At 39.3% G+C, this 72,089-nt stretch overlaps 1 protein-coding gene and 1 long non-coding RNA gene across 2 annotated transcripts in view; both read left to right on the top strand.

The window, feature by feature from the left end:
• Nucleotides 1-152, top strand: part of LOC140008073 (uncharacterized) — a 4,161-nt gene extending 4,009 nt beyond the window's left edge. The window contains exon 3 of the long non-coding RNA XR_011815486.1: nt 1-152. This exon is cut by the window's left edge and continues 95 nt beyond it. This is a non-coding gene — a long non-coding RNA (uncharacterized lncRNA).
• Nucleotides 153-41,926: 41,774 nt separating this feature from the next.
• On the top strand, nt 41,927-43,033 carry LOC113693467 (uncharacterized). The gene is made up of 2 exons (XM_027212000.2): nt 41,927-42,361; nt 42,425-43,033. The coding sequence occupies exons 1-2, from the start codon at nt 41,927-41,929 to the stop codon at nt 43,031-43,033; spliced, it is 1,044 nt and encodes a 347-aa protein (XP_027067801.1).
• Nucleotides 43,034-72,089: the final 29,056 nt, after the last annotated feature.

The raw sequence follows: 72,089 nt of genomic DNA, 5'->3' as shown, positions 1-72,089 counted from the left end.
TGTTTTAACTTGAATTCTGTACTTTTGTTTTTGGATTGCCGCTTGAAGCTGGAAAATGTGTAAACCCTATTTCGGAGGTTGGATAATATATTTGTGTTTGTGAATTATGGATTGATGTATCTAGATACGAACGACCTTATTCCTTGGTTCTAGAGCGTGTGATGTCTAAGGGCCATAGATTGGCGATTTTAAGTTCCTTGTTGTCTCTGAAGTTAATGTGGTAGATGTTGACTTATTTTGAAAGGAAGCGACATTGTAATAGTTAGGCTATTCTTCGATAGGATTTGGGTTAGTGTGCGTGCGTGAGTCCTGGCGAGAGCTGGGCAGACGGCCCGCCAACCCTTTGGTTCGCCTCAGGAGGAAGTGGGGTCGCCACAATTTTCTTACTAAAATCTCTCTAGATCTTTTGTATCTTCAGTATGCCAAAGTTATTTGAAGTGTCTGACCAACCACTATTTATATAGGACCAAGAAAGTGCCTCATTAATGCTTCCAACGGATAGAAAGTAGCTGAACAGTCAACTATTCGTTGGCAGTGTCGAACGTCCGATAGCCCTGTTTTATGCGTCCGACAGCAGGCAGAGAGTTTAAGAGATTTTCTTCAATTCTTTCGGACGTCCGATAGGCTGATTTTCTGCGTCCGAAGGTATGATGTGTGACGGCCCCACCTCCCCCTAAGGCGAACCAGAGGGTTCGGCGGGTCGCCTGCCCAGCTCTCGCCAGGACTAACGGTTCGGTATAGAACGAGCTAATACATCCCAAAACTTACCAACGCGGTTAAAAAAATAAATAAAAAAATAAAGTCGAAGTCGGCTATGAATAGTCACCGACCCGTCAGAACCTAACCAAATACCAAGCGAACATTCCCATCTTGAAACTTAGCATTTACAAGCCAAAGTGGCATACAAAAGTATTCCAAAGTGGATACATGTCTGGTTTGCCAAATCAAAAGGAAAACAGTTCCCAAAAGTACATGTAAGATTTTAATACATGAGCTATACAAAAGATATGTTCATCTAGCTCAATTTGGCAGCCATTTGTCAAATCCAGTCCAAAAGTATTTATTTTCCTGTAAGGAAAACAAAAGGAACAGAAAGGGGTGAGCTTGCGCTCAATGAGGTACCATACATATAGCAAAAAAATCATGGCATTTCACATTTAACAAATCAGATACATATGCCAGATGTAAAGTAAAGCAACTAATGATTCACATAGGAAGGATACAGGTGGCTCTCAGGAGCCAAATTTCCAGCGCAGTACTTGATCCAAACCGGTTGACTCTCCGTCAACGTATACAGAACCAACGCGTCCGTAGACCCACTTCGCACCGAATTTCATCCACCAAACACCCCTTTACTGGGCCCGCTCACCTCAAACGAACAAAATGGTAATACTCGAGTATACCCGGAATCAAGGGTCTCAATACCCAAAATCCCCGAACAGACTACCGTGGTTCGTTATCTAATCGTTCAGGCCCTTGCCGGCCCGACTCGAATAACTTAGCCACAGGACTGAGCTCATAGGTCATAGAAATCCGAACAGATGCAGACACAGATAACAGATTCAAATTTTGCATAGTAAATTGGCATATGAACAGACAAGAGAACGAGTGTGATAAAGTACACCCTCGTCTCAAACAAACAAACAGATTACAGAGCAGAAATCAAGTTAAACAGCAATGGAGGGGAGTGGTACACTCACCGGCTCAACTTCAAAAGTTTTCACTTCAGATTGGCCTTAATCGCCAAGAAATCCTAAAATAATCAAAGTAAACTAATTGAAGGTTTCATATCCAAAATCGAGTAAACGGAATGCACAAGTGAGGCTCGACTACACGTCGTACGCCTTGCCAAATAAATACTAATGCAAGGGTGGAAAACATGATTTTCTTGGAAATGAAAAGGTAACATGAAGACCTAGGCGCAAACAACCCAAAAGCCCTTTGCTCAAATCACAAGTAAATCCAACTAGCCTTCAAGTAAAATTTCGGCAGCATATCCCTTGTTTTTACCTATTTTCCAGCCATCATGGCTTCATTATTTCCTCAAAATAGTCCCAACATCTCACACAAAATTCATCTCATTTCCCAAAAGCCGTTCACTAGGCTCAAAGTAGTACAAGTACAAAAGTTAGCTAGGAAATGACCGGAATAAGAGTAAGCCTTAAAACATGTAAACAAGTACAATGAGACTCGATAACGAATCATAAATCAATGCCAAATATGACCCCAATAGGGTTCCATAAACATATACAAACATTAGAGAAAACCAGAAAATTCGGAAATGCAATTAGCTTTGGCCTTGAAAAAAAACAGTTTTTGATCTCTTTTTGCGGTAATGGCACCAAATGTCCTAGAATTATCGGATGAAGGTATAAGACCCACCATTTCGAAGCTAAAAGACAGGGCTACAACATCACAGAAGGTCACTCAACCCAGGTTTGAGTGAAAACAGGTCAAAAATGCAAGATACCACATCAAAAATGTAAAACAGATTCACCAAAACGTATTCTAGCGGAAATATCATAACTCAGGCTCTACAAGTCCAAATCTAGAAATTCCAAAACCAGTTGAAAGCTAAGAAATAGGGTTAAATTTCATCAGAAGGCCTCAACAACTCATTCGGAAGCAATCTAGACCAAAACAACCAATTACAGAAGCAAATCCCAATTTCGGGTAAAACCAGAACAGCAATAGTAATTTCGACTTATCTCATTCCACACTACTCTGATTGACCTGAAATTTTGTAGGCACCTCTAAAATGTCATTCCCTACAACTTTCATGTTTTGCGCTAAGGCCAATTCGGTCTCTATCTATGACCTAAAATTTCGGACAGAATGAAGAACCAAGGAACCCTAATTTTCCAGATTTCTTCCAAAACAGAAATTACTTGCAATCTTCCACTTTTTCCACCTTCTAGAATCATTATATACCATTTCCAATCATCATATATAGCCACACAATCATACTCATATTAAAACAGAAAAATCCCCAAAAATTACAAAAGTTCATCAATTCAACCAAAAATCACAATATAATCCATAAAGTGGCACCTTATACCACCACTAAGCGTCAATTAAGCATCATTAGAGGGAGGAGAGTGGTACTTCATGACTTACCTTTAAAAAAAGAGAGAGAGAGCTATGGGTCACCTTAACCTTCCAAATAACTTCACCAATCACCTCAAAATCACTAAGTGGAAAGGTTTTATGGAGTGATTTGCAATTGTATCGGTTTAATTGGAAGATTGGAGCAAGATTATGAGATAGGAAGTTGGAGGATTTTGTTTTTCTCTTGAGCAAGAGGTTCGGCCACAAGCTTGTAAGAAATGGAAGATATTTCGTCAATTTTTGGGTTTATGTAATAAATGGTAAAAGAATAAATAGTAAGTCAAATGTAAGAAGGAATCTCTAAGTGACACATGTCACTTTCATTAATTACTTGCCTAACCTTTTGTCTCTCTCACACCAACCACTTGGTAACCTCTAAATATCTCACAACAACCGATAAATTAAATCCAGTATCCAAAACTTAATCTAGTTGGCCGAATTTTTTCGAACTTTTCGCACCAGTGGGTCCCACGTCCGGTATACGCTCTTAATTTCTCAAAATCCATTCGATACTAGAAAAATCATCTAAAAATTATATCTGCTCCTTAAAATTATCTAGAAAAATTTTCTAATCACGAAAATGCAAAAAACAAGTCATGAAAAATTCTAAAACCTAGAAAATGAAAATTACGGGTTCTCACACTCTCTCACCCTTAAAGAAATTTCGCCCACGAAATTTTCTCACCAACGGAATTTTTTTTTTTTAAATCTAGGGTACCTAACAGATTGTACCTTCTCCGTCCTCAGACGAGTCAGGGACCTGATGCTGCTCTAAAGAATATACTCGAGCTGGTGCCTTCGATCCCGTCCCTTCTTCTTTCGTCTGCCCAGGGTTACTCTTGGCTGATTGCTGAGAATTAGGCTTGGTTGGTGGCAGAGTCCCTCTCCGCTCGCGCAGGCGAGTTGGACAGTTAGCAATCCGATGTTCGGCGCTTCCACAGTGCAAACATTTTTCTTCTTTCTTCCAGCAATTTGCTTCAGTATGATTTGGCCCTCCACAATATCCACAGGGACCACGAGTAGCAGAAACTGATTCCCCCTGCGGAACACCACCTGTCACCCCCGGTAGCCGTACTTCCCCGTTTCCCTTTCGAACTTTAGGGGTTGTCTTATGATCCGCTTGTTCTGATCCGTTTGTATAGCTCATGTATTAAAATCTTAAATGTACTTTTGGGAACTGTTTTCCTTTTGATTTGGCAAACCAGACATGTATCCACTTTTGAATACTTTTGTATGCCACTTTGGCTTGTAAATGCTAAGTTTCAAGATGGGAATGTTCGCTTGGTATTTGGTTGGGTTCTGACGGGTCGGTGACTATTCATAGCCGACTTCGACTTTATTTTTTTTATTTATTTTTTTAATCGCGTTGGTAAGTTTTGGGATGTATTAGCTCGTTCTATACCGAACCGTTAGTCCTGGCGAGAGCTGGGCAGGCGACCCGCCGAACCCTCTGGTTCGCCTTAGGGGAAGGTGGAGCCGTCACAGGTGGTATCAGAGCCATATGCCGACGGTTGGGACTCTACGTCCTTTTACTGGAAAAGCCCCGAGCCTCTCGTTCGTGAAGAGTCACGAAGCGAAACTCTCCGTAGGGGATGCCCGCGTGCGGGTGGCAAGCTGATAGGTACCTTGTGATGTGACCCTGAGAACTGTCACAGGTGGTATCAGAGCCATATGCCGACAGTTGGGACTTTAAGTCTTTCCTCTGGAAAAGCCCCGAGCCTCTCGTTCGTGAAGAGTCACGAAGCGAAACTCTCCGAAGGGGATGCCCGCGTGCGGGTGGCAAGCTGACAGGTACCCCGTGATGTGACCCTGAGAACTGTCACAGGTGGTATTAGAGCCATATGCCGACGGTTGGGACTCTACGTCCTTTTACTGGAAAAGCCCCGAGCCTCTCATTCGTGAAGAGTCACGAAGCGAAACTTTCCGTAGGGGATGCCCGCGTGCGGGTGGCAAGCTGATAGGTACCTTGTGATGTGACCCTGAGAACTGTCACATGATGTAAAACTGAGAATTTTTCTTCAATTCCTTAGGACGTCCGGTAGGCTGATTTTCTGCGTCCGAAGATACTCAATGGTTGTCGGATGTCCGATGCAGTCTTTTTAAGCGTCCGACAGCTTCAGCATACTTTGTCTTCTTTCAATTGCACTTGATCTTTGGAACTGATTTGCTTCATAACTGAATAGATCTTTGAAGAGATATTAGTAACATCCATTTGTTTTGTAAACATCAAAAGATAGGGATCAAGATCAACATTCTCCCCCTTTTTGATGATGAGAAAACAATGGATGGAAAGAAACAAAAATAAGTATAAGCTCCCCTCAAACATTGCATCCAAAACTTTCAAGAGTCAAACTCATAATTTCAGAAAAACTCCCTTTTACACATTGTATCCATTTCTCCCCTTTTTTGTCATCATAAGATGAGAGTAAAAATATCATACCGAAATTCAGTAACACTAACAGAAAATCCAATACTTCAAACAAAGGCAGAGAAATGAAACCAGAATTCAGCAATCACCAACATACCAATATATCAAAGCAAATCATCATTAGATCAGAATTATTCTTTTCTCTCCTTTTTTGACATCATACAGATTCAGTAGTATTCAAAAATATCAGCAAAAACTCAGATCAAAGTATCAGAAAAAAATATTATGAACAAGAATCACTGCAATGATTAACAAAATCTCCTACTTGTTAGAGTTAGCATCATGTTTAACTATCCACATCCATTTCATGCCTTTTTTAATATTCTTTCTCACATAGTAATCACTTTTCATGTGACCCTTTTGACAACAGAAATTACACATAATCAAGGAGTTATTCACATGAACGGGTTTAATAAATCTGACTTGCCTTTTCCTGTGGATAGCAAATTCATTGGAATTAGAATTCAACATATTCTTTTGAAAACAGACTTGTTTCTTGTATTTAAGCAAATCATTTAGACCATCCATTCTTCTTTTCAAATCACCTTGTTCCTTTTTGAACAATTCACAAAACTTTGTTTTTCTATCAAGCTCAAGGAGTAAAGCAATCTCACTCTTTTTGAAGTAATCATTTTCAGCTTTCAATATTTTATTTTGTTGAAAAAGATTTGCATTATCTCGAAGCAAAAAACTAATTTTCTGTTTTAACTCCTTGTTTCTAGCATAAGATTCTTTCAAACTATCATGCAATTTTATAATGAAAGATTCAAGATCATCATCAGTTTCATCATCACTTTCAAATTGAGAGATAGAAGATGTTACCTCATCATTTCCAATGGCCATGAAAGCCAATTGAGCAGATTTCTCGTCCTCTTCAATTTCACCATCGGAGTTGCACTCATTCCATGTGAACTGAAAATTGTTGATTCTTGGTTTTCTTTCACCTTTTTTCTTCTTCATTGGACACTCACTTGCATAGTGTCCAGGTTGGCCGCATTCAAAGCACTTATCAGTTTACTTTTTGTTAAACTCTAGCTTCCCTTTGTTTCTCAGGTTGTTGAATTGATTTGGGAGTGAATTGCTAGGTCCACCTTTTCTGAATCTCCTCTTGTTGAGTATTCGTTTGAAATTTCTTGTGATGAGTGCGATATTATTGTCATCACCTTCTACATCTTCTTCATCTAGGGAGGTAGAATCATCTTCATCTTGAGATGCCTTTAGAGCAATGCTCTTTCTTACTTTCGCACCCTCATCCTCTTGCATTTTGGACTTAAACTTTAGCTCAAAAGATGTTAGAGAATTAATAAGAGATTCAATGGGCATGGTATTCAAATCTTTAGCCTCCTCAATAGCAGTCACTTTATTTTCCCAATCATTGGACAAGGCATTCAGGATTTTTCTATTTTTCTCACCAAGAGAATATTCTTTTTCCAGCACCTCTAAATCCTTAATGAGGTCATTGAATCTACAATACATCTCATTAATATTTTCATGAGGTTGCATCTTGAAAGATTCATACTTTGTAACTAAAATGGACTTCTTTTGTTCTCTAACATTCTCACTACCTTCATGAATTTCTCTCAGTTTATCTCAAATTTCCTTGGTTAACTTGCAGCCTTTGACTCTAATAGATTCATTTGAGTCTAAAGCACAATATAACACATTCATGGCTTTTGCATTTAAGGTAAGATGAGTTCTATCTATAGCAGTCAGTTCACTTCTTGTTTTTGGTCTATATCTATGAGTATGTTCATCGATAAGAGAAGTATCATATGAACCATCACTAATAATAAACCACAATTCAATATCAATAAAATGTAAAAAGATAATCATTCTTTCTTTCCAACTCACATAATTTGACCCATTAATCATAGGTGGTCTAATCACAGAATGTCCTTCAAAAAATATAGCATTGTTGGTTGTCATCTTTACTCCAAAGCCGATTGAGCTTAATCTCAAGGAGACCAAGCTCTGATACTAATTGTAAGGCCCGAAAACAACCAATGAGACAATTAACAAAATAGCAAGGCTGCTTGGGAGTAGAAGAGATAATCAATTTAAAGAGCACAAACGTAACAGTAAGTAAATAAAATGGAAGAAATTGCAAACCAATTAACCACACAACTCCTCTTGAACTTGTAGATTAATTCAAACAAGCTACTTCAAGTTGATGAATTACAATCACTTTTCTGTACAAAGGAAGGTTCACCTCCTCCTTGCCCCGAACTCCACTCGGTCAAGCCAGGACGTTTTACTATCCCTCAGGACAACCCTCACAGAGTTACACTCATGAAAGATTCACTCACAAATGAAAAGCTTACAATGAACCTCACACCAGTAAGACTACAAATCTTCTTTGAAGAGTATTTTTTCACTAAAATCTCTCTAGATCTTTTGTATCTTCAGTGTGCCAAAGTTATTTGAAGTGTTTGACCAACCACTATTAATATAGGACCAAGAAAGTGCTTCATTAATGTTTCCAACGGATAGAAAGTAGCTGAACAGTCAACTATCCGTTGGCAGTGTCGGACGTCCGATAGCCCTGTTTTATGCGTCCGACAGTAGGCAGAGAGTTTAAGAGATTTTCTTCAATTCTTTCGAACGTCCGATAGGCTGGTTTTCTGCGTCCGAAGGTATGATGTAAATCTGAGAATTTTTCTTCAATTCCTTAGGACGTCCGGTAGGCTGATTTTCTGCGTCCGAAGATACTCAATGGTTGTCGGACGTCCGATGCAGTCTTTTTGAGCGTCCGACAGCTTCAGCATACTTTGTCTTCTTTCAATTGCACTTGATCTTTGGAACTGATTTGCTTCATAACTGATGAAATATTAGTAACATCCATTTGTTTTGTAAACATCAAAAGATAGGGATCAAGATCAACATTCTCCCCCTTTTTGATGATGACAAAACAATGGACGGAAAGAAACAAAAATAAGTGTAAGCTCCCCCTCAAACATTGCATCCAAAACTTTCAAGAGCCAGACTCATAATTTCAGAAAAACTCCCCCTTACACATTGTATCCATTTCTCCCCCTTTTTGTCATCATTAGATGAGAGTAAAAATATCATACCGAAATTCAGCAACACTAACAGAAAATCCAATACTTCAAACAAAGACAGAGAAATGAAACCAGAATTCAGCAATCACCAACATACCAATATATCAAAGCAAATCATCATTAGATCAGAATTATTCTTTTCTCTCCCTTTTTGAAATCATACAGATTCAGTAATATTCAAAAATATCAGCAAAAACTCAGATCAAAATATCATAAAAAAATATTATGAACAAGAATCACTGCAATGATTAACAAAATCTCCTACTTGTTAGAGTTAGCATCATGTTTAACTATCCACATCCATTTCATGCCTTTTTTAATATTCTTTCTCACATAGCAATCATTTTTCATGTGACCTTTTTGACAACAGAAATTACACATAATCAAGGAGTTATTCACATGAACGGGTTTAATAAATCTGACTTGCCTTTTCCTGTGGATAGCAAATTCATTGGAATTAGAATTCAACATATTTTTTTGAAAACAGACTTGTTTCTTGTGTTTAAGCAACTCATTTAGACCATCCATTCTTCTTTTCAAATCACCTTGTTCCTTTTTGAACAATTCACAAAACTTTGTTTTTCTATCAAGCTCAAGGAGTAAAGCAATCTCACTCTTTTTGAAATAATCATTTTTAGCTTTCAATATTTTATTTTGTTGATGTGACGACCCCACTTCTCCTAAGGGCGAACCCAAGGGTATCGGCGGGCCGTCTGCCTAGCTCGCGCCAGGATTCAAAACTTATAGCAATAAAACTAGATAAATCGAAAGAGCACTATATACAATATATACAATCCCAAAAGTTATATTTACATTTTCAAAAGTCTCGAGTCAAACCACTCTAATACACTATAACCACAACCAGCAGAAGATAGACCCTAAGAAGGGTCCTTATACAAACCACCAAAACAAAAACAAACATTCTAACTGTTCAACTATTACAAGCCAATCTAACTACACTAGTATACGAGCCAAAAGTCCCCGCGTCGGCCCCTGCTAAGGAAAACAAATGGAAAGGGGTAAGCTATATGCTTAGTAAGTAAACAGGGGCGAAAGCATAAATTTCACGTAGCAACAATTATACAATAAGAGTAAAGCAAAAGCAGAAAAGAACAACATCATATAATAAGGATACGGGTGGCTCCAAAGCCAATTCATGTGCCATGTATGATCTCCTGCCGACACTCCGTCGACCGCAAATAATAGTCCGTAGAACCCCGCTTGTACACCCACCGAACACCTTATCACCCTCACTGGCCAGTCACCTCACAAACTTGCTCGAGCGAACGAAATTGAACTTGCGGCGCAAGCTCGGTTCACAAACTTGGTCACCTTCTCGGTGAACCGGATTCACAAAATTGGTTCATAACATGAACCTACAAACTTGGTGACCTCAGACTAAGTTGGACTGACTTCGACCAAGCCCTAACCGGCTCGAATAGTCCATACAAGTCTTAGATCGGGCCCACGAACTCACAAACTTTGCAAATTTCACAAACTTTACTCGAAAGTCGCCCCGAGCCACGAGTTCAAGGGTTTTGGTTCCAAAAGGTTCATATACATATGCCAAGTACAATTATACATTCAAATTAGGGTTTAGGTCGAGTGCGATAAAGTACACCCTCGCCTAAGTACCCTTTTCACACATCTCAAACACATAGCAAAGAAAACACACCAAACAAGCCTGAATACTTACTCAGAATCTGAAATAGCAAAAACACGAAGTCGGATCGAAATGAACAGCTAGTAGTGGGTCCCACCAGTTCCGCCCAGCTCACCACCGTCTGAAATAGAAGATTGTGTCACATAATATCGCAAACGGCTACTATCGTGCCTAAAACAAGTAAAACGGCAAAAACGACACGCGCGCACGTAAATATGACGGACGGAAACGGAAACGGCAGTTAGCGGAAACGGCAGATTTGACACTCATTTCTAGTTTACTCATAAGTTGAGCTACGAATATCGGATTAAGGCGTATGAGATGCCATATCGAAGCTTAAAGGATGAACAACAACTGTTATGAAGACATCCAGAACTGAAACTGGAGGCTTCAGTCCCAAATGAACCAAACACAATCACTTACGAAATCTGGCCAATGCACAAATGGTCAGTTTTGAGTGCAAACTGTTTTCTATGCTACACATGGTCAAAAGAGCTGAAAATTGGCAGTTAGATGGTTCATTCCAAATGGAACAACTTTCATGAAGGTTGGCAATCCAAATTCGGAACGAAAATTGGTCATCAGGACCAAAACAGATCTGACCAGAAAATGGTCATTTTCACGGACAGGCCTTGTTTGCTCGGCTATATCTCAGGTTTTATAAATCCGATTCTTGAAATTCCAAGGGCGTTAGAAAGCTCTAATATAGGGCTATAAGTTTGGTGTTTTGGTCGCAAGCCCAAACAGCTTGTAACCTAGTCAAATGTGAAGCCAAAGTTCCAGTCGTAAACTGTCCGGATATAAGAACAGTCCTGACATGAATTCTTATTTCGATCATAACTAGAGCTACGGGACTCGGATTTTAACGCACTTTATAGCGTTTCGAAGTTGTGACCAAGATCTACATTTCTTATGACAGAGTCGACACCCAGATCATACTCTATCAAAATCGAAAAAGTCACGGTCAGAAACTTTCCAAAAACGTAACAGAATTTGACGGTCAAAACAGGTCTGAGTATTTCGTTTATAACTCAGGATATACTAATCCGTTTAACCTGAAATTTTACAGGAATATCCAGGACTTAAGGGGCTACAATGTTGAAGAAGGAAACTTTGTCCAATTTTGAATGTAACAAGGTCAAAAATGCAAGACACTATACCAGAATTGCAAAACAGGATCACAAACCGTATTCTAGTACAAACATCATAACTCAGCCTACACAAGTCCAAATCCAGAAATTACAAAGGAATATGATAGCTACGACATCCAGCTACATTTCATCAGAAGACACCAACATCCAAATCCAAAGCAATACCAGTCAAAACAACCCATTTCAAACACAGTTCGCACATTCTGATCAACCCAGAACAGCAACAGTAAAATCGACATATCTCACTCTACACTAATCCAAATGACCTGAAATTTTACAGTCACCTCAAACACATCAATACCTACAACTTTCATGTTTTAAGAAAAATCCAATTCGGCCTCAAACCCTATGATCCAAAACCGGACAGAATAAGGGGTGATAAAACCCTAACTTTCCACAATTCAATCCAAACCCAAAATTGGTTGCAATTATCACTAATTCACACCTACTAGAGTCATTCCCCCTCATTATCAACCATCATAGATGACCACAACATCACATTCATATTAAACCAGAAAATTCCTCAAAAATATAAAAACTTCACCAAATCACTTCAAATCAAGAAATAAATCACAAATATCATGATTTTAGCCACTACTAAGCATAACTTAAGCATCATTAGGTGTAGGAGTATGTTCAATCATCTCTTACCTAGTATACAAGAGAAGAGGAGTTGTAGACCACCTTAGCTCTTCCAAAAACTTCACCAAACTCACCACTAACACCAAATGGAAAGGTTGTATGGAGTAGAAACTAGTTTAGGCAATTGGTTTGGATGATTTGAGCTAGTGGAAAGCTTGAAGATTGAAGAGGTTTTTTTCCTTCTTTGTTAGAGAGAGAGGGCCGGCTATGGAGGAGAAGAAATGAGTGAATTTTTAGTGAATTTTGGAGATATTTACTCAATTTTGGTCAAAAGTCAAAAGCATGAATAGTAAATCATAAATCATGTCCAATGAGATGGTGACACTTGTCACCTCTTAAATGCATTCCTATCCCTTTCTTTTCCTCTCACATCAATCAAATTTCACTCTCTACTTATCTCTTAACACCCGATAAATTTCACACAGTATCCGGAATTTAACCTAATTGGCCGAATTTTTCCGAACTTTCCGCACTAGTGGGTCCCACATCCGATATACGTTCTTATTTTCTCAAAATCTAACCGATACTTGAAAAATCATCTAAAACCCATATTTACTCATAAAAATTATCCTGGAAATTTTTCTAATAAAGAAAATGTAGAAAAGGCGGGCGACAAATAATCTTCCACTTAAACTTTCTAATATTGCAACACTAGAGGTTTGCTAATCATTCAAACTTACTAAACCTTTGTAATTAAACCAAATCCTATATTTACTTACATCAAGGCACACACTAGAATACCGAATATAAATTATAGCTTGAACCTTATAATAATAATACGTAAACTAGGATTTTCAAACTTAACCGAATTAGGGTTTCCTTCCTAGCCATAAAACCCTATTTTCCATACCGAATATCAAATAACCCTAATATCGACTTACGATGGGACTGGGGCCTCACAGTTGAAAAAAATTTGCATTATCTCGAAGCAAAAAACTAATTTTCTGTTTTAACTCCTTGTTTCTAGCATAAGATTCTTTCAAACTATCATGCAATTTTATAATGAAAGATTCAAGATCATCATCAGTTTCATCATCACTTTCAAATTGAGAGATAGAAGATGTTACCTCATCATTTCCAATGGCCATGAAAGCCAATTGAGCAGATTCCTCATCCTTTTCAATTTCACCATCGGAGTTGCACTCATTCCATGTGAACTGGAAATTGTTGATTCTTGGTTTTCTTTCACCTTTTCTGTTCTTCATTGGACACTCACTTGCATAGTGTCCAAGTTGGCCGCATTCAAAGCACTTATCTGTTTGCTTTTTGTTAAACTCTAGCTTCCCTTTGTTTCTCAGGTTGTTGAACTGATTTGGGAGTGAATTGCTAGGTCCACCTTTTCTGAATCTCCTCTTGTTGAGTATTCGTTTGAAACTTCTTGTGATGAGTGCGATATCATTGTCATCACCTTCTGCATCTTCTTCATCAAGGGGGGTAGAATCATCTTCATCTTGAGATGCCTTTAGAGCAAAGCTCTTTCTTACTTTCGCACCCTCATCCTCTTGCATTTTGGACTTAAACTTTAGCTCAAAAGATGTTAGAGAATTAATAAGAGATTCAATGGGCATGGTATTCAAATCTTTAGCCTCCTCAATAGCAGTCACTTTATTTTTCCAATCATTGGACAAGGCATTCAGGATTTTTCTATTTTTCTCATCAAGAGAATATTCTTTTTCCAGCACCTCTAAATCCTTAATGAGGTCATTGAATGTACAATACATCTCATCAATATTTTCATGAGGTTGCATCTTGAAAGATTCATACTTTGTAACTAAAATGGACTTCTTTTGTTCTCTAACATTCTCACTACCTTCATGAATTTCTCTCAATTTATCTCAAATTTCCTTGGCTAACTTGCAGCCTTTGACTCTAATAGATTCATTTGAGTCTAAAGCACAATATAACACATTCATGGCTTTTACATTTAAGGTAAGATGAGTTCTATCTATACCAGTCAGTTCACTTCATGTTTTTGGTCTATATCTATGAGTATTTTTGTGACAGTCCCACTTTCCCCTTAGGCGAACCAGAGGGTTCAGCGGACCGCCTGCCCAACTCTCGCCGGGACTCAGTCGTTAACTCACACAAATCTGAAATAGAACCACAAGAAAGAGCAAAACGAGGATCCAAAACTTACAACAAAACTCATATACATTGCTATCTCAGAAAGAAGTACAACCGTTGAGAATACAAAAGTTCTCAAGTCACCATACAACTAGCCCGTGCCAAGCACTAGGGCGAGAACCAAAATAAAACAAAAACTAGACCCAGCCAGTCGATACAGAGCTCTCGCCCCTGCTATGGAAAACAAAACTAAAGGGGTGAGCTAAAAGCTCAGTGAGGTTCTGAACACATAGGCAACAAGGAGTTCAATGCATTCATTACATGTTACCAATAATTCAAAATACAAATACAAAAGAAAGCGATAAACACATTCATTAAAAGGATACGTGCTCACAAGGAGCCATTCGTTCATTCTTTCGTTCATTCATTCTCCTTTCGTTCCCTTATACCTTCAATCATTTGAAAATGCATTTTAGATAAGTAAAACCCGCATTCATTCATTCGTTCATTCATTCATTCATTCACCAGGCTCCACCAACCTCCACCAACCTACAAGGTAATACTCGAGTATACCAAACGTTCACCCAGGTCCCTAATCGCCCGACCGAGTCCGCTTCTGGCTCGAGACGACCGGTGACAAGGGGCAGTGGCCAGTTCAGCCAAAAGGCTTACATTCATGCACAAATAACATTTCAATCGTTCAATCATTAAAATTTCACAACCATTTAGGCTGAGTGCGATAAAGTACACACTCGCCTCAAAAACTCGTTTTGGCAATCATTGAAAGCATTTAACATGTTATCAATCATTCATACAAGCCATATAATCATGAAACATAACAAACAAGGAACACTCACCTATACACACAAAATAACGTCCACTTCTCAATCACCAATGAAACCTAAAATTAAACAAAGAACACATTACAATCTATCTAGCATGATTTGGATGAAATCAAGGATTATAAAGTATCAATAGGGCATTTGGATCTGTGGACGGGAATTACTAGGGTTCATAAACCAACCGTGAAACCAAACTCAAAAGGTTATAAAATTTCCGGCAGAAAACACTTTAACCAACGACAAATCGAAATCCAATAAGGTAAGCTAAGAAGTATTGTTTCCGGAATCGTTTATGTAGCTCAAAATCAATAGACTATATGCCTTGATGAAAATCATGAAAAGGTGGCAAAACTATCTCACTTTCACTCTTAAAACTTCACTAAAAAGTTATTCACTTGTGGCCGAGAGAACCCTAGGTCAACCTCTATATTTTGGTAAATAGTAAGTAAATGTTTGGAATTTCAACCCAAAGAGGTATTAGGTTTTAGAATGGTAAAATGATCATTTTATTTGCCAAGCGGAAATATACAGGTTCAAATAGAAATTTAGCCCTCGGCCACCTTTTGAAAGAGCTGGTAACATTTTTAGTAAATACGTCCAATTCGTCACAAAATACATTCGCAAAATCACTTTAACTTGCTCACATTACAAGAAGATAAACGGACGGCATGTCCCTTGTGTTTACCTATTTTCCAGCCATTAATGGCTTCATTATTTTTCTCAAATCAGTCCCAACATCTCATATAGAATAATCTCATTTCCAAAAGCCGTTCACTAGGCTTAAAGTCATATAAATACAAAAATCAAGCTAGAAACATTTTCGGATAAAAAACAGTTTTTGACATCATTTTGCGGTTTTGGCACCATTGGCGCTACGATTATCGGATGGAGGTACAAGACACACCGTTTCAAAGCTAACAGATAGGGCTAGCATGTTGAAGAAGGCCACTCAGTCCAGTTTGTAGTGCAACTAGGTCGAAATTGACATATATGAAACCAGAATCTCACAAACAGGTTGGCTAACCGCACCATTGTTAAACAGCAATAACTCAGGCTACCGAAGTCCGATTGAAGTGTATCTTATGGTGTTTCGAAGCTAAAACACAACCCTACATTTATTATGAAGACCTCCAAGGCCAAATCATGCATTTTCATGATCAAAAATGGAAAACTACACAAAAACAGAATTCTGGGCGCGAAACAGGTTTCATGGATAGTCAAGGGTATTTTGGTCTTTTCACATGCTACAGTGGTCGGATCAAGCTGAAATTTTTCATGAAGCTATTTTATACTATTGGATACAACTTTCATGTTTTGGCCAAAATCTAATTCAGTAGGGATCATGGTGAAAAGTCACGGTCAGATTGGGTGAAAAGACAACCCTGTTCGCTGAACTCCTACCTAGAACAGTCTGGGTATTTCCGTCTTATCTCAGGCTACCGAGCTCGGATTGGACTGAAAATTTACAGGAAACTAGAAAACATCATTCTGTACAACTTTTATGTTTTGTATTAAGTCTAATTCGGCCTCTAACATGGAGCACTAAAACCGGACAGAATAGGGCTACAACTTTCCAGAAATCTGGAATTCATGCATTCAAGTGCTAATCTTCCCCAAAACAACATCTAAAACAACTAAAAACCACTAATAAGCAATTAATTGAAGTAAAGAGGAAGTTTGTAAGCAAGGTACCTTGACACCTCAAGAAAGATGATAACTTAGGGTTTTTCTTTCACAAATCCCTCCACTAGAAGCTTTAATCCTCCTTAATAAGTAACTTTGATGGAGTAATCTACACTTTTCATGGTTGGAAATCAAGATTGGAGCAAGGGATTGAAGTACAAGATAAAGGATTTCCTCTCTTTCTCTCCTCAAAATTTCAGCCAACAAGGTGAAAAATGAAGAAACATTTGGTCAAAATGGATGTTTAGTAAAGTTAAGAAAAGTTAGTCAAAGTCCTCATCCAATGGTTTCATGACACTTGTCCCTCTCATTAATGTCATGCCTAACTTTTTTTGTCTTTCTCACACCTATCCACTTGGTACCTCTAAATATCTCATAACATCCAGTAAATTAAATCCAGTATCCAAAACTTAACCTAACTGGCCAAATTTTTCCGAATTTTTCGCACTAGCGGGTCCCACGTCCGATATACGCTCTTAATTTCTCAAAAACGAACCGATACTAGAAAAATCATCTAAAAACTATATTTACTCATAAAATTGATCTAGAAAAATGTTCTAATAAAGAAAATGCAGAAAACGTGCAATTAAGAAAAGTACGGGTCCTCACACTCTCTCCACCTTAAAGAAATTTCGTCCTCGAAATTTTTACTTTCATTTGCCTCAGACGAGTCCGGAACTGTTTGGGTACCTAACGCATAAGCTTTTGCTGGCCCACTAGTTCGGTTCCCTCTCTCTTTTCTTTTCTTTTCCCCAAAAGGTAATTATAGTGAATAATCACTGTAAATTGACTAAGCACCAATTCCAGCATACCAAATACACAAGTAAACATATATGCACATAACACGCCATATCAAGGAGGCAAATAATCAAATACAAAAATACATGTTACAAATACATATCAAGTTTGACAGATAATCATATACACGAATTCACGGGCTAACGTCATGTAGTAGCCATATATGGGTGCATCACAAGAAAAGGGATACGTTGTCCCACACCCTGTTAACCCCGTCCGGTCTCTCACGTCACTTTCTATCCAACTAGATGTCCATTGGCATCTTGAAATCATTCTAGCCAGACAAAGCCTGTTCATTTCCCAAATTGCGAATCTCAAATACTGAGCATCGCCTCAACGCCAGAGTACTCGGGCACGAGAATCCGAAATAAGACAATTCACATCTCGAGCTGGCCAGTCCCAAGAGTAAACTATCTACAATCGAAATTCCTACCCGACATACCTATCTATGGTCCTCAAATACCATGAGAGAGATTTAAGGCCTATAACATTCACAATTCATAGCTTATGCTCAAAAGAGAGCACTTATTCCTTCATATCTATTAACCACTCAGTCCAGGCTCACTCCGCGCAGAGACCACGCGAAGCTGGCTCTAATATCAACTGTGACAGCCCCACTTTCCCCTTAGGCGAACCAGAGGGTTCAGCGGACCGCCTGCCCAGCTCTCGCCGGGACTCAGTCGTTAACTCACACAAATCAGAAATAGAACCACAAGAAAGAGCAAAACGAGGATCCAAAACTTACAACAAAACTTATATACATTGCTATCTCAGAAAGAAGTACAACCGTTGAGAATACAAAAGTTCTCAAGTCACCATACAACCAGCCCGTGCCAAGCACTAGGGCGAGAACCAAAATAAAACCAAAACTAGACCCAGCCAGTCGATACAGAGCTCTCGCCCCTGCTCGCCTTCCCCTGCTAAGGAAAACAAAACTAAAGGGGTGAGCTAAAAGCTCAGTGAGGTTCCGAACACATAGGCAACAAGGAGTTCAATGCATTCATTACATGTTACCAATAATTCAAAATACAAATACAAAAGAAAGCGATAAACACATTCATTAAAAGGATACGTGCTCACAAGGAGCCATTCGTTCACTCTTTCGTTCATTCATTCTCCTTTCGTTCCCTTATACTTTCAATCATTTGAAAATGCATTTTAGATAAGTAAAACCCGCATTCATTCATTCGTTCATTCATTCATTCATTCACCAGGCTCCACCAACCTCCACCAACCTACAAGGTAATACTCGAGTATACCAAACGTTCACCCAGGTCCCTAATCGCCCGACCGAGTCCGCTTCTGGCTCGAGACGACCGGTGACAAGGGGCAGTGGCCAGTTCAGCCAAAAGGCTTTCATTCATGCACAAATAACATTTCAATCGTTCAATCATTAAAATTTCACAACCATTTAGGCTGAGTGCGATAAAGTACACACTCGCCTCAAAAACTCGTTTTGGCAATCATTGAAGGCATTTAACATGTTATCAATCATTCATACAAGCCATATAATCATGAAACATAACAAACAAGGAACACACACCTATACACGCAAAATAACGCCCACTTCTCAATCACCAATGAAACCTAAAATTAAACAAAAAACACATTACAATCCATCTAACATGATTTGGATGAAATCAAGGATTATAAAGTATCAATAGAGCATTTGGATCTGTGGACGGGAATTACTAGGGTTCATAAACCAACCGTGAAACCAAACTCAAAAGGTTATAAAATTTCCGGCAGAAAACACTTTAACCAACGACAAATCGAAATCCAATAAGGTAAGCTAAGAAGTATTGTTTCCGGAATCGTTTATGTAGCTCAAAATCAATAGACTATATGCCTTGATGAAAATCATGAAAAGGTGGCAAAACTATCTCACTTTCACTCTTAAAACTTCACTTAAAAGTTATTCACTTGTGGCCGAGAGAACCCTAGGTCAACCTCTATATTTTGGTAAACAGTAAGTAAATGTTTGGAATTTCAACCCAAAGAGGTATTAGGTTTTAGAATGGTAAAATGATCATTTTATTTGCCAAGCGGAAATATACAGGTTCAAATAGAAATTTAGCCCTCGGCCACCTTTTGAAAGAGCTGGTAACATTTTCAGTAAATACGTCCAATTCGTCACAAAATACATTCGCAAAATCACTTTAACTTGCTCACATTACAAGAAGATAAACGGACGGCATGTCCCTTGTGTTTACCTATTTTCCAGCCATTAATGGCTTCATTATTTTTCTTAAATCAGTCCCAACATCTCATATAGAATAATCTCATTTCCAAAAGCCGTTCACTAGGCTTAAAGTCATATAAATACAAAAATCAAGCTAGAAACATTTTCGGATAAAAAACAGTTTTTGACATCATTTTGCGGTTTTGGCACCATTGGCGCTACGATTATCGGATGGAGGTACAAGACACACCGTTTCAAAGCTAACAGATAGGGCTACAATGTTGAAGAAGGCCACTCAGTCCAGTTTGTAGTGCAACTAGGTCGAAATTGACATATATGAAACCAGAATCTCACAAACAGGTTGGCTAACCGCACCATTGTTAAACAGCAATAACTCAAGCTACCGAAGTCCGATTGAAGTGTATTTTATGGTGTTTCGAAGCTAAAATACAACCCTACATTTATTATGAAGACCTCCAAGGCCAAATGATGCATTTTCATGATCAAAAATGGAAAACTACACAAAAACAGAATTCTGGGCGCGAAACAGGTGTCATGGACAGTCAAGGGTATTTCGGTCATTTCACATGCTACAGTGGTCGGATCAAGCTGAAATTTTTCATGAAGCTATTTTATACTATTGGATACAACTTTCATGTTTTGGCCAAAATCTAATTCAGTAGGGATCATGGTGAAAAGTCACGGTCAGATTGGGTGAAAAGACAACCCTGTTCGCTGAACTCCTACCTAGAACAGTCTGGGTATTTTCGTCTTATCTCAGGCTACCAGGCTCGGATTGGACTGAAAATTTACAGGAAACTAGAAAACATCATTCTGTACAAATTTCATGTTTTGTGTGAAGTCTAATTCGGCCTCTAATATGGAGCACTAAAACCGGACAGAATAGGGCTACAACTTTCCAGAAATCTGGAATTCATGCATTCAAGTGCTAATCTTCCCCAAAACAACATCTAAAACAACTAAAAACCACTAATAAGCAATTAATTGAAGTAAAAAGGAAGTTTGTAAGCAAGGTACCTTGACACCTCAAGAAAGATGATAACTTAGGGTTTTTCTTTCACAAATCCCTCCACTAGAAGCTTTAATCCTCCTTAATAAGTAACTTTGATGGAGTAATCTACACTTTTCATGGTTGGAAATCAAGATTGGAGCAAGGGATTGAAGTACAAGATAAAGGATTTCCTCTCTTTTCTCTCCTCAAAATTTCAGCCAGCAAGGTGAAAAATGAAGAAACATTTGGTCAAAATGGATGTTTAGTAAAGTTAAGAAAAGTTAGTCAAAGTCCCCATCCAGTGGTTTCATGACACTTGTCCCTCTCATTAATGTCATGCCTAACTTTTTTTGTCTTTCTCACACCTATCCACTTGGTACCTCTAAATATCTCATAACATCCGGTAAATTAAACCCAGTATCCAAAACTTAACCTAACTGGCCAAATTTTTCCGAATTTTTCGCACTAGCGGGTCCCACGTCCGATATACGCTCTTAATTTCTCAAAAACGAACCGATACTAGAAAAATCATTTAAAAACTATATTTACTCATAAAATTGATCTAGAAAAATGTTCTAATAAAGAAAATGCAGAAAACGTGCAATTAAGAAAAGTACGGGTCCTCACAATTTTCATCGATAAGAGAGGCACCATAGGGACCATCACTAATAATAAACCACAATTCAATATCAATAGATTGCAAAAAGATAATCATTCTTTCTTTCCAACTCACATAATTTGACCCATTAAACATAGGTAGTCTAATCACAGAATGTCCTTCAAAAAACATAGCATTGTTGGTTGTCATCTTTACTCCAAAGCCGATTGAGCTTAATCTCAAGGAGACCAAGCTCTGATACCAATTGTAAAGCCCGAAGACAACCAATGAGACAATTAACAAGATAGCAAGGCTGCTTGGGAGTAGAAGAGATAATCAATTTAAAGAGCACAAACGTAACAGTAAGTAAATAAAAAGGAAGAAATTGCAAACCAATTAACCACACAGCTCCTCTTGAGCTTGTAGATTAATTCAAACAAGCTACTTCAAGTTGATGAATTACAATCACTCTTGTGTACAAAGGAAGGTTCACCTCCTCCTTTCCCCGAACTCCACTCAGTCAAGCCAGGACGTTTTACTATCCCTCAGGACAACCCTCACAGAGTTACACTCATGAAAGATTCACTCACAAATGAAAAGCTTACAATGAACCTCACACCAGTAAGACTACAAATCTTCTTTGAAGAGTATTTTCTCACTAAAATCTCTCTAGATCTTTTGTATCTTCAGTGTGCCAAAGTTATTTGAAGTGTCTGACCAACCACTATTTATATAGGACCAAGAAAGTGCCTCATTAATGCTTCCAACGGATAGAAAGTAGCTGAACAGTCAACTATCCGTTGGCAGTGTCGAACGTCCGATAGCCCTGTTTTATGCGTCCGACAGCAGGCAGAGAGTTTAAGAGATTTTTTTCAATTCTTTCGGACGTCCGATAGGCTGGTTTTCTGCGTCCGAAGGTATGATGTAAAACTAAGAATTTTTCTTCAATTCCTTAGGACGTCCGGTAGGCTGATTTTCTGCGTCCGAAGATACTCAATGGTTGTCGGACGTCCGATGCAGCCTTTTTGAGCGTCCGACAGCTTCAGCATACTTTGTCTTCTTTCAATTGCACTTGATCTTTGGAACTGATTTGCTTCATAACTGAATAGATCTTTGAAGAGATATTAGTAACATCCATTTGTTTTGTAAACATCAAAAGATAGGGATCAAGATCAACAATTACTTGCCCCTTTGTATGAAACATGACATTAGACTTGCATTTCATCTAAGCATTAGACCTAGGTTAGTACATTTGCTTGGTTAGACTAGGAAAAATCCCTTGGATATGGGATATGGACAAGTTTGGCTTCTCTAGCCTTAGCACGTTCGTATTCCCTCTATTAAAGGGAACATTGAGTCACGAACATTAGTCATCCGCACCCATTATGATGCATTCCTTCAGGCCATACACATTGGTATATTATTATTTTCTTTACTTTTTCTTTCTTTCGAGTCTCATGACTTGCATTATTCGTGACTTCTTCAAAGAGTCTTTATTGGGCGTCACAATTAATGTGATTGGTACCAAGTAAGCTTTGAACATACATTTCGACCCCCCGACACCCTCTTAGGTCTAGGGTTTGCATTCATATATTACATCCAAATGTGATAAATCTTTAGGTTAAAATAAGAAAATCTTTGACTAAATAACGCAACTAGCCTTGGTTAGGTTGAAAGGGTGCCTTGGATTCTTGTCCTTGCCTTCCCTTTCTTCAAATGTGACTCCCGAATCTTTTTCTCTGATTTTCGTCGACTTGGAGTCGTTTAAAAAAGGGGTTTTCTACTTTTTTCTTTAAAAATTCATTTTAAGTGACTTGGTACACCTTAATTCAATACCAAGTGGCGACTCCATTTTCTCATTCAAAAAATCCTTTTTAAACTATTATTGTGGGTCAAAATCATCGCATTTTCAAGTCCTATTTAGACCCATGTTCTTCATTTTCTTTTTAAATCAAAAATCATTTTCCAATAAAAAATTAATCAAAAAATCATTTTTCTAAACTAATTTATTTTATTTAAAAAATGGGGCGCGACACCCTTATCGAATGGCACCTGCTGAATTTAAGGAGTTAAAGGTGCAATTGCAAGACTTGCTAGAACGGGGGTTCATACATGAGAGCGAGTCACCATGGGGAGCTCCAGTGCTATTTGTTAAAAAGAAGGACGGGAGTTTAAGGTTATGCATTGACTATCGAGGGCTGAATGAAGTAACTATTAAGAATAAATACCCTTTGCCCTACATCGATGAATTGTTTGATCAGTTACAAGGGCTGTGGTGTTTTCTAAATTGGATCTTCGACAAGGGTATTATCAATTGAGAATTAGAAAGGAGGATGTACCAAAAACGGCGTTTAACACTCGATATGGGCATTTTGAGTTTGCGATAATGCCTTTTGGTTTAATCAATGCCCCAGCGGCATTCATGGATTTAATGCATCGAGTGTTTAAACCTTACTTGGATAGGTTTATAGTGGTGTTTATTGATGATATCCTGGTATATTCGAAGTCAAGGGAGGAGCATGAACAACACTTGCGAATAGTGTTGCAAACCCTAAGAGAGCACCAATTGTTCGCTAAGTTCAGCAAGTGTGAATTTTGGCTGGAAAAAGTAGCGTTCCTAGGTCATATAATTTCAAAAGATGGGTTTGCTGTAGACCCGGCGAAAGTGGAAGCTGTAGCCAAATGGAAGCGGCCGGAGAATCTCTCAGAGGTGCGAAGTTTTCTAGGTTTAGCAGGGTACTACCGCCGATTTATAAAGAATTTTTTGAGAATTGCGGGACCCTTCACTAACTTGACAAAGAAACAAGGAAAGTACATTTGGGATGTTAAGTGTGAGGGTAGTTTCCAAGAGGTTAAAAAGCAATTGACTATGGCTCTAGTGTTAGCTTTGCCCAATGGGAACGATAGCTACACGGTTTATACCGATGCATCAAGAGAGGGGCTAGGGTGCGTGTTGATGCAAAATAGGAATGTGGTTGCCTATGCATCTCGGAAGTTAAAACCTCATGAGTAAAACTATCCAACCCATGACTTGGAGCTTGCAGCTGTTGTGTTTGCTTTGAAAAAATGGCGACATTATCTATACGGTGTGACTTTCGAGGTATATACGGATCACAAGAGCCTTAAGTATCTGTTTTCTCAGAAGGAGCTAAATCTAAGACAACATCGGTGGGTGGAGTTCTTAGAAGATTATAATTGTACGATTAACTATCATCCCGGAAAGGCCAACGTTGGAGCAGATGCTTTAAGTCGAAAGGCTCAACTAGCAAGTTCCATGGTGGGAGAGTGGAGCTTGTTAGAAGATGTATGTGAATGGAAACCTCGTTTGGAACCGAAGATGATGATTTTTGAAATATTGAGGTGAAGTCGACATTGTTGGATCGGATTAAAGAGGGCCAAGTGAAGGACCCAATGGTGCAAAAATGGGTGAAAAAGGTGAAGAAAGGGGAGTTGCCTAACTTTAACCTGGGTCCTGATGGAATCTTGAAATTCCGAAATCGTGTCGTTGTGCCTAGGGATAAGGAGTTAAAGAGAGAGATTTTGGAGGAATCTCACCGCTCTAGGTATACGGTGCACCCAGGGAGTAATAAGATGTACCAAGATCTCAAAAGTCTGTATTGGTGGGATAATATGAAGGCGGAGATTGCGCAGTTTGTACAAAGGTGTCTTACGTGCCAACAAGTGAAAGCTGAGCATAAAAAATCATCAGGTCTGTTACAGCCTTTAGAGATCCCTGAATGGAAATGGGAGCACATAACAATGGATTTTGTATCAGGGTTGCCACGAACACAAAAGGGGCATGATGCTATTTGGGTAATAGTGGACCGACTAACTAAGACCGCACATTTCCTGCCAGTAAGTATGAAATATTCTTTGGAGAAACTTGCCAAACTTTATATGGATGAAGTGGTGAGACTACATGGGGTACCAGTAAGTATTGTATCTGATAGAGACCCTAGGTTTGTATCTCGATTCTAGCAGAAGTTGCAAGAGGCTCTAGGAACTAAGTTAAACTATAGTACAGCGTATCACCCACAAACTGATGGACAATCTGAGAGAACCATTCAAACTCTTGAAGATATGCTGAGAGCCTGTATTGTGGATTTTGGAGGAAGTTGGAGCCAATACTTAACCTTGGTTGAATTTGCATATAATAATAGTTATCATTCCTCTATTCAAATGGCCCCATATGAAGCCTTGTATGGACGACGGTGCCGATCTCCAATCCATTGGAATGAAGTAGGAGAGAGAAAGATTATAAATCCGGCTACAATACCATGGGTTGAGGAAGCCTACGAAAGGGTAAAGGTGATCCGCCAAAGACTTCAAACAGTCCAAAGCCGATAGAAAAGTTATGCCGATCATCGGAGGAAGGATTTGGAGTTCGAGATAGGAGATAAGGTGTTTCTTCGAATTACCCCGTTGAAAGGAAAGATTAGAGCAGGAAAAGGGAAAAAGTTGCAACCACGGTACATAGGACCTTTCAATGTACTCCAACGAATAGGAAAGGTGGTTTATCGACTTGAATTACCAGTTAGTTTGTCCCGGATCCATGACATTTTCCATGTTTCTTTGCTTAAGAAATATCATCTAGATCCGACTCACATTTTGCCACCAGAAGATATTGAACTAGACGAGTCCTTAACCTATGAAGAACGACCCATTCAAATATTGGATCGGAAGGTGAAGGACTTGAGAAACAAGCAGATTCCTTTAGTAAAGGTTCTATGGAAGCATCATGAAGTGGAAGAAGCAACCTGGGAGCTAAAAAAGGACATGCAAGAGAAATATCCCAACCTGTTCATGACGAAAGGTATGAATTTCGAAGTCGAAATTCTCTTAAGGGGAGAGAGTGTGAGGACTTGTAAATTCCTTATTTATTTCTTGAAAATTTCCTTTTATTTGAAAATTATTTGGCAATTATTATTCTATACTATCCTACTACTCAATCACCTTAGAAAAGTGCCAATGATCATAGGAAATTAGGGTTTTCCTTTTCGATTTCAATTCGAAGTGAAATAGGATTTTTCGTGTATCCGTAGTGTAATTATCCGATATGGAGTAAGGATCAAATTTGGTGCTTAAGAGTGACTTTTAGGTGAGAAATAATATGTGATTAGAAGCAATGATAAAAAGTTAGTGAATAGGAAGTAAAAACCCTAGTACATGTGATTTAAGGAAAAAGGTGTGAACCGACGTGTACTGTACACTACCAATTGAATACACCACTTGATCACCACTTTCTTACCATATAAGCTCATTAATATTTGAGCAAAATATCCACTCATTCTCAGCTAGCTTTGGCCGAAAATGTTGACCAAATTTGCAAGGAAAAGAAAAAAAAATTAGTGGAAATTGGTGATGCCACTTGTTGGCCATCTAGGGCCTTGACCAAGACCAAATTGTCTTGCCTTCTTATCACTATTTAGCTTCCTTTCTTCATCATTTTCTGCTTTCTTTGGCCGAGAGAGAGGAAGAGAAAAACCAAGGGAGAGATACACCAATCCATCTTGAGTTTGAGTCACTTAAGTGAGGAAACAAGAAACTAATCCGATTAAAACTTTCGTTGAATGTTTAGCTAGTGGTGTGTTGGCGAAAGTTTGGAAGGAAAAGCTAGGGCTGCTCTTGGTAGTAACTTTAGTAAGGTAATAATGCTGATTTACCATTTCTTACTCTTAATCTTGCTTAACTTGGCATAGCACCTTAAATTTGTGATGGATGATAGCTATTATAATGATTTGGATGGATATAGTGTATGTTCTTGAGTTACATGAGTTAGGGTTTGAAGGATTTTCTACCTATACTTGTTGTATGGATAGTATATGTTGTATCTAAGCTTATATAAGAGGTTGTGGTAGTGATTGAAGCAAGAAATGAAGAAAGTTTCCTTTGAAACCGTAAAATTTCAGATTTCTGGAAAACTATAGCTCAGTTCTGTCTGGTTCCAGTTCGTGATGTTAGAGACTGAATTAGGCTTAGCATAAAACATAAAAGTTCTAGAGAATGATGTTTTATAGTTTACTACAAAATTTCAGCCCAATCAGAGCAATGTAGCCTGTGAAAAGACCAAAATTCCCTCACTACCCTAGGATGCATCCAGTGATCAGTTTTAGTCAGTTCATCCAATTGACCATGTCTATTCACTATGATCCGTGCTGATTTAGCCATTTACCAAAACATGAAAGTTTTATTACTTTGTCTTAGTTTTTGAACGCCTTCAATAATGCCTTAAACGGACTTTGGTATCCTGAGATATGGCCATTTGAAGGTAGTACGGTTAACTAGCCGGTTAGTTGGATTTTGGTTCAGTGAATTGGGAATTTGACTAGGTTACACTGGAATTTGGACTAAGTAGCCTTCATCAAAATTGTAGCCCTTTGTCTTAGCTTCGAAATAGTATAAGTTGTACCTCAATCCAATAAGCGTAGCCTCGGATGTGTCCATTCTGTAAAAACCTGTCAAATCTGTCTTTTGTTAAACTTCATTTCCGCACATGTCGTTAGCTTGATTTTTGTACTTGTATTACTTTGGCCCTATTGAACGGCTATTGAAATGAATTTGTGTTGTGTGTAACTTTGGGTTTGATTGAGGAAAAGAATGAAGCCATAAATGGCTGAAAATAGGAAAATACAAAGGGCGTGCTACCCAAATTTACGCTCGAGGACTAGAGAAATATACTTGCGACTTCAGTAAGGGTTAAGAGTGATTACTACTTGAGCCATCTAGGATATTTGCGTCTTCTTTTTCTGAGGTATATAAGTAAGGATTTGGCCGAACTTGTACCCTTGAAAAATAAAAAATAATGACTGCTCGAAGTATGCTTCTTTGTTCTTTCGACTCAAATGGCATTTCCAAGTATAAATGTTACAAAGTTTTATAGTTTAAAAAGCGAGCAAGTGTTTCACGACCACTCTCCAAGTGAATTTCAATTTCTTGATTCTTATTGAACGAAACGTCTAAGTTTCGAACCTTAGTCGATTGTTCTTAAATCAAGTTTTATCGCAGATTTGGACTCCAAACCCGGAGTACCACCCAGACGCGAACACTAGAGGCACTACTTTTGGTGAGTGCTTCCAAATATCTGATTGAACTTGATATTTGTGATTTATCTTTGACCAATGTGATTACATGATATATAAGTGATTTGATCAGGAAAAGGTGTACTTTATCTCACTTGCCCTAACGAGAATTGTTCTTGTTTACCGATTTCACTTGACTTGCTCTACATGCATATGAATTGTATCTTGTCTGGAATTCCAAAAACCCTGTGGCTAGTTAATCGAGTCGAGCCGGCAAGGGTCTGGTCGATTAGATAACTAACCCTGGGTAATTAGTAATGTCGAGTGGAGTGTTATCTTCTCGACTAATCGGTATAGTCGAGTATTACCACCCGTGTTTTGTGTGGCGTGCGGGACCGGATAAGGGTATTGATCGGTGGATGGAGACTGGCGTGAAGTGGGGTTTCTTTTCTGGACAAGTTTATTACTTGAAAGTTGATGGAGTGTCAACTACCAATTGATCAAGTTGGGATGGAACCGAGACATGAGCCACTGTATCCTTACATGTGAATGTGAACCAGATATTTCTTGACTATCTGAAGTGTTATCTCTTTGATTTGACTTGTTTGCTCGCTATTTCACTATCACACTGTTATTACTTTGCTTGATGACCAATTTGATATTTGGAACTTCACTGAGCTTTGACTCACTCCGTTAGTTTTGTTTTCCTTACAGGGGTACAAGCGAGGCGTGAGATGTATAAAGACTAGCGTAGCCTAGTTGTTTTGACTTTTGACTTGTACTCGCGGTTTTACTCGATTAGAATGAATTGTACTTGGATTGTATACACTTTGAACCAGTTTGGGTAACTAGAGACTTTGTACCTTGATTTTGCATCGATGTAAATTATAAGTTGAATTGCAATGTTAATTATTATCTATGGATGTAAGCACGTGATACAAGTGAGTGAGTCCTGGCGAGAGTTGGACAGGCGGTCCGCCGAACGCTTTGGTACACCTTAGGGGGAGGTGGGGTCGTCACAGAAGTGCTATTAATAAGTTAGTGAATCATAAGTTAAAACACAAGTACGCGAGAGTTAAGGAAAATAGGCTTGAACCGACGTGCACCGTTTACTACCGATCAAATACACCACTTGACCACTAGTTTCTTGCCCTAATCCTCTTGTTTTTATTTGAGCTAATCAGCCTTAAAATATCCCTTAAAGCAGCTGAAATTTTTTACTAAAGAAAGGGGAGAAAAAAAAAAAGAAACCATCTTGTGGTGCCAAGTGTTGGCAAACTAAATATGGTTGACCAAGTCAATTCCTTTCCTTCTTATCTTCCATTTTGGCTCATCTTCCTCCTTATTTCTTCATGTTGGCCGAGAGCAAGGAGAGGGAAAAGAGAGAAGAAAGCTTGCGACTCCAACCTTGATTATTCCTTATTTGAGTTGAAATCACACAAACCAAACCGATTAAACTTACATCTTGGCGCTTAAGAAGCTAGGAGTGGTGAAAATCTTAGGAGAAAGTGGTTGGTTCTTCACTTTCAAGAGGGCTTTTGGAAGGTATAAGTTCATCCACCTCTTGTCTTTACTTTAATCTTGCTAAATATGCTATAGAAGCTTTGAATCTTGGTATATGATGGATAATTTTTTAGTTTTTTGTGGTGTAGTGAAATTTTCAGCTAGGGTTTATATTTTTCAGCTTTGATTATCGATGTTTAACTAGCAAATGTTGTTATTGAGCTTGGAAATGGAATTTATGACGTGATTAGTGGCATGATTGTTACTTTTTAGAGTTGAAAGTTGAATTTCCAGCTTTGGCAAGTAAATTTCAGCATTGGTTGTGATTGAGTAGTTTCTAGAAATGAGTTATATTTGGATGTTATTTAGCCTAGTGGAAGGGCTATCTTGATATAGTTGCTTGTGTGTTTGAATTTGGCTGATTTGAGGGAAAAAAATGAAACCATAAATGGCTGAAAAATGGATAAATACAAAGGGCATGCAACCCAAATTTTCGCTCGAAGATAAGCGAGTGAACTTGAAACTTGAGCGACAATTTGAGGTCGAAGTGAACTTGGATTGTCTATGGTATTCAAGTTTCTGTTAGTAGAGGTATATAAGTTAAAATTTTGCCAAAACTCGTACCCTTTAAAAGGTGAAAGTAGCGACCCTTGTAACTACGATTTTTTCAATCTTTCATATCAAATGGGAATTCAAAAGTTTTAATTGCTTCTTTATCAAAACTAAAAGAGTGAGCATGGATTTTCTAGAGTTTGATAAGTAACATGAATACTACTTAAACGAGTTTCATTTACTTGACTTTCTTTAAGTAAAACTCCTAAGTTTCGAACCCCAGTTGATTTCAAATTCTTAAATGATATTTTATCGCAGATTTGGACTCCAACCAAGGAGTTGCACTTGAGCGTGATCTTGAAAAGCACTAAGTCTTTGGTGAGTACTTCCAAATGCATGATTGAACTTGATAATTGATTTAAATGCTTTACCAACATAGTCGGATAATATTTGATTGGTTTGGTCGGGCAGGGGTGTACTTTACCGCACTTGCCCTAATGTGATATATTGTTGTTCATTGATTGCAATTGACTTGATACACATGTATATGACTTGAATACTATCTGGAATTCCAGAAACCCTATGGCTAGTTAATCGAATCGAGTCGGCAAGGACCTAGTCAATTAGATAACGAACCCTGGGTCTCTAGTTTGTTGAGTGGAGTGTTATCTCCTCGACTAATTGGTATGCTCGAGTATTACCACCAGTGTTTATCTTGGAGTTCGGGTCCAGTAAGGGCTTTGATTGGTCGACGAACATTGGAGTTAAGTGGTGTACTACTGGACTGGTTACTTTATTTGAAAGTTGACGTAGTGTCAACTACTATTTGATCAAGCTATGGTGGAGCTAGTTTGCCAAAACGATTGTATCCTTTTACTTGACATGTTGAATACTTAATGATTGGCTATACAAAGTATTATTGCTCATTTTCTTGACTTGTTATGCTCGCTACTTTGATACTTTCACTTTTATTTAATGGTCAACTTGCTATTTGGAACCTTACTGAGTTTTAACTCACTCTATTAGTTTTTGTTATCCTTACAGGAGATACGAACGAGGGCGTGAGACTAGTACATGCTAGCATAGTCTAGTTTTTGAATTTTTGTGATTGTACTCGCGCCAGTGATCGGTTAGGGTTGAATGTATCCAAAACTCAAATCTTTTGTTATGTTTGGGATTGTATGAATGTTTGAGATAGAAATGAATATAAATGTATGTTCCAAGCTTGGGAACTTGATGTAAAACCCCGATCTAGACAACCAAAACACCATGGCTTAGGCAGCGGAAATTTGACCCAACTAATCCCTAGAAGTCACGAACAATTTTGATATTATCTCAACCCGTCACTACTCGAATTAACGAACCAAATTGGAGGTAGTAGAACGCCACAATTAAGGAGATACTCGATTGATAAGTTCAGGTGAATAACTTGAGAAGATTCTCAAGTATTCAAAGGAAACTCTCTTGCCAAAGAGAAAGTGAAAACTCACTAATTGTATTTAATAGTCAAAAATTGATGTGAAACAAAGAGGAAGTGGGGCTATTTATAGCCCTTACAAGCATTAACCCTAATCCAAAAGTTGACCAAACTACCCTACATACTTAAGAAAGATTTTGGGCCTTACTTACTAACAAATGGGCCGCAATTAAACTAGCTTAATTACCTAGACTTTCTAAAGCGAGAAATAACCAAAATCAACGAGGAAAATCAAATAATCCTACTAAACTCAAGCATTCGTGCAATCAACTAGTCTTCACTTGAATCTTCCAATTCCCCATGTGCTTGAATGGGCCTTGGTCTTTATATTCTCATCATTTCCCTCCTCTTAAAGGCGATGTGTCCCCAAATCATGACTCTCTTACAAAACAAAAGTGATGAGAGCATGTGTATAGTCACCAAGCAGCCTGCATGTCGCCGTCTTAAGCGAGGAATGATCATGACATCCTTGTGTGGAACAAGGGCAACTCGTGGTGATGGTAGATACATGTTGCGGACAGCAAGATTTCCATGAAAATGGTCACACAAGCGACGTCTCAATCCTATGGGTGGATCGTGAGCGGACGCCCGGTGAACCAATGTTTGGTTGGGCTGCGAGTTGTACGCATCAAGACGTGCAAAAACTGCATCAAAGGCCAATGTAACTCGACTAGTGTTGGTTGGAATTACTTGACCAGCACTCTCTTCGCAGATCTCTATGGTTGCGGGTATTGCACACTGCAAGATGAAGGATATCTGACCAAGAACAACCTGCACAAATGAAAACACGTTAAACACCACAAAGGTGGAACGATCCAGCTCCCAGTGCCCGATGTTGTGCTCAGGTTTAGCGAGCATGATCAATGTTCGCCCTTTCTTTTCCTTGCTTTCTAATCGATCCAACTCCCATTCCCTCTGTAAAACATTTTGGTCCTCTCGAACTTGTGTAGGTGAGAGTGGAACAAGTATGACCCTTGTCCCTTTATGCATGAACGAGTATTTTTTGGAATGACTTTCATAAGTAACCTCGCGATCAAATTGCCAAGGTCTTCCAAGAATAAGATGGGCAGCTTGCATAGGAACCACGTCACACACCAACTCATCCTCATATCTCCCAATGTTAAACTTCACAGAAACCTGCTTGGACACTCGCACTTCGCCGCAATCACTAAACCATTGAAGCTTATATGGTGTAGGGTGATCTTGGACAGGTAGGTGTAACTTCTTGACAAATAAGGCACTGGCGACATTGGTACAACTTCCCCCGTCGATAATCAAGCTACACACTTTCCCGTTAACTAGACATCGGGTGTAGAAGATGTTGGTACGCTGCTCTTCTTCATTTGTGTGTTGAGCACTCAATGCCAACCTTGTAACAAGGCCTAGTCCAACTGGTTGGTCAGGGGCAATTATCTCTTCTTCCTCAACCAATGGTGGCATGCCTTCATACTCATCCTCCTCATCCGTTAGCACTTCACCACTTGGAAGCATGAGCATGGTCCTTCGGTTTGGGCATTAGGACGCGATGTGACCGAAACTTGACACTTAAAGCACTTAGTGTCGCGGTTTCTAGGTTTAGATGCCCCTAGATCAGCCTTAAATTCGCCCCTTTGGGTCGGTTTTGAAGATGACGAATCAGGCACCCATGCTCCATTCGAAACCCCACTTGCCTTGGCTGACTTTTGCTCGCTCGTGTGGGTAATCTCGCCTTTATACGGTGGAGTTCTTCAATTTCCAGATTGGACGCTGGAGCTTTGGTGGGGAATACCCCTCCTCTTGAGCCTCCTTTCCACCTTCACAGATTTGTCCAATAATTCATCCATGTCAAGATAATGTTGGAGCTCCACAACATCTGCAATTTCAGCGTGTAGTCCTCTCAGGAAACGTGCCATGGTTGCCTCTATATCCTCCCGAACATCAGCCCGTAGCATGGCCATCTCCATCTCCTTGAAGTAATCCTCAACCGTCATACTACCTTGGGTGAGAGTTTGCAATTTATGGTGCAAATCCCTGTGGTAATACGCTGGTTTGAAGCGCTTCCTCATGATCCTTTTGAGTTCTTCCCAAGTGCGAATGAGTGGTTCTTCATGTCTCCTTTGTCTGGTGCGAATCTGATCCCACCAAACGGCTGCGTATTCAGTGAACTCAATGGTTGCCAACTTTACTTTTTGGGACTCTGAGTAGTGGTTGCAGTCAAAGAGCATCTCAATCTTCCTCTCCCATTCGAAATATGCTTCAGGGTCCGACTTACCTGGGAAGGTAGGAATTTTGAGCTTGATTCCCTTTAGTTCATCATCCCCTTGATTAGGGATGCGTTTATAATTTCGGAATCGGTTTCCATCTGCCATGTCCTCCTCATTGTTCGAATCACCTAACTCCTCCACGTATGGTTGTCTCTTGGAGGCATTCTTGCCTAGGGTTGATTGCTCCACCTTATCCTCCAGTGTATCAATTCTCTGAGCCATGCGATCAATGGCGCCTGTTAATGCTTCAAGAACATGTTTCATGTCATAAGGGTCACTTGTCGCATGAGTTTGAGACATGTTTATAGAGTACCTGCAAGGCTCAACAAACAGTTAGTAGAAACTGCCTCACTCACTCCCTTAGTGTATCACTCACCCTCGTGTATGTCACTCAAAGCGCTACAATGGACTTACCAAACACCTTTACCTGTTGGGTTAGGTAGTTTGAGAAATACTGCTCAAGCCCAAATAACCTGGTGGTTGTCGACTAGCTCTGGTACCAACTGATGTAAAACCCCGATCTAGACAACCAAAATACCATGGCTTAGGCAGCGGAAATTTGACCCAACTAATCCCTAGAAGTCACGAACAATTTTGATATTATCTCAACCCGTCACTACTCGAATTAACGAACCAAATTGGAGGTAGTAGAACGCCACAATCAAGGAGATACTCGATTGATAAGTTCAGGTGAATAACTTGAGAAGATTCTCAAGTATTCAAAGGAAACTCTCTTGCCAAAGAGAAAGTGAAAACTCACTAATTGTATTTAATAGTCAAAAACTGATGTGAAACAAAGAGGAAGTGGGGCTATTTATAGCCCTTACAAGCATTAACCCTAATCCAAAAGTTGACCAAACTACCCTACATACTTAAGAAAGATTTTGGGCCTTACTTACTAACAAATGGGCCGCAATTAAACTAGCTTAATTACCTAGACTTTCTAAAGCGAGAAATAACCAAAATCAACGAGGAAAATCAAATAATCCTACTAAACTCAAGCATTCGTGCAATCAACTAGTCTTCACTTGAATCTTCCAATTCCCCATGTGCTTGAATGGGCCTTGGTCTTTATATTCTCATCAGAACTATTGTTTCATTTACTCTTGAGGTTGTAACTTATTGTGATTGAGTTACGTAAAGGTGTCCTGGCGAGAGTTGGGCAGATGGTCCACTAAACTGTTAGTTTGTTGGAATTGACTAACACCCACCAATTGAAGAATGAGCCTATCGTCAACTATATTGATAGGTGGAGAAGTTTGAGTCTCTACTGTAAAGCAGACTTTCTGAAGTTTCTGCAATAGAAATATGCATCCGAGAAATGTATTGGAGTTTAATCTACATTCTACAAGGCATTCGTTCAAGCACTTTTGAAGAGTTAGCTACTCGAGCTCATGATATGGAACTAAGCATTGCTGTTAATAAATTGATAGTCCTCCTATTCAAGTTCTCCATGTTCAACCGTCTCAACAAAACAATGAGAAGCAAGAGAATAAGAAAGAGGGCAAGTCTAATCCAAGACTTAATAGTAAGGAGTCTATGGCAGTGAATTCAAAACATATGAAGATTGCTACAAAGGTGAGTCACAAAGTCACTGAGAAATTGGATTCCACCCAAAATAGATCAATGAGAAAGTCCACTCTAAAAGAAATGCAAGAGAAAGAATACCTTTTCCTTGGCTCTAATTTACAAGAAATGTTTGATGATCTCTACAAGGCAAAAACTCATTAAACTTCTTGAGATGAAACGCCCTGAGAAAGCCAGCTGAGTCAACGACCCAAACTATTGCTGTTATCATCGTTTGGTTGGTTATCTTCTTACAAAATATTTTTTTTAAAGGCAAAATGATGGATTTAACCTGTCAAGGTAAAATCTTCTCGAAGAAGACAAGGTTTCTGCAAACCAAACCATAATAAAGTTTAGTTCTTTGTGCTACCCAATAGGAGTCCCTCCTAGTTAATTCTTATCAAGCAATATTTCTTGTGAAGGAAGGGATTGAAGAATCAACAAGCCAAAATGATAATAAAGGATGGACCCTTGTTACTCGAAGAAAGAATCACAAGTCGAAGGTGAAGAAAAGCGCTTCAACAACAAAGTTCAAAGTTAAGAAAAAGCAAAGTTTGATGAAGAAATTGAAAAAGGCTATTAAAGTGCCAATTCTTCCAAGAGATCCACTGCTACCAAAAGTCCATCAACCTGTGACATTAAGATATTCATGCTTAAGGGATATTTAAGTGATGATAATGACCATGCATCTTGTAATGTCACCAAATGTGAAAATCTTCAAATGGCACAAATGATTGTTGAACTAAAAGAAAAACTCAAAATTGCTATTGAATGCGCAATAACTATGAGAAGTCAAAAATTTATCCACATAACTACATTTATTGAAAAGATCGAATGCATTTCATTTAACTTATTATTGAAGGATCTAGGTGTTTAATTGTTTCTTTATAATTTAAGTGCAAAAGAATGCTTTAAATTATTGCATGCATGATTATCTTTATAGGAACTGTACTAATTAGAACAAATTAATGGGGTAATAGTGTGACCACTAAAATTAGTTTGGCCATAGTTGAATAAAGTTTTGAATCAACACATGCAATTGACAAATGTCCAACTTCTTGCCAAGTGTCAAAAAATTTGCCAAAAGACCAAATAGCCAGGGAAATGTGCCTAACTACCATGCAATCAACCTGTCCCTTTTCTTGTCTTGTAGCCGGGAGGAGAAGAGATACTAAGTCATTATTCCTTCTTCACTTCAAGGCATAATAGAGAGAGAGAGTCGAGAGGGAAAAAAACCAAAGAGAGCTAAAAAAAATTTCTCTTGTCTTGCTTCACTCTAGCCGAGAGGAACTAGAGAGAAAGCTGAGAGAATTTCCCTTGTCTTGCTCCATTTCAATGGGGAGAAACTAGAGTGCCTTGTCTCCATTTCAGCGGAGAGAAACTAGAGTGTTTAGTCTTCATTTCCAGCTAAGACAAACCTTGTTTTGCATCCATTTCTAGCCGAGAAGAAATCAGAAAAGTGAGCTAGCTTCCAGCTTGTTTGGTAGCAGAAAATAAGGTAAAATGGGTAGAAAATTCAATCATTTCTTATAGTTTGGAGAGATGTGGATGCATGCATGATTTGAAGATGAATAAAGGTAAGAATTAGTGGTAAAAAATTTTGTGTTGCTGGAAATTTTTCTCCAGCTTGGACCGAGTATGAAAAGATATTTTTTTTCCAGATTTTGGTTCTTCTTTTGTTGCAAGTTGCTAGAAAATCTTTGAATATCTTTTGATAGATGAATATTGGTGTAAATATAGAATGCGTGTAAGCTTGTGGCCACTAAAATCTCTAGAATTGAAGTCGTGTGTTAAGCATGTGATGGATAGTTTTGATTTGTAGCTTTGTATTTGGAACTTTGCTGAATTTATTCGCTAAGAACTCATGTCACATGCTTTATATTATGTTAAAAATGATGTATGGTGTATTTGCAATGGAAATGAGTGAGAAATTAGTAGATTGGATGAAAATTTTTGAAAAAACTTGGTTGGAAATCTGTTGAGCTGGCTGAGCGAGGGAAAGGGAACTTTTATAGTTTCTCCATGAACTTTTGGCAGCAAAATTTCAGATATTCGTTCAATATACTTTATGTCAGAACCCTCATTTTAAAACACAATTTTTCCAAATTACTTGCCTTACTCTAGGATTTAAATCAAATATTATGTGCTATTGTATTATATTCTACATGTGTTACAACATTTCCCATGCATTATATTTCATTTCCTTTTACTTGAAATAAAATATTTTCTTGAGTTGGTTTTATATAATTTACCACTTGTATTTTGCCAAGTGTTCTTTTATTAGTGGTAGGGACTTTACATGAAGGATTCGAGGTGTTAAATAAGTATTGGTACATTTGGAAAGGTTAAAATACCATTAGTCAAAGATTAAGGGAGAATTGGACAAGAATGGGGTCAAGTGGCAAAACCCTAGCCAAGTATTTTGTTTGACCCAAGATTAGAAGATAATTTAAACTAGCATTAGCCATTTTTTCTCTCATGATGGCCGGCCCTCTTGAAGCCTAGAGAGGAAGAGAGAAACTCCATTTTTCCTTGCTTTCCAACCCTAGTAAAGCAAGAGCAAAAAATTGAAAGAGAAACATCTTGAGTTAGTTGAGAAATTTCCCTTCAATCCTAGTGGTTGTTCCAAGCTTGAAGCTTCCATCTTGGATGGATTGTTTGGTGACTTAAGCAACTTGTTAGTGAGGTAAATGATCTTTAAATTGTAGTTTTATGATGTTATATCATCTACTTTGAGTTTTAATGGCTAAATACAAGTTGTTTGGTTGAGATTTGGGGTTAATCTCTTGAATTAAACATGTAGTAGTTAAGCTTGTTAGTATGCCTACCATGTGTTTGATGAAATGCTTAACCTTTGTTCATGTTTGTTTATGAGGTATTAACATGTTTTAAACCTCTTTTGAGTTAGATCTACCACTTGATATGCTGTTTTAAGGGAAACCATGAAAGGGTGAAGGTTGAGTGAATATGAGAAAAGGTGGACTGTTTTCTTTGCCATGGCTGACCGGTTCTTGAAGGAAGGGTTTTTCCTTGAATTTTGTGGTTTTATTGTACCCTAATCAAGCCTAATAAACATGGCTAGACATAGGTTAAGCTCATGTGTGAGTTGGATTGAATTTGAGGAAGTAAAGTGGTGGTTTGGGTCATAGTGGATTGGTTTGGTTTTCTTGATAGCTTGGCTGCTATGGTCATTCTTATTCATGTTGATGTATTATATTTTGAACTCCAATGGTCCTAGGTAATGTGACCCACTGTATATTAACAATTAAGGACTGATTTGGGTGAGTTTGGACCAAAACAAATGAAGATAGCATCAAGAACTAATGTAGTTTTGCTTGAGGTTAGTGCTGATCCAGAATTGAAAAAACAGCCAACTTGTCCAAGCTACAGGCACTGATAGAAAATGAACCGGCATGTATATTTGGTACCGTTGGAATACCCTTTGAGTCTAGTTTCCAACACCATTGACGTAATCTAATTCCGACCTTTCTACAATGAGATATAGCCGTTTTCCTAAAACTACGTAGGCGTGACTGTTTTACGCGAGAAGAACCTTTTGAGCTTGAATGAAACTTTCCTTTTGGCCAACTTTGTTGCACTTGTTAGACTTGTTTTCTCATGAACTCTTACTGCATTTTGGGCTAAATTTACATGATGAATTGTATGGCTTTAACCACTCACTTGGTCTCTTAATGAACCTACATTTGAGTGGAAATGAATCTCGAATGTTAACGATTTCACTCGTTGCCCTAGAATTGGGAAACGAAAGTGGTCGTAACCAAGACACTTGACGTTTGACTACTACTTTGCTTGACAGGTGAGTGTTCCACTACCTGCTACCTATTATATGAAATATCTGAATACATGAGATACTTGATTTGTGACTGTTTTAAATAAAATGGAGGTGAGCGTGTACTTATCGCACTCGACCTCCCTTGTTTCCACTGAGGCTCTATATACTATTACTATGAGATGTGATTTCTCTATATATGACTATGTTTGAGTTGCTTGGGTGATATCCCATCAACTACTGCTACTGTTTGGGTACCCAACCTCATTGGTGAGTCGGTCGTATCGAGCCAGTAAGGGCTTGGTCGAAAAAGCCGATAAACTTTGGGGACTGTTTACTGAATACTGAAAGTCGGTATACTCGAGTATTGCCAAACTACTGTTGTGGCGTGCGGGCCCGGTAGAGGCTTGATTGGTGGACGGAGATTGGTGAAAGCGGTGCTCTACGGACTTATATTCTATGAATACAAACGTTGACGGAGAGTCAACGGATCCAGCTATGATCAAGCTCCAGTGGTTATTGGCTTTTGAAAGCCACCCGTATCCTTGAACTGAACTATGATTAAATTACTATCTTACTGTACAGAATTTATTTGATTATTTTGTGACCTTATTTGACTATGTGTTTACTTGTTTTACTCGGAACCTCACTGGCATTAGCTCACCCCACTCCCTTTGTTTTCCTTAACAGATCGGGGATGGATTTGATCAAGAGCTTTCTTAGCTTTACATTGTTTTGGACTTGTATTTGAGATTGTAACCTTTTGTTTAAGTAGACCTTACTTTTGACTCCTGTAAGCTTAAACCTATAAGTTCCACTCTTGTTATATAAGTTTATGGGTGGTGTGGTAAGTTGACATTTAGCCATATACTAAGCTTTTGGATTGTTGGTGAAGTGATTATGTTTTAATTAGGGTTACATTTCCTTCCACGGAAGATATTTCATCCGTTTCATTTGAGTTAATAGTACTTTGATTGACTGAGCTTTGGCGAGAGCTAGGCAGGCAATCCGCTGATACCCTAGGATTCGCCCTAGGGAGAGGTGGGGCTATCACAGTTGGTATCTGAGCCAGGTTTGAATTGGCCTGGGCGAACTAGGAATTTTGACTTGAGGATTAGATTTGATTATTGCCCTTAAGAGTACTTAAGTTTTATCTACACTTTGTGTAGGATGGAAGGATCGAGTGGCCCGAGCAATAGGTCGGCTGGCGAGACATCTCGTGGGGACTTACCAATGATTAAGTATCATATCAAGCCCGGGGGATCTAGAGTCTATTGGAGCCCATCAAATCGCTTCAGGCGTTGCGAATGCCGCCATACCTATGCTTACCCTAATGAAGTAGTGTTGGCTGTAGTGAGGGAACGAAAAGTGCTCACGAGGGACAATTCGAGACTTGAAGCTGAGGTAGGCTCCATTCCTCGGAGTACCCATTTCCCTCTTCATCGGTCTCCCCGATCTTGATCTCCCGTTTGAGAATCGCTACTGAAGGAAACTGTTAAATGCAAGCCAATCGGATTAAGGAGCTTGAGTACGATGTGGTTGAAGGCCAAGAAAGGGTAGATGACCTCTGTGCACAACTCGGAGAAGCGCAGGAACGCATGGTTAAGAGGGCCAGGAAAGCGAGGGTTAGAGCTGAATCGATTTTGAACATTTTTGATGACTTACTTGGGGAGGAGAGCGATGAGACTTCTTACATAGGAGGCGAGGTCGGAGATGAACCCGCCCAGTCTGGTGGGTCAACTAGTCCTACGGCGGACTAAGCCTTTACTCCTAGGCTACTATTTTGGATGATTTTGACTACCGTACATAGAAAGGATAAGGGATGTGGTGACTTGGTGGTTGTACGGCTTTCTTTTGACTACTTACACTATGCTTTTGCTGGATGTGACTATATGACTGTACATGTACTTCTAAGGCTCGTACTTGCTACTTTTGGTCTTGTTATCTTGTAACTAACTGCTATGAGCCTTTTAATATATAATGCTTTGATTGTTGACTTTGATCTTTGACTTTTGACTTTTGACTTGTGACTTTTGACCTTGACTTTTGACCTTTGACTTTGACTTAACTTTATTTTGGCGTGGCATTTAACTGCTTCGTATTTTACTCGCTTATCGTGACTCCAATTTCACTTTTGTTTAGCTTTTAGAAATGAATAAGTACCAGTTATGTATCAACGCATATTTACCCGTTAGTTTTATATTTGGGCCTTGGACCAGTGAGTAAGAATGGAAACTAGACGGCAACGTGGTCGAGGCTGTGGGCGAGAATCCAGGCAAGTCCCAGACCAAGGAGAGGAACAAGGTTCTGTAGCAAACTAAAATCAGGGACCCCGAGGTGAAGATGGGAACCAGGTAGCTATGGCTATCAATCGAATGACTGGTTTACTGGCCCGCTTGGTTGACCAGCAGGGTCAAGTACCTGATAACCAATAAAGGGACCCTGAAGTAGGTGAGGATAGGGCCCTGGAGCGGTTCCAAAAGTTTGCTCCTCCAAAATTCCTTGGAAGACCTGAGCCCGAAGTTGTCGAGAATTGGTTTGAGTGAATGGAGGATATATTCGCTGCATTACATTACACTGAAGAGAGGCAAGTTACCTTCACCGTTTTCCAGCTAGAAGGCGCAGCCCGTTCTTGGTGGAATGTAGTATGGGCAAAGTGGAAGAGGGAGCAAACTCCCCATACTTGGCTTAACTTTACTAGAGAATTTAATGAGAAATTTCTCCCGCCCTTAATCCAGGAAAAAATGGAGGACGAGTTTATTAAACTGTGCCAAGGTACTTCAAGTGTAGCAGAATATGAGACCCAGTTCACTCGATTCTCCAAGTTTGCTCCAGAATTGGTGTTTAGTGAACAAAAGCGCATAAGGCGATTTGTACAAGGATTGAATGTGAAAATTCAAAAGGATTTAGCTACTGCTCAAATCGACACTTTTAAAGATGCTCTCGAAAAGGCTCAACGAGTGGAGCAGGCTCGATTTCAAGTTCGGACCTTTCAAGCTAAGAGGCATAGTACATCTATTAGTGCTCCTGGGCGAGGTGATTAGAGTGTGCCACCTCCTAAGTTTGGAAGAGGTGCGGGAGGAGGTCGAACTACTGGGACACCAAGAGGAAGAGCTCCATCTAAAGGAGCTCAAAGTGGAAGGGGACAGGGACAACAGAAGACTATCTCCCAAGTATTTCCTGCACCCACTACTCGTGCAAGTTGTGGATACTGTGGTAAGCTAGGCCACATCGAGGACGCTTGCTGGCGAAAACTGAGGAAGTGCCTCCGTTGTGGAAGTTCCGAACATCATCTTGCCGGAGGCCCTGTTAAAAATCGTGAGGGAAACGGGGGTGCTCAGCCGGAGAAGTCAAACCATAAACAACCAACTGTGAGTGGGAGTAGACCAAAATCCTCTAGTATGGTTTTTGCTTTGGACTATCAGCGAGCCCCTGAGTCCTCTGAAGTGGTAGAAGGTACGATTCCTGTATTCCATCGCTTAGCTAAGCTTTTAATTGACCCTGGGGCAACCCATTCTTTTGTGAATCCTACCTTTATGTGTGGTATTGATTTAAGCCCTATTAAATTACCTTACGACTTGGAAGTTAAAACACCTACTCGAGATCAAAGCCTAGTTACCAACATGGTTTATAGAAACTGTGAGAACTGGTAGGAGAACGGAAATTAGTCGGAGACTTGATAAGTTTAGATCTTAAGAGGTACGACGTGATTATAGGCATGGATTTGTTGGCCCATTATAATGCACAATTGAATTGTAAAACTAAGGTGGTGGAATTTTCGATACCTGGTGAAGCAACTATTAAGTTGGATGTGAGAGGTAGACTAGCCTCATCTCCACTTATTTCGGGAATCTGAGCCAGAAAGTTGTTAAGTAAAGGGGTGCAAGACTACCTAGCCTTCTTAATTAATACTCCCGGAGATAAGATGAAACTGGAAGATGTGTTAGTAGTGAATGAGTTTCCCGACTTCTTCCCTGACGAGTGGAATCTATGCCGCCAGAGAGAGAAATAGAATTTAAGATTGATTTGGTGCCTGGAACCACTCAGATTTGAAAAACACCATACCGAATGTGTGAGGACTTGTAAATTCCTTATATATTTCTTGAAAATTCCCTTTTATTTGAAAATTATTTGGCAATTATTATTCTATACTATCCTACTACTCAATCACCTTAGAAAAGTGCCAATGATCATAGGAAATTAGGGTTTTCCTTTCCGATTTCAATTCGAAGTGAAATAGGATTTTTCGTGTATCCATAGAGTAATTATCCAGTACGGAGTAAGGATCAAATATGGTGCTTAAGAGTGACTTTTAGGTGAGAAATAATATGTGATTAGAAGCAATGATAAAAAGTTAGTGAATAGGAAGTAAAAACCCTAGTACGTGTGATTTAAGGAAAAACGGTGCGAACCGACGTGTACCATGCACTACCGATTGAACACACCACTTGGTCACCACTTTCTTACCATATAAGCTCATTAATATTTGAGCAAAATATCCCCTCATTCTCAGCTAGCTTTGGCCGAAAATGTTGACTAAATTGGCAAGGAAAAAGAAAAAAAAATGAGAGGAAATTGGTGATGCCACTTGTTGGCCATCTAGGGCCTTGACCAAGACCAAATTGTCTTGCCTTCTTATCACCATTTTGCTTCCTTTCTTCATCATTTCTGCTTGCTTTGGCCGAGAGAGAGGGAGAGAAAAACCAGGGGAGAGATACACCATTTCATCTTGAGTTTGAGTCTCTTAGGTGAGGAAACAAGAAACTAATCCGATTAAAACTTTCTTTGAGTGTTTAGCTAGTGGTGTATTGGTGAAATTTTGGAAGGAAATACTAGGGCTACTCTTGGTAGTAACTTTAGTAAGGTAATAATGCTGATTTACTATTTCTTACTCTTGATCTTGCTTAATTTGGCATAGCACCTTAAATTTGTGGTGGATAATACCTATTATAATGATTTGGATGGATATAGTGTATGTTCTTGAGTTACATGAGTTAGGGTTTGATGATTTTCTACCTATACTTGCTATATGGATAGTATATGTTGTATCTAAGCTTATATAAGAGGTTGTGATAGTGATTGAAGCAAGAAATGAAGAAAGTTTCCTTTGAAACCGCAAAATTTCAGATTTCTGGAAAATTGTAGCTCAGTTCTGTCTGGTTCCATTTTGTGATGTTAGAGGCCGAATTAGGTTTAGCATAAAACATAAAAGTTGTATAGACAAATGTTTTATAGTTGCCTTCAAAATTTTAGCCCAATCGGAGCAACGTAGCCTGTGAAAAGACCAAAATACCCTCACTGCCCTACGATGCATCCAGTGATCCGTTTTAGACAGTTCATCCAATTGACCATGTCTATTCACTATGATCCTTACTGATTTTGTGACGTCCCGAGGCAGAAGAAAAGGGAAAAAATTTCTGGTGAATAGTGTTTTCTGGAGAATCCGACCAGAAGCCGTGCAAATTCCTTATATTTTTCTTAAAAATTCCCTTTTCTTTCACAAATACCACTTTATAATGGCCCTACAACTCAATCACCCCACAATAAGTGCCAATGAACCTAGAAAGTAGGGTTTCACTTTTGGTTTCAAGATTGGAGCAAAATTAGGGTTTTCGCGATTTTTGCCGGATGAATTTTCGGTACGGAGCAAGGATCAAATTTGGTGATTAAAAATGACTTTTAAGTGAGAAATAATATGTGATTAGAAGCAATGATACAAGGTTAGTGAATAGGAAGTAAAAACCCTAGTACGTGTGTTTTTAAGAAAAACGGCGAGAACCAGCGGGTACCGCGCACTAGCGATTGAACGCACCACTTGACCACCACTTTCTTACCATACAAGCTTATTGATATTTGAGCCAAATATCTTCTCAATTTCCAGCTAGCTTGACCGAAATTTGAGGCTAGAAATGCAAGAAAGAAAGAGAAAAAAATTAAAGGTGGTGGTGGCGACACCACCTAAGGGCTTCTTGACCAAGAGAGATGGTCTTCCTTTTTAGCCCAATTTTGGCTCATTTCCCTTCATTATTTCAGCACCGAACAAGAGAGGAGAGAAAGAGAGAGCAAGAAACAACTTCCTTCTTCTTGATCTTAGCCATCCAAGTGAGAAATCAAACTTCCAAACCGATTAAAGTGCTAGTTGTGAGTTGGGAGGCTAGGGGAACTAGAAATTTCCAAAGGAGGTGGAGTATCACTCTTCCAAGATTTGTCTTTGAGGTATAAGATCTGATCATGGTTCTTGTTCTTTTAAATTTTGGTTTAAGATGTTATCTAGTTCATGTTTTGGCTTGATTACAAGATATGCAAGTTGTTGGGATAATTTTGGATGATATATGCAAGTTAGGGTTTAATAAATTTCTGCCTAAACTTGTTTTATGGTTAGTATATGTTGTATATAAGATTATATAAGGGGCTTTGGTAGTGTTGGAAGCAAGAAATACATAGATTGTCATGAAAACCCAAAAACTCCAGATTTCTGGAAATTTTATGTTTACATTCTGCCTGGTTTTAGTACTCATAGTTAGAAGCCGAATTAGGCTTGGCCTAAAACATGAAAGTTGTATATAATGGTATTTTATAGGTGCCTACAAAATTTCAACCCAATTGGAGCTATGTAGACTGTGAAAAGGCCAAAATACTCTCTCTGCTCTAGGATGCATTCCAGTGATCCGTTTTGGACAATTCATCCAGTTAATCATATTTATTCACTATGGTCCGTACTGATTTAGCTATTTTCCAAAACATGAAAGTTTTAGTATTCTGTCTTAGTTTTTAAAGGCCTCCAAGAACACCTTAATCGGACCTTGGTAACCTGAGATAGAGTCATTTAAAAGTAGTGCAGTTAATTAGCCGACTAGTTGGATTTTGGTTCTATAAATTGGGAATTTGACTAGGTTGCATTGGAAACTAGACTAAGTGATATTCATGAAAATTGTAGCCCTGTGTCTTAGCTTCGAAACGGTATAAGTTATGCTGCAATCTGATAAGCATAGCCTCGGATGTGTTCTTTCCGTAACCACATGTCAAATCTGTCTTTTGCTAGGTTACATTTCCGCACTTGTTATCACTTTGATTTTTGTTCTTATGTTGTTATGAGCCTATGGAACGGCTATTTACTTGAATCTATGATATGTATGACTTTGGGATTGGTTGAGGAAAAATAATGAGGCCATAAATGGCTGGAAAATTAGGTAAACACAAGGGGCATGCTGCTAAATTTTCACAAGAAAGATAAACTAGCCTTTGGAGTTCTAGTTCTATATTTGGAAAATTTGACTTGGATACACGGAAAACTAGGTTGAGGTGTCTTCATGAAAGTTGTAAATCTTTGTCTAAGCTTCGAGACACTACCTAGTACATTTTGATCTGATAATCACAGCTCCAGTTATGGGCAAAATCGTGTAACCCGTTTTGTACCATTTTCATTTCCGCGCACGCCCGATACAGACAATAATAAATGATGGATGAGGTTCGTGAGTCGTGGTTGGTGAGTGATCCCTCGACTATTTCCAAAGTTACTTTTGAACTAATTCTTGCATTTATGACTCCATTGCATATCATTTGGGTTCGGGTGTGTGCCATGACATAATTTGGCTCCAATGAGTTCCTAGAAAGTCTTGTGCTTAGAACCAATGTCTCCACTACTGTTTACACATTCTTTGGAGCACGATGGCTCCTTACTTTTGTTTCACGGTTACCTGATCTAAACGAGCATTGGATATTTGAGTACAAGAACTTCATTGGCTCTCGTGAGCAATAAATGAACATTTGATTACTGCATCATGACATCATATCAATGCTTTATTGTGAAATATACTTGGCTGTTGATTTACTGGTCACTCCCAGAGCTTCTAGCTCACCCCCTATTATCTTCTTCTCCCCACAGGGATCGAAGTAAAGGAAGAACTTGTATTTGGATCTCTATGTGGCTAGATGGCGTACATCTTGTATAGTTTAGATTTGGTTTTGGTTTATGTACTTTTGGGCCTGTATAAATATTTGGAATTGAATCGGATGTATATCTACATTCTACACTTAGAACTAGTTTCCGCTTCGCTTATGATATGTAATTTTTGGAGAATTGGATGTATTATTCGAGTTGTACCTTGTAATTTACTTGAGAAATGTAGTAAGTAAGTGAGTCCCGGCGAGAGTTGGGCAGGCGGTCCGCTAAACCCTTTGGTTCTCCTTAGGGGGGGGTGGGGCCGTCACAAATTTAGCCATTTTCCAAAACATGAAAGTTTTAGTATGCTGTCTTAGCTTTGCAACGCCTCCAAGAACGTCTTAAACAGACTTTGGTAGCCTTAGATATGACCATTTAAATGTAGTATGGTTAACTAGCCGGTTAGTTGGATTTTGGTTCTGTGAATTGGGAATTTGACTAGGTTACACTGGAATTTAGACTAAGTGGTCTTCATCAAAATTGTAGCCCTTTGTCTTATCTTCGAAATGGTATAAGTTGAACCTCAATCTGATAAGTGTAGCCTCGGATGTGTCCATTCCGTAAAAACCCATCAAATCTGTCTTTTGTTAAACTTCATTTCCGCACTTGTTGTTAGCTTGATTTTTGTCCTTGTATTGTCTTGAGCCTATTGAACAGCTATTGAAATGAGTTTGTGTTGTGTGTAACTTTGGGTTTGATTGAGGAAAAGAATGAAGCCATAAATAGCTGGAAATAGGAAAATACAAAGGGTGTGCTGCCCAAATTTATGCTCGAGGACTAGAGAAATATACTTACGATTTGAGTAAGGGTTAAGAGTGATCACTACTTGAACCATCTAGGATATTTGCATCTTCTTTTTCTGAGGTATATAAGTAAGGACCTATCCGAACTTGTACCCTTAGGAAAAGCGGTAATAATCACTATAAATCTGTTTTCCTTGCACTTTCGACTCAAAAGTTATTTCCATGTAAACATGTTACAAAATTTTCAGTTTGAAAAGCGAGCAACTGTTTCCTGACCACTCTCCAAGTGAATTTCAATTTCTTGATTCTTATTGAACGAAACGTCTAAGTTTCGAACCTTAGTCGATTTTCAAAGTTCTTAAGTCAAGTTTTTTTCCGCAGATTTGGACTCCAAACCCGGAATACCACCCAGACGCGAACACTAGAGGCACTACTTTTGGTGAGTGCTTCCAAATATCTGATTGAACTTGATATTTGTGATTTATCTTTGACCATTGTGATTACATGATATATAAGTGGTTTGATCGGGCAAGGGTGTACTTTATCGCACTTGCCCTAACGAGAATTGTTCTTGTTTATTGATTTCACTTGACTTGCTCTACATGCATATGAATGGTATCTTTCTTGGAATTTCAGAAACCCTGTGGCTAGTTAATCTAGTTGAGCCGGCAAGGGCCTGGTCGATTAGATAACGAACCCTGGGTAACTAGTAATGTCGAGTGGAGTGTTATCTCCTCAGCTAATCGGTATACTCGAGTATTACCACCCGTGTTTCGTGTGGCGTGCGGGCCCGAAAAAGGGGGTTGATCGGTGGACGGAGACTGGCGTGAAGTGGGGTTTTCTTTCTAGACTAGTTATTACTTGAAAGTTGACGGAGTGTCAACTACCAATCGATCAAGCTGGGATGGAGTCGAGACATGAGCCACTGTATCCTTACCTGTGAATATGATCCATATATTTCTCGACTATCTGAAGTGTTATCTCTCTGATTTGACTTGTTTGCTCGCTATTTCACTATTACACTGTTATTACTTTGTTTGATGGCCAATTTGATATTTGGAACTTCACCGAGCTTTGGCTCACTCCGTTAGTTTTGTTTTCCTTACGAGCGAGGTGTGAGACATGTAAAGACTAGCGTAGCCTAGTTGTTTTGACTTTTGACTTGTACTCGCGCTATTACTCGAATAGAATGTTTTGTATCTGGATTGTGTACACTTTGAACCAGTTTGGGTATATTGAGGCTTTGTATCTTGATTGTGCATCGATGTAAATTATAAGCTTGAATTGTGGATGTTATTTATGGTCCATGGATGTATGCACGTGATACGAGTGAGTGAGTCCTGGCGAGAGCTAGGCAGGCGGTCCACCGAACCCTTTGGTATGCCTTAGGGAAAGATGGGGTCGTCACAGAATGGCCCCAGCTGAACTTAAGGAATTGAAACTACAGCTACAGGATTTGTTAGAGCGGGGGTTTGTTCAAGAAAGTGAGTGGCCTTGGGGAGCGCCTGTTTTATTCATTAAAAAGAAAGATGGTAGTTTGAGACTGTGTATTGACTACCGTGGCTTACATTGTAACATCCCGAATATTAGGAGGTTGTTTGTGAAGAAAATATTAAAGTATATTTCTTCGGGTTTGATTTAAAACCTTATTTGTTTTAAAAGACTAGAGACCCTAATATTTTAGTCAAAAACCCTAGTTTACTTGTGACTAACCGGTTTTCTTAAATCTCTCACATTTTAATTGAAACCCTAATTTTAATCACTGGAATTGGAAAATTCCTCACGTTTTCTTAAAAATTTCCTTTTATTTGGAAATTATTATTTATTAAAGCCCTACTATCCATTTATTCCATAATAAGTGCAAATGAGCCTAGAAAGTAGGGTTTCACTCTTCGTTTTCAAGATTGGGGCAAATTAGGGTTTTCGCGATTTTCCGCCGGATGAATTTTCGGTACAGAGTAAGAATTAATTTGGGGATTAAAAGTGACTTTTAAGTGAGAAATAATATGTGATTAGTGGCAATGAGATAAGGTTAGTAAATGAGAAGTAAAAACCCTAGTACGTGAGTTTTAAGAAAAACGGCGCGAATCGGCGGGACCCGCGTACTACCGGTTGAACGCACCACTTGACCACCACTTTCTTACCATACAAGCTTATTGATATTTGAGCAAAATATCTTCTCAATTTCCAGCTAGCTTGACCGAAATTTGTGGCCTAAAAATGTAAGGGAAGAGAGAGAAAAATGCTTGGCTATGGTGGTGACACTTGTCCAACTCTATTGGGTCCTTGTTTGATATTTTCTTTCTTCCTTTCTTATCTTTCCTTGGACTGCATTTCTTCTTCATTTCTGCTTGTCTTGGCCGAGAGTGAGAGGGAGAGAAACCAAGAGAAAGAAACTCCAACCCATCTTGAGTTTGATCCATTTAAGTGAGCAACAAGAAAACTAAACCGATTGATTGTAAGTTTGAAAGCTTGGGAAGCTAAGGGAACCAAAAATTTCAAGAAATAGTGGAGGATCACTCTTGCAAGGCTCTGTCTTAAGGTATATTGGCTGATCACCCTTTTCTTCTCCATTAATCATAATCAAGTGGTTGTTAAGCTTAGAATTGAGCTAGTGATACCTATTTTCAAGTTGTTGTGATGATTTTTGGATGATATAAGTGAGTTAGGATTTGATAAATTTCTGCCCAAACTTGCTATATGGTTACTATATGTTGTATATAAGGTTATACAAGGGGCTTTGGTAGTGATTGGAACAAGGAATTGAAGAAAGTTCAATTGAAAACCAAAATTTCCAGATTTCTGGAATTTCATGTTTCACTTCTGTCCGTTTTTGTTGCACCATGTTAGAGGCCGAATTGACCTTGGATCAAAGAAGGAAAGTTGTAGAGAATGGTATTTTATAGGTACCTGTAAAATTTCAGCTCAATCGGAGCAACGTAGGACGTGAAAAGTCCAAAATACCCTTACTGTTTTAAGTATTTCCCAAGCAGTCCGTGTGAGCAGTTAAGTCCAGTTTATCACGTTTTTCGACTAGGATCCATTCTGATTTAGCTTTTTACCAAAACATGAAAGTTGTAGAATTCTGAATTAGCTTTCAAATGCCTCTAAGAACACCTGATTCGGACTTGTGTACTCTGAGTTATGTCCATTACAGTGTTCTGCGTTTAAACAGCCGACGAATTGGTTTCGGGTTTAGTAATTCGAGAATTTGACCAAGTTACATTAGAAACTGGACTAAGTGACCTACATGAACATTGTAGACCTGAGTCTTAGCTTCGAAACGGTATAGGTTGCGTCTTAATCCGATAAGCGTAGCCTAGGATAAGTTATTTCCGCTTTCATACGTCAAATCTGTCTTTTGCTAAATTGAATTTCTGCACTTGTTATTACTGTATTTCTTATTCTTATGATATTGTGAGCCTATGGAACGGCTCTTGACTTGAATTGCTTATGTGTGATGTTGGGTTGTGGTTGAGGAAAAATAATGAAGCCAAAATGGCTAGAAAATTAGGTAAACACAAAAGGGCGTGCTGCCCAAATTTTCGCCGAGAGCTAGGTTTCTATTTGAACTTGTATACTTTTGTTTGGCCAATACCATGACCGGTTTTCCATTTTACAACATGATTTTTCATCCTTGGGTTCAAACAACCCTCTTCTTACTTGAAAGTCATCTTTACACGTTTTACTCTTAATTAGTCGGGTTTCTTTGTTTCCCTTAAATGTTTTGCTCGATAAACTATAATAATGTTCTCTTGCTCAACCTTAGGTTTCATTGGTGATTAAGGGTAATATCCGGAAGGATATTTTGCACGATATTTTGCATTTCTAGGTGAGTGACCTCAAACTACTTCTAAAGTTATTTATGAACTGTTTCTTACATTATTTACTTTTGAACTGTTTCCAAAGTCACTTTTGAAATGTTTTCTTGCATATCATGTGTGCTGGCATTTGAGTGTGCCTTGTTTGCTATATTTCTTGACTTCATGACTTGTATTTTGGTTGATAACGTGTTAAGTGCTTTCGATGATTATTAAAACGAGTTTTCTAGGCGAGTGTGTACTTTATCGCACTCGACCTAAATAGCTGTGCAATTTTCAAGGATTTAATTATTGAAATGCTAGTTGCGCATGATGTAAGCCTTTTGGGCTGAACTGGCCATTGCCCTTGTTACCGGTCGTCTTGAGCCAGAAGCGGACTCGGTCAGGCGATTAGGAACTTGGGTGAACGTTTGGTATACTCGAGTATTACCTATGTAGGTTGGTGGAGCCTGGCCAAAAGCCAGGGACGGGGTGAATGAAATGAAGTAAGTGACCAAATGAGCGAGAAAATGTCAGGAGAATGAATGTATCCTTTCATGAATGTTACTATCGCTTTCCATTGTAAATGTTTCTTGAATTATTGATAATCCATATTTACTGTTTTGCAAATGATGTAGTTGTTTCCGGATTTATCATTCAATTTATGACATCATTGCTATATGACATCATTGAAATGAACTATTGTGAAACCGATTTGATTAATGATTTTCTGGTTACTCGCTGAGCTTTTAGCTCACCCCAAAAACTATTTTATTCCCCTCCACAGGGCTCGTGGCGAAGGAAGGACTTGTAGTACTTGTGCACGTGTATGGATGGCCTAAACTTTGTACAATTTTGGATTTGGAATTATTTTATGTATATTTGGGATTAGTTTCCGCTGCATTTGTGACATGTAATTATTGGAGACTTGGATGTATATTTGTGGACCATGTGATGTATATTTGAGATTTTTATTGTAATATATTTGAGGATTATAGTGATCGATTGAGTCCCGGCGAGAGCTGGGCAGGCGGCCCGCCGAACTCTGGGGTACGCCCTAGGGGGAGGTGGGGTCGTCACATACATGATGTTATGGTGAAAAATAAGTATCCTTTGCCACACATTGACGAGTTGTTTGACCAACTGCAAGGAGCAGTAGCCTTCTCTAAGTTGGACTTGAGGCAAGGCTATTACTAGTTACGAATTAGGCAAGAGGATATACCGAAGACTACCTTTAATTCCAGATATGGTTATTTTGAATTCGCAGTGATGCCTTTTGGTTTAACGAATGCTCTTGCCGTATTTATGGATTTGATGCATCGAGTCTTTAAACTCTACTTGGATCAATTTGTTGTAGTGTTTATCGACGATATTTTGGTGTATTCTAAGACTCGAGAGGATCACGAACGGCATTTGAGGATAGTTTGTAGACTTTAAGAGAACATCAGTTATATGCCAAATTTAGCAAGTGCGAATTTTGATTGGAGCAAATTTCCTTTCTAGGGCATATAATATCTAAAGATGGCATTTCTGTGGATCCAGTGAAAGTAGAGGCTATATCTGAGTGGAAACGACCAGAAACCCCAACTGAGGTTCGTAGCTTCCTAGGGTTTGTTGGGTATTACCGTTGCTTCATCAAAAATTTCTCCAAATTAGCCGGTCCTTTAACCGACCTGACCAAAAAGCATGGTCAATTTCTCTGGAACTTTAAGTGCGAAGCTAGTTTTCGAGAATTGAAGAAACGGTTAACGTCGGCACCCATTTTAGCTTTACCAAATGGGAGAGATAGTTTCACTGTGTATATGGATGCCTCAAGAGAAGGTTTAGGATGTGTTGTAATGCAAAATGGGAGTGTAAATGCCTATGCCTCTAGGAAGTTAAAACTGTCGCGCCCCATTTTTTTTGAAAAATAAAATGATTGCTTTTGGGATTTTATTGGTTTGGAAAAAGTGAATTTTTTGATAAAAATAAAAATGGGTCTAAATGGGACTTTTGAAAATGCGACGATTTGACCCAAGAAAATAGTTCAAAAAGGTTTTTTTATATGAAAAATGGAGTCGCCACTTAGTATAGAGTTAGGGTGTACCAAGTCACCCAAAAAGTGAATTTTTTAAGGAAAAAAAGTAAGAAACCCTTTTGAACGACTCCTAGTCTACGCAAACAAAGAAAAAGGTTCGGGAGTCACATTTGACGAAGGGGAAGGCAAGGATAAAAATCCAAGGCACCCCTTCGACCTAGCCAAGGCTAGTTGCGTGATTTAACCCTTATTTTCCTTATTTTTTTCTACCCAAAGTATGTATTCGCAATTTGGACAAAGACTAATGAATGAGAAATGCAATCCTAAATTCTACGATGTCTCTCGTGAGGTTTTTGGTCCCAAACCACATGAATTGTGGCGGCCAATAAAGGGAAACCTCATAGAGGTCGATTGATGCAAATGGTGACTCAAGTGCAAGTGTGCAAGTGTATGAAAAAATTTATGTATGAAATGATGTAAAAAACAAAGTGTTTGTGTGCGAATGTGTAAAGAAAGTGCATGTGTGAATTTGTATGAAAATCAAAGTGTTTGTGTGTGCAAATGAATGAAGATAGAATAGTACATATATAAGTGAAACTTGAATTTCATTTGTGAAGTAAAGTAAATAAATGATAAAGATGTAGTGAAAAATATGGATTGAGAAATGTAAGAAAAATGTGATTAAAAGAGTATGGAAATGATAAAAATGAAAGTATGACCCTAGGGGAATGCAACAAGTCGGGTACGGGGGTTGACTTCTAACTTTTCGACTTCGATTTTCCCTTTAATTAGAAGGCGAAACTAGCGTGCTAAGGCTATCGAGTAGCCACACTCGCTCGTTTCCCTTATCGGAAGGGGATTTTCACACAAATGAACCCTAACTAGCATGAGATGCAAGTCCTAAAGTGAAGGGGAAGGGGTTTGAGGAACATGCCAAATGATAAACTAAGGAAATGCATGATATGTGGTGATCATGCACATAATGAAAAAGGAAAGAAAAGAAAAAAAACCTATTGGGTCTAGCATTGGACTAGCCCATTCTATGAATTCCGACCAGCGTTGGACTAGTGGAAACGATAAAAGAAGCCACAACTAGCGTTGGACTAGTGTGGCGACGTACATTCATCCATTCCATTCATCTATACTACAAAAAGCGAGTAGACATGCGATTTACTTATAAACACATAGCACATAACACTTAGCATGCTTGACTAGATGCAAAATCCTAATAAAGCGTTTAACATATAACACATAGGCATGCAACCATTACATTTGCTAATTAAAATAAAAGGGAAAGGGAAAATGGACCAAATTACTTGCTATGCCCTATCTATTACAAGCCAAGAGGTGTACACATACCCCATAAAGAACAACTTAAATAAAAGTAAAAGTAAATGAAATAAATGCAAGGAATTAAGAAAGCAAAGTAGACATGCATATTCACGTAACACGTAGGAGCACGTAAGAGAGAAGTAAAGAGGATAAAAGAAAGTTATACCTTCCCCTAATGGTAAGCCAATGAAGGAAAATGGCTTCAAAACAATAAAGGGTCAAGACATCAATTTAAAAGTAAAGTATAAGCAAAAACATCAAAAACTACCTAATTGCAACTTGAATGAGCTCAAAAAATGCTTAAAGACCAAGAAAACGGAATAACCCATTCAATTTCCAAATATAGCATCTACTAAAGACTCAAAACAAGCATTACTCAAACATTCAAGTCCAAATAAATCGTTTAAACACTTCAAAGATCTTAAAAATAAAGGAAAAGTCAAACAATGATTGAAGTTGCAATGATTTTAGGACTTAATTACAAGATACTAGAACATGCTTGGGCTCTTGTGGAACAAAAAGAAACTTAGAAGGATCAAATTGATTAAATGTTCCAATTACTTGGGCCCTAGTGAGTCAAGAGGGGACTTGGGGGGTCAAAGTGTTAATCTTTAGAATTTTATCATGCATGCATACGAGAATTAGAGTTTCTGCAATGTTTTCCTTCATTTTGCAACTTTGCGGCAACAAGAACCTTTCGGCAAACAACAAGGAAATTTTGGCAGCGACAAGAAAATCTTGGTAGGCTAAGCTAGCTATCAAAGCATTAAACTAACTCTAATTAAAACATGCTTAAACAACACTTAATCAAAGTAATTTCTTGCAAGTTTACAAACCCAAAAGCTGCTGCACTTTTGTTACAAACCAACTCAAGGACTGCTGCATTTTCATTTTTTCAACCAGGTTTTGGGCAAAAAATAATGCCAACCTTAGACAAATTCTATCTAGCAGCATCACCACTTTGAGCCAAACAACATAACACCCAATTTGATCCCCCAAACAACCAAGACATAGAAGGAACAACATGCAAGTTCACGGCTAAAAGAAAATGCAGCTAAGAACAATAGATGAAAGCTCGTGACTTAATGAACAAATGCAGCAATGGAATCAAGGTGTGCAAGCTCACGTCTAAACTGGAAAAATTCTTTCTCCCTCCCTCGGATAAATTGAAACATTTCCAGCAGCTATATGTCAACAATTTTGGCCAAATCACTGAATTATGTATTCAAAGCTATCATGCATGACTAATAAATGAAGTTACTATCAATTCTAGTCCAAAGCAGGGTCGGTCACCAACAACATTCATCCAAAATTCCAGAATTTGCTCAACTATTTACGGATGACATGCATGCAACAGATTTTTGGTTTCATTCAAATTTCTGGTTTACACACAGCTAAATCATCTCATGCAGGGCTTAATCATCCAGCATTTAGTTAGCTAAACACACAACCAAGTGAGAATCAAACACTTTCCAGCAAATCTCATACTAAAATACCCATACAACTCCCAAAACAACTCCATCAGCTAAGCTGGGAAAATTGGTTTAGCAGTCCAACAACTTCCAATAAAAATTTCCAGCCATGCAACCGAATTTCTGGCCATAAAGTTCACATGCAAAACCAAATAACAAGTTATCTATCAGATTAGATCCAAAACCAAGTTCGAATGTCATCAAAATCACCATCTTACCAGAAATTCATCCAAACTCTCTCTCGGTTAACATGCATGTAAACAGATTCTATATTCCTTCACTATTCTTGCTTAAACAAGGTTGATTAACCTCATGCAAAGAATAATCATCCAGCTATTAACTAACTAACCACACAACTAAGCTCAGATCATCACAAAGTAACAAGTTAAAGCTGAAATTTCTAGTTCAAACTCACGGCATTTCCAATTCTTTTGAAACCCATTTCTGGTAACTCAATTCTTCATCTAAACGTACAACTCTCACATGCATGCCTCTAAACAGCTTCATCTACCCATAATCAATTAGTTCAAGTCTAGAAATTACCTCAGCTTGGAGCTTAATACACACGACTAATAGCTGCAACAATCCTCCACTCTCGGCTGTCCAGAATTGCAGTCCGCAACTCTCCCTCTCCCTGGCTCAAACTTGCGGCTGGATTGGAGGAAGTTTGACTCTCGGTTCTTTCTCTCCCTCTCTCGATTGGTCTTGAAGTGAGGCTGGAAGATAAACTAAGTCCTCACCTCTCTCTCTCTCGTCGTTATTTCCAAAGAAGCTGATCACTCACAGCTCACGGCATAGGAACAATTGAAATGAGAATGTTATGGTGAGTCGTAATGATTGTAGTGAACTGGAAATGATATAGCGTAGTGGGATGTATATATTGAGGTATTGGGAGTGGAGTGGAATCGGCAATAACAATGGAAAGTGCTAGGTTGAAAAGTGGAAATGGAACCGGCAGAAATAGAATTGTGATTTTTTGATTTTTTTTGATTTTTTTTTTTTGAAATTAATTAAATAAAACTGATAATAAAAATAGATAACAAACAACAAAAACAACAAAAAAAGTAATTTAACTAACATTGGATAGAAACTAAATAAACTAGAATCAACAAAGCACAATTTTCCATTTTTCATCAATTTCCTCTTTTTTTTTCACAAATTTTACGTTAAAACTTAAAACTAAAACTAAAACTAAAACGTGAACAAAATTAATATGACAAATAATTAGCAAATAAAAGACAAATAAAAAGGTAACAACTAAAATGCAGACAAACTAAAACAAAATCATGAATTAGATGCAACATACAAATTATTTAAAAATTTGGTGTCTACAGTTTGCCCCTCTTTGTTTGAGTTTTGAAAAAACTTGAGACAAAGAAGTAGACACCAAATACTTACCTGTGTTATTCAGTTGCAAAATGATTTGAACGGACAGGAATTTTAAAAACGGGACTGACCCGAACAAGGAATTTAAAACGGGACTGACCCGAACAAGGAATTTAAAACGGGACTGGCCCGAACAGGAATCTAAAACGGGACTGACCCGAATAGGAATTTAAAACGGGACTGACCCGAACAGGAATTTAAAACGGGACTGACCCGAACAAGGACTTAAAACGGGACTGGCCCGAACAGGAATTTAAAACGGGACTGGCCCGAACAGGAATTTAAAACGGGACTGGCCCGAACAGGAATTTAAAGCCCGAACAGGAATTTAAAACGGGACTGACCCGAACAGGAATTTAAAACGGGACTGGCCCGAACAGGAATTTAAAACGGGACTGGCCCGAACAGGAATTTAAAGCCCGAACAGGAATTTAAAACGGGACTGGCCCGAACAGGAATTTAAAACGGGACTGGCCCGAACAGGAATTTAAAACGGGACTGGCCCGAACAGGGATTTAAAACGGGACTGGCCCGAACAGGGATTTAAAACGGGACTGACCCGAACAGGAATTTAAAACGGGACTGACCCGAACAGGAATTTAAAACGAAACTTCACTGGGGAAGTTTAAACAATGAATTGAGTTTTTTTTTTTTTTTTTTTTTTTACCTGAGAATAGTTCAACTTTTGTACCAAGAGGGAAATTTGGATTTCTGTGACTGAAACGATAGCTGATGCTGTTTCTTATGATCGAGTCTTGCAAATAACATCGATCCTTGTTTACTGGAAAGCTTTGTCTGACATCGGTTTAGGTGCCAAAAAGAGAGTGGCTGCTTTTGTTTGTAAATGCAACATTCCTACAAGAAAAGAAGAAATAATGGGTTTGCCACCATTATTTGATCCGGTTTGCCTTGAGAGTCGTGTAAACATGAGTCTTGTGATGCTTTTATTTCGGCTCGGCGGCATCTGCCTTAAACCTTTCAATTTCTGGGACTGATAAAATGCAGATTTACCACGTCACCCAATCCAGGTGGTAGCTTTGTTGTATGTTACTCCCTGTAACTGATGATTGAACCCCCTATCTTTGCACAAACCTCAGGGTTTATCATTCATTTGAATTTAATGGTGAAAGAATGATGCATGAAAATTAGTCATATAAAAATCAATGTATATGCAAGATGATTTCCTATGTTAGGCAAAGATGAGCATGCAAAAGAATGTAGACAATCATAAGCATTCATACACAAATAATTTGAGAATAACCAAGAGGTTTATAAAGATACATTTTGCAAAAGAATATTTGTAAAGAACAAATACAAATTTAACCAACGAATATCATATTCAAAACTTTGGATATTTTCTCTTCGGAATCCGATATTGGCAGAAGTATCACAAATATGAGGAAAACCCCAAATGAACCAGGTCACCGGCTGTTCCTTCTTGAGCTTGTCTGTCGAGAAAACCTACCTTGGCGCCCTTTCGGGTTTTCACCAAGGTTGCCCCCACCCTTTTTTTTTTTTTTTTTTTTCGAGGCGCCCTTTCGGGTTTTCACCTAGAGAACCATGAAATATCTCGACCATTATCGGCTCAGAAATATGAATTGAAGATTTCTGGCATCAGTAGAATGCATTTCCCTTGTGAGATTAGGCGAAAGCATTATAGACATCACCTGCCAGTTGATTAACAAATTTCCTAATAGAAATGCAGCAAGTGACGAAAACCAGGACTTTGGGCTTTTGTAATGAGGTCCGGTGGGGTGTTTTTCAAGAAAGGTTGAGGCTTGAAGGCAGATTTGATACGAGGGGTGAAATAACTTGAGATTGCACCCTTTTGAAAACAACTCCGATACTGAGGAAAATTTGCCCCAGTTTGATCAGATTTTCTCTCTTTGCATTTTTCATTGTATTTTCCTCACTTTTTGCATTTTTCTTTGAAAACTAAATTTGCCCCAGTGTAGGGTTTTTTTTTCGAAACAAATTTGCCCCAGTGTGGGGTTTGCAATTCTCAAGGGTTATCAAACGAAATTTGTCAATTCTGATGGCTCAAAGGGGACAAGTAGAGATAAAATGTTTTTTAGTGTAAAAGAAGATGGCCGGACTTGCATTTCGCCATTTGCATGAATTTCTAAAGAAAATTTGCATGATCAAATGAAAAACTTTTTGCACATATCTGAGTTGATGGGTTGAGGGAAAACCCGTCCATCCATTTCCGCCAAAATAAGAGCTCCGCCAGGTAATACCTTTTGGATAATGAACGGCCCTTGCCAATTTGGAGCGAACTTGCCTTTAGCTTCATCTTGCATTGACAAAATTCGCTTCAGTACCTTATCACCTTCTTCAAATGCCCGCCGATGGACTTTTTTGTTGTAAGCTCGGGCCACACGTTTTTGATAGCATTGCCCATGACAGATAGCATTGAATCGCTTCTCATCTATCAAAGTCAATTGCTCATGGCGCTGCTTGATCCAATCGGCCTCCTCCAATTTAGCTTCCATAAGGATTCGTAGCGACGGAATTTCAACCTCAGCTGGTAATACAGCTTCCATCCCATACATAAGTGAATATGGCGTTGCCCCAGTCGATGTCCGAATAGAAGTCCGGTACGCCATCAATGCATAAGGCAACTTTTCATGCCAATCGCGATGCTTTTCTGTCATTTTGCGGATAATTTTCTTCAGATTCTTATTTGCGGCTTCTACAGCTCCATTCATCTGAGGCCTATAAATGGCAGAATTGCGGTGTTTGATTTTGAACTGCTCACATAGTCCATCTACCATGTCATTGTTCAGATTCTTGGCATTGTCCGTAATAAGGGTTTCGGGTACTCCAAAGCGACAGATGATGTGATCTCTCAGGAAATTGGCCACTACCTTTTTCGTGACATGTTTGAATGACTCTGCTTCAACCCATTTGGTAAAGTACTCGATCGCCACCAATATAAATCGATGTCCATTTGAAGCGGGAGGATCGATTGTACCAATCACGTCCATACCCCACATTGAACAAGGCCACGGGGCGGTCATGCTATGCAGTTTAGTGGGTGGAGCGCGGATAATGTCACCGTGCATTTGGCATTTTATACATCTCCGGACAAAATCTATACAATCATGCTCCATAGTAAGCCAGAAATATCCGGTTCTCATGATTTTCTTCGCTAGCAAATGGCCATTCATGTGAGGTCCACAAACGCCACTATGCACTTCTTTCATCATATATTGAGCTTCATCTTCATCAATGCACCTTAAAAGGTTCAAATCCGAGGTTCTTTTGTACAACACTTCTCCATTTAAGAAAAATTTTGAAGCCATTCTACGCAGAAAACTCTTGTCTTTTGTGCCAGCATGCAGAGGGTAAGACCCAGTTTTAAGAAACTCCTTAAGATCACTATACCAAGGAACATTGTCAAAAGACTCATCTGCAACCCAGCAGTGGGCAGGCTTGTCTTGAAGTTGAATTTGGATTGGTTCGATCTTTAATTCATCTGGATACTGGATCATGGAAGCCAAGGTGGCCAAAGCATCAGCAAATGCGTTTCGGGCTCGAGGGAGATGTCTGAATTCCAAATTTTGAAATTGCTTGGCCAGAGTGAGCAGACTACAATGGTAAGGTAGAATTTTTGAATCTTTGGTTATCCACTGCTTCAAAGTTTGGTTCACGAGCAAATCTGAATCACTAAAAGCTATCAACTCCTTGATTTCCATTTCCAAAGCCATTTTGAGACCAAAAATGCAGGCTTCATATTCAGCCATGTTATTCGTGCAAGCGAATTGCAATTTGGCAGCGGCAGGGTAGTGCTTCCCTTCGGGTGACACCAAAACAGCTCCAATTCCAACTCCGAGAGAATTCGAAGCTCCATCGAAGAAAAGCCTCCATTCAGGACTTTGTTCACTTATATCATCTGCAGCGCTTACAAATAGGACCCTCTCGTCAGGGAAATAAGTACGGAGTGGTTGATAATCATCATCCCTTGGATTTTCCGCCAAATGATCAGCTATAGCTTGCCCCTTGACCGCCTTTTGTGAGGTGAAAACAATATCGAATTCTGAGAGAATTATCTGCCATTTCGCCAAACGCCCAGTCAGCATCGGCTTCTCCAAAAGATACTTCAAAGGATCAGACCGGGAAATAAGATACGTGGTATGACTCAACAGATAGTGTCTCAACTTCTGGGCTGCCCAGGCCAATGCACAGCAGCTTTTCTCAATGAATGAATAATTAGCCTCGTACTGCGTGAACTTCTTGCTTAGATAGTAAATGGCTTGTTCTTTCCTTCCGGATTCATCGTGCTGACCTAGAACACACCCTACTGCTCCATCGAGTATAGATAAATACATAATCAAAGGTCGGCCCGATTTGGGCGGCACTAAGACTGGTGGATGCAACAAATAATCTTTAATCTTGTCGAAAGCCTGTTGACACTCCTCATTCCAATACAACGGCACATTCTTTCTCAATAATTTGAACAACGGCTCGCATGTGGCAGTTAGTTGGCCGATGAACCTCCCAATAAAATTAATCTTCCCTAAGAAGCTTTTCACGTCCTTCTGAGTTTTTGGCACTGGCATATCTCGAATTGCTTTGATTTTGACTGGATCTATCTCTATGCCCTTCTTGCTGACAATGAAACCCAACAGCTTACCCGCAGGTGCTCCGAAGGCGCATTTTGCAGGATTTAGCTTCAAATTGTACTTCCGTAACCTCTCGAATAATTTCTTCAGATCAACCAAGTGGTCTTCTGCCCTTTTAGACTTGATTATAATATCATCCACGTAGACCTCCATCTCCCGGTGGATCATATCATGAAATAGGGTTGTCATGGTCCTCTAATATGTTGCTCCAGCATTCTTTAAACCGAAAGGCATGACTCGATAGCAAAAGGTACCCCAAGGGGTAATGAAAGCAGTCTTCTCCCTATCCTCCTCTGCCATTAAAATTTGGTGGTAGCCAGCAAAACAATCGCAAAAGGTTTCAATCTCATGTCCGGCCGTATTGTCTAAGAGAATGTGAATATTTGGTAGAGGGAAATCATCTTTAGGACTGGCTTTATTGAGGTCTCTATAATCAACACAAACTCGCACCTCTCCACTCTTTTTTGGAACAGGGACCGGATTTGAAAGCCAAATTGGGTAATGGGAAACAATGATAATGTTGGTTTTGAGTTGTTTTTCAATTTGCTCTTTTATTTTGAGGCTTATATCTGGTTTGAATTTTCTGGGTTTTTGTTTTACGGGTGGAAAAGAAGGGTCTGTGGGTAACCTATGCACCACCACATCAGTTGAAATGCCAGTCATATCATCATAGGACCACGCAAATACATCCTGGAACATGGTCAAGAATTCAAGCATCTCCTTTTTCTGCCTTTCATTCAAATGAATACTAATTTGCACCTCCTTAACCTCATCCTCAGTGCCAATGTTAACCTTTTCTGTTTCTTCCAGGTTCGGTTTTGGTTTTTCCTCATATTGTTCAAAGTCCTTTGCAAAAGAATCAAATACCTCCTCATTATCACTCTCGCTTTGGAGTTCGGATTCACAGACCTCCAAGTCGTGAGTGATATAGAGATTGCCATTATCGTATTCCAGAACTGTGATATCCAAAGGGTCAAATAATTTTATTTTTGGCTATCTGAAAGAATTAACGAATGTGGGATAATAAGTAAATAAGCATACAACAAACAAATGAATCAAGCAATATGAATATAAACAATCGAATAAACAACACAACAATGACAAAAATGAATTGTGCATTTTCATAAAGACCTTTGATTGAAAGCAAATTGAAACGAAAACTTAACAATATTTACATGCACAAACGTTAGTTAAAAGGAAAATTGTTTTCATTGGCTATTTACAGATGCAAAAGTATTTTCATGAATTCACATGAATGATAAACCCCTTTTAGTTTACCGAAACTCCTTCCGAACGGGCAGGGACTCGGCTGTCCAATTGGGAATTGATCCTTCGGGGATGTCAGGAAATTCAGCTTCGCCTGGAACACTATCTTCAAATGTTGCCCCAACGAACAATTGAGCCAAACTTGCTTCAATTTCGTCAACTGGATTAACCTCTGATGTGATAACCTCTGTTGGTCGTGGAAAAGTATACCGCAGTGGTGGAATGTCAAAAACCCTTTGCCTGCCCTCTTTCTCTGCTCTTTTGCGCTCCTTCATCTCTTTGATGTCCTTGGCGGTTGGTTGGAAACCTAAACCAAACGAATCCTTTTTCTCAATAATCTCCACTGGCTTCAAAATTCCTTGCAGATCTCGTCCCAGCCCTTTGTCAAATTCATAGCCTCCACGGATCATCTCCTTAGCCATCATGACACTGGCCCTTGATAGAGCTTGCTGCTCCTTTGTTATCCAACTGACGGAGACAATATCAGATGTGCTATGAGGGGTCACTGTGGAGCTTCGGCTACCCTCTTCTTTGGACTCGGAATCGGTGATTACAAGGCAATCCTCCTCGGCAAATATAGTTATCAGCTTGTCATTTACTACGAATTTCAGCAATTGATGCAATGAAGAAGGCACAGCCCCAGACTTGTGAATCCATGGCCTGCCAAGCAAAACGTTGTAAACACTAGAAAAGTGCATGACTTGGCAGGTTATTTGAAACTGCGCGGGTCCCATCTCAACTACTAAATCAATTTCTCCTATTGGCTCTCTTTGCGCTCCATCAAAACCTCGGACTATGGTCCCTGAAGGCCTCAGCTTAATGTCTTGCAATCCTAGCTTCTCCAAGGTACTCCAAGGACAAATATTAAGCGCGGACCCGTTGTCAATTAGCACCTTCGGCAGCATTTTCCCGTTGCACCTCACTGTTATGTACAACGCCCTATTATGTCCAATGCCCTCTGTCGGCAATTCATCGTCAGAAAAAGCAATTTGTTTGTTGAATAATACGCTCCCAACCACGTTTGAAAAATTATCAACAGAAATGTCCCTCGGAATTTGAGCTTTAGTTAATACGTCGATCAATGCATCCCTATGCACGTCTGAAGAGAAAAGTAAATCCAACATGGATATCTGGGCAGGCGACTTGCTCAGCTTTTCAACTACATTGTACTCACTTCTCTGAAGTCTCTTAAGGAAATCCAAGGTTTCTCTCTCGGTGATTGTTGGTTTAACGGGCGGTTCGGAGTTATTTGCTTGAATCGGAATGGTAGCTTCAAATGGACTTGCAACCTTCCCCGATCTGGTGACTGCTGACACTTCTTACTTTTTAGCAATTGACTTTTCCCCAATCCGTACGTCAGGTTCGTCATAATTCCATGGCACTTGTTGCAGGCTTAAAACAGGCTCTTGCTGCGTGAATTCAATAACCACCGGCTCCAAAGCCTCACTCTCGGCTGGCGTGAGATCCAAAATAAAGGGCTTTTCGTCCTCTTCAAGTGGCAATTCTATGACAAAGGGTTGGTCTGTGACCCCAAACACTTCAGTTTCCCTTGCCAATTCTCTGACTGGTTCCACATATTCCGTATCATCCAGAATAACCCCAATGATATTGGCATGTTCCGGTAAAGGGTTCCTATTTACGTTCGGCCCTTGTGTCTCCCTTTTTCGGATCACAATCTCCCCGGCTTCAACCATATCTTGGATTTTATGCTTAAGTGCCCTGCAATTAAAGGTGGCATGTCCGGGGGCCCCAGAATGATAAGCGCAGACAACTTGTGGATTATACCACGCGGGCATGCCATATGGGTAGGTAGGAGGGGGTACTGTACCAATTTTCCCGGCGGCCTTCAACTGGTCATACAATTGGTCCAGAGGCCTGCCTAAATTGGTGAATGTACGGCTAGGTGGTCGGTTGTAAGGTTCAGGAGGTTGAGGATGGTTGTAAATAGGTCTATTTAGTGGAGGAAATCTTGGGTTATATGGAGGGCGAGGTCGGTTTTCGGGTGGATTTGGTTGGGAAATTTGAAAAGGGGTTGAAGGTGGGTTAGGATAGCTTGGGCGAGGCCGAGGGTGATGGATGTTGGTAGTATATACAGGATGCGGATTTGAGTAGTAAGGGTAATGGGGTTGGTAGATTGGGCTGTGTTGGTATCGGGGTCTGGGTGAAGGGTTTTGGTTCCAAATAAATGTTGCATCCCCTTCTTTCTTTTTGAACGGCGGCTTTTTCACATTGCTTCCTTGACCTTGTAAAGCATCCAACTGAGATTTCAGGACAGAGACATTGACAATCTTCCCGGCTCTCACAAAGTCGTCAAACTCTTCCAATTTATTCACAATTGCAGCAAAAGAACAACCAGTCATACGGAAAATTTCTTCGAAATATGGAGGATCATGCGCCTTTATGAATGTGCGAATAATTTCATCCTCAGTCATCGGTGGCTCCACCTTCGTAGCTATCTTTCTCCATCTCTTGGCATATGTCTTATGATCTTCAGATGGTCGCCTTTTCGTTCCTTCCAGAGTAGTCCGAGTTGGCGCTAGCTCACAGTTATACTCATATTGTCTAATGAAGGCATTGGACAGATCGAGCCAGGTCTTCACTTCCTCCGGCTTTAGGTTGGAATACCAGTCAAGCGCATCCCCTTCTAAGCTTTCTGGAAATAATCTCAACGGCAAATTCTCGTCATCCACTGGCTTGCCCAACTTGTTAGCAAACAAGCGCAGGTGCGTTTTAGGGTTGCTTGTTCCATCATATTTGTTGAATTTAGGGGTCTTGAACCCCACCGGCAATTGCACGTTCGGAAACAGGCACAAATCATCATAATCCAACACCCCATGTTTGCTTAAACCTTGGCTTTTCCGGATGAATTCATCAAAACGATCCAACCGTTTAAGTAGCTTCATATCAATCTGGGCAGACGACTCTCCCATTTCTGGCTTATTTTGAAAAGTGTGCTCCGGCACCACGGGCTCCGCGGTAGCCTGGTAAAAAGTTTGTGGATTCGGGTGCATGTTTGGGTCGATTTGAGGCTGAAACCCTTGCCCATAAGGAGGATAGAACGGAGGATTTTGAGTATAAGCATATTGCGGGTTGACAATTCCCTCAAACGTGGTTTGCATTGAAGGAATAACAAATGGTAACGTGGTCTGGCTGGGAGGAATAACAAATGGTTCAGATTGTGGTTGTGTGACGGGCACAGGCTCAGGTTGCACTCCGCTACTAACGAGTTCGTCGATTAACCTCTTTTGAGCGGCCATTTCGGATGCCATTTCCCCAAATTTTGCGAGTAATTCAGTCAACTGAACCCCAGGACTTGTGGCCTCCGGCTGGGTAGTTGCAACGACCTTATCGGATGATTCTGGTTGAGTACTCATGTCTACACGATTCCTTTGGGCTCTACTTCGGGATCGCGTAATAATGGGGCTTTTTCGAAAAGCTATTTTGAAAATTGACCTGAGAATGCAAAAGGCTTCTTTAGATAAACCAATCGTTACTGAATTTCTGCAATTTATTCAAAAGAGAAAAAAAAAGAAAAAAAAGAAAATGACATGAGTTAGTAATTATTTAAACAATTCGGATGGATGTCCTATTTGGGGGGCCCTTTTTGTGCCAAGGGTAGGCCTAGCATGATGCAACACCTTTGAAATGGGACCCGTAATACAAACCTGTTTTCGACAATAATCCAAAATGAGAGCAAAAGAAAAATCATCTTCATTGATAAACCTGCCAATATTTACATCATGTCACGAAGACGATTCCGTACAAGATTGCCAAAACTTTTGAACCTATCTAATACAGAGTCCTTTGTTTCCCTAGCATATGGAATTCTAAAACATTCAGTTTGGTCATATAATTCTGCACATTTCCGTTTCAGCTCTTGACGCCTTCCTCGTTCATTTTCATACAATTGCTTGCTTTGCTCGGTCATCCCTTTGTATGCTTCGACAGACTTACTTAACTGCAGAATTTCCTTATCCTTTGCTTCGATAATGGCTTTCAACTTTTTCACCTCCTCAGATGGCTCATCTTGAATTTCTTGCGCAACGGATCTTCCTACCCAGTCTTCGTATTGTGAAGTCGTCAAACCCTTCTGCTTGAGCTCCGGGATGTATCTAAAACTCACATCATCAGATAGCGTCACCCAGGCGTCAATAATCCGATCTTTCATAGGGATTTGATTTGGGCACATTCCCCAGTTAAAAATAATGGTGACTTCGCTCATGTCAAGCACGGGTGGTATTTCTTGGACACGCCCTAATTGTCTGAGAAACCTTTTTGGGGCATACGCGGTAATCCATTGAGTACCCAGTAGGAGAATGAATTCGGATGCCTGAGTGCGAAGAATGGGTTTAGTACAATCGGTCCAATCCAATACCCATCTAATATTTTGATCGGTCACGTTCTTCAAGAAATCCACAAACTCAGATGCATTACACGGCAGACTGTCTCTGTTAATTCTCTTGTGATGTGTGGTTATCCAGTTGTATGTGAACATTGGTAGACTCGATGAAATAGCCGGTCGTCTCATGAAATGCTCCATTCCCCATATATGTAAGATCAAATTTGAACCACAAAAGAACTTTTTCCCTTTCTGACAGGTAGTGCAGGCTATGAAGATGTCGGCCAAAATGGTAGGAATAATAGAACACGGCCTATCATTAATTCCGAGAAACAAATCATACAGGATTCTAGTGAGCTTGAAGGCTATCTTTTTGTCTTTCCTAGGAAAAAAGTAGGTTCCCGTCATGACTAAACCGTATACCCAGACTCTCTTTCGATCCCACGTTTCCTTGGAAGTAAACGAGAAGTCCCCTCGATGCCTCTCAAAACCATCTCTTAGCGCAAATCGATCAAATAAGAACTTCGCCTCTATATTTTGGTCTGCCCCTTGTAGTACTGATTCCTTTAAGCCAGTAAAACGGCAAAATTCAGCTTTGTTAGATACTAGCGGCAATACCACGGCAGTTCCTTGAATCGGCAAATTGAGAAATCCGGCGACCTCCTCAATAGTTATGGTCATCTCCCTTTTTCCAAGTCTAAAAGCAGAACAAGTGGGGTCCCATAGATGCACCAAAGCTTCTACCAAATATCCATCGGACTTAACATCCTTGAAATCCCCGATGTGTCCTAATCGATCGGCTATTTGGTTAACCTCATTAGGTGAGAGTAATGTGGGCCATCTTTGTACCTCCGGCGACACTACTAACATCTGTTGCACTCGGCGAGGGCTTTCCATCTATAAACCAAAACCGGAGTCAAATACCTTACCTACAGGTCCCATTTCTCTGGTTAACAGAAATTTAAACGTGCAAATCCCAAAAATTGGGTTAAATACCCATGGGAATTAGGTTGGCTTGTCCCTAATGTGGGATTCCCTAAGTGGCATTCCCTTTCTAAGGCTTATGCATGATGCCATTTTTATCAAAGCAGGGAAAAATGCAATTTGAAATGAGACGTGACCTAAGGAGCCCTTTGTTTGCCAGGGTAAGCCTAAAAATGGTATGGCATTAATTTATGAACAAGATATATCACAATTTTCACATGTGCAATAGCCTATCTACAAGGGTAGGTTTCTAAAAACAAAAGTCATGCCAGACCTCTTATTTGCTAGGGTTTGTGAATGCAATTGGGACACAAAACCAAGAAAAGTTAACTCAGTCCGATAAATACACATAACACATTGTAGTAACAAAATCAACACAAGGAAATAAAGCAATAAAAAGAAGAAAGGGGTTGGACCCCTCCCCTCGTGAATAGTGTCCCTAATAGGGTATGGCTGACTCTACCCTAGGCAAGCTAAAATGGATGCATGAGGTTAGGGTTTACTAATGCATCTAGACTCGATAAGCTCAGGTCCCCGAGCCTTCAGACTTGGAAACCAAGAGTCATCACTCCCAAGGTTCCTTGTCGGTGGCTCGAGCGATTCCCCAGACGTTGCTACGCACACGTCGTGTTACGGCTACCCGTTTGGGCGAATCTAAAAAAACCTCAACCTTCGACTAAAAACTAATAGGTCATCAACCTAAAGTTTAAAGCGGAAGATCGAGTGACCGACTCGAATCATGCTACGCTCACGTCGTGATACGATCACATGTCCAAGTGGTCGCCTAAACTCCTAACAGGGTGGAGTGGCGTGACAAGCCACTAAAAGAAAATAAAAGGGATAAAAGAAGTAAAGCGTATGCTCGTATGCTAGTGCTCGTTTGGAGGGGAAGGGTCAAGAACCAACGCGAGGCTCTAGGGTGACCCATACCTCCCAAAAATGCAATGCAAGCGCGAGATAACAAGTAAACATTCACTCAAACATACATTCGTGAGTCGAGGGATTGGTTTGATTACGTACATAAGACAAAAGGTCCTAAAAATAAAAAATGCAATCCTAATATCCACATGCCATGCATAGAAATGGTAGAAAAAAAGGAAACAAATGGTTAAGTCAAAATGCGTGGACCCACTTAGGAAGTCCCCAGTGGAGTCGCCAACTGTCGCGCCCCATTTTTTTTGAAAAATAAAATGATTGCTTTTGGGATTTTATTGGTTTGGAAAAAGTGAATTTTTTGATAAAAATAAAAATGGGTCTAAATGGGACTTTTGAAAATGCGACGATTTGACCCAAGAAAATAGTTCAAAAAGGTTTTTTTATATGAAAATTGGAGTCGCCACTTAGTATAGAGTTAGGGTGTACCAAGTCACCCAAAAAGTGAATTTTTTAAGGAAAAAAAGTAAGAAACCCTTTTGAACGACTCCTAGTCTACGCAAACAAAGAAAAAGGTTCGGGAGTCACATTTGACGAAGGGGAAGGCAAGGATAAAAATCCAAGGCACCCCTTCGACCTAGCCAAGGCTAGTTGCGTGATTTAACCCTTATTTTCCTAATTTTTTTCTACCCAAAGTATGTATTCGCAATTTGGACAAAGACTAATGAATGAGAAATGCAATCCTAAATTCTACGATGTCTCTCGTGAGGTTTTTGGTCCCAAACCACATGAATTGTGGCGGCCAATAAAGGGAAACCTCATAGAGGTCGATTGATGCAAATGGTGACTCAAGTGCAAGTGTGCAAGTGTATGAAAAAATTTATGTATGAAATGATGTAAAAAACAAAGTGTTTGTGTGCGAATGTGTAAAGAAAGTGCATGTGTGAATTTGTATGAAAATCAAAGTGTTTGTGTGTGCAAATGAATGAAGATAGAATAGTACATATATAAGTGAAACTTGAATTTCATTTGTGAAGTAAAGTAAATAAATGATAAAGATGTAGTGAAAAATATGGATTGAGAAATGTAAGAAAAATGTGATTAAAAGAGTATGGAAATGATAAAAATGAAAGTATGACCCTAGGGGAATGCAACAAGTCGGGTACGGGGGTTGACTTCTAACTTTTCGACTTCGATTTTCCCTTTGATTAGAAGGCGAAACTAGCGTGCTAAGGCTATCGAGTAGCCACACTCGCTCGTTTCCCTTATCGGAAGGGGATTTTCACACAAATGAACCCTAACTAGCATGAGATGCAAGTCCTAAAGTGAAGGGGAAGGGGTTTGAGGAACATGCCAAATGATAAACTAAGGAAATGCATGATATGTGGTGATCATGCACTCAATGAAAAAGGAAAGAAAAGAAAAAAAACCTATTGGGTCTAGCATTGGACTAGCCCATTCTATGAATTCCGACCAGCGTTGGACTAGTGGAAACGATAAAAGAAGCCACAACTAGCGTTGGACTAGTGTGGCGACGTACATTCATCCATTCCATTCATCTATACTACAAAAAGCGAGTAGACATGCGATTTACTTATAAACACATAGCACATAACACTTAGCATGCTTGACTAGATGCAAAATCCTAATAAAGCGTTTAACATATAACACATAGGCATGCAACCATTACATTTGCTAATTAAAATAAAAGGGAAAGGGAAAATGGACCAAATTACTTGCTATGCCCTATCTATTACAAGCCAAGAGGTGTACACATACCCCATAAAGAACAACTTAAATAAAAGTAAAAGTAAATGAAATAAATGCAAGGAATTAAGAAAGCAAAGTAGACATGCATATTCACGTAACACGTAGGAGCACGTAAGAGAGAAGTAAAGAGGATAAAAGAAAGTTATACCTTCCCCTAATG

This window comes from Coffea arabica, chromosome 6c, assembly GCF_036785885.1.
Source record: "Coffea arabica cultivar ET-39 chromosome 6c, Coffea Arabica ET-39 HiFi, whole genome shotgun sequence".
NCBI lineage: Eukaryota > Viridiplantae > Streptophyta > Magnoliopsida > Gentianales > Rubiaceae > Coffea > Coffea arabica.
This window is presented reverse-complemented; position numbering and strand designations above follow the sequence as displayed.

What these genes read in the sequence shown, in the direction of transcription:
- LOC113693467 (XM_027212000.2), top strand. Translation starts at nt 41,927, where the DNA reads ATGGAGGATATATTCGCTGCATTACATTACACTGAAGAGAGGCAAGTT. An exon ending in TGGAGCAGGCTCGATTTCAA is followed by an intron (nt 42,362 to 42,424) that starts GTTCGGACCTTT and finishes CGAGGTGATTAG; the next exon opens with AGTGTGCCACCTCCTAAGTT.